The 71,222-nt window shown below is 48.9% G+C and overlaps 3 protein-coding genes and 1 long non-coding RNA gene across 4 annotated transcripts in view; 1 reads left to right on the top strand and 3 right to left on the bottom strand.

Moving 5' to 3' along the window:
- The window catches only part of ODR4 (odr-4 GPCR localization factor homolog), a gene marked incomplete at its 3' end in the record, with an annotated part of 46,684 nt that extends 45,122 nt beyond the window's left edge, over positions 1-1,562 (bottom strand). The window contains exon 1 of the mRNA XM_082266380.1: positions 1,426-1,562. Within this exon, the coding sequence (XP_082122506.1) occupies positions 1,426-1,524 (99 nt within the window). The 5' untranslated portion in view covers positions 1,525-1,562. The remainder of the gene's footprint in view (positions 1-1,425) is intronic.
- A 9,900-nt stretch (positions 1,563-11,462) lies between these two features.
- On the bottom strand, positions 11,463-23,082 carry MMACHC (metabolism of cobalamin associated C). Its single transcript, XM_082265269.1, has 4 exons — positions 22,975-23,082; positions 20,987-21,181; positions 20,600-20,752; positions 11,463-11,907 (listed from the first exon to the last, which is right to left on the bottom strand). Exons 1-4 carry the CDS (start codon positions 23,053-23,055, stop codon positions 11,596-11,598), a joined length of 741 nt encoding a protein of 246 aa, XP_082121395.1. The 5' UTR covers positions 23,056-23,082; the 3' UTR covers positions 11,463-11,595.
- Positions 23,083-27,514: 4,432 nt separating this feature from the next.
- Positions 27,515-48,365, top strand: CCDC159 (coiled-coil domain containing 159). The gene is made up of 11 exons (XM_082266637.1): positions 27,515-27,632; positions 28,716-28,749; positions 29,825-29,985; positions 32,087-32,168; positions 32,821-33,010; positions 33,288-33,355; positions 33,454-33,530; positions 37,444-37,544; positions 38,840-38,922; positions 45,305-45,445; positions 48,089-48,365. The coding sequence occupies exons 1-11, from the start codon at positions 27,567-27,569 to the stop codon at positions 48,211-48,213; spliced, it is 1,128 nt and encodes a 375-aa protein (XP_082122763.1). The 5' UTR covers positions 27,515-27,566; the 3' UTR covers positions 48,214-48,365.
- A 537-nt stretch (positions 48,366-48,902) lies between these two features.
- LOC309561387 lies at positions 48,903-49,691 on the bottom strand. Its single transcript, XR_014225562.1, has 3 exons — positions 49,622-49,691; positions 49,126-49,198; positions 48,903-48,992 (listed from the first exon to the last, which is right to left on the bottom strand). It is a non-coding gene; the product is annotated as an uncharacterized lncRNA (long non-coding RNA).
- Between the last annotated feature and the right edge of the window lie 21,531 nt (positions 49,692-71,222).

The following is a 71,222-nucleotide window of genomic DNA, read 5'->3' as shown; positions in this document are numbered from 1 at the left end:
GAATGTGACAGTAATAGGAGTGACAGGTACTCTTTATGGAGGGATCGGGAGGAATGTGACAGTAATAGGAGTGACAGTTACTCTTTATGGAGGGATCGGGAGGAATGTGACAGTAATAGGAGTGACAGGTACTCTTTATGGAGGGATCGGGGGGAATGTGACAGTAATAGCAGTGACAGGTACTCTTTATGGAGGGATCGGGGGGAATGTGACAGTAATAGGAGTGACAGGTACTCTTTATGGAGGGATCGGGGGGAATGTGACAGTAATAGCAGTGACAGGTACTCTTTATGGAGGGATCGGGGGGGAATGTGACAGTAATAGGAGTGACAGGTACTCTTTATGGAGGGATCGGGGGGAATGTGACAGTAATAGGAGTGACAGGTACTCTTTATGGAGGGATCGGGAGGGAATGTGACAGTAATAGGAGTGACAGGTACTCTTTATGGAGGGATCGGGAGGAATGTGACAGTAATAGGCAGTGACAGGTACTCTTTATGGAGGGATCGGGAGGGAATGTGACAGTAATAGGCAGTGACAGGTACTCTTTATGGAGGGATCGGGAGGAATGTGACAGTAATAGGAGTGACAGGTACTCTTTATGGAGGGATCGGGAGGAATGTGACAGTAATAGGAGTGACAGGTACTCTTTATGGAGGGATCGGGGGGGAATGTGACAGTAATAGGAGTGACAGGTACTCTTTATGGAGGGATCGGGAGGAATGTGACAGTAATAGGAGTGACAGGTACTCTTTATGGAGGGATCGGGGGGAATGTGACAGTAATAGCAGTGACAGGTACTCTTTATGGAGGGATCGGGGGGGAATGTGACAGTAATAGGAGTGACAGGTACTCTTTATGGAGAGATCGGGGCTCTAAAAGACCCCAAACCCCTCCACTGCACTTCAATGTACTCAAAATGCCTAAATCGGCATTTTGAATACTGACAGTTTTTTAAATTTGGCGCCTTTAGCCACCTGGTAACCCGGATGTGACGTCATGGACGCCGCTTCCGGGTTACTACATCGGAGACCTGATCAAAGCCGAATTCGGCTTTGATCGGGACTCCAACCAGCCGGTGGATGTGGCCGCTGGTTGCTCGGGTCTCATGGTGGGACGGGAGACATGGGCAGAGCCGCGAATTGCGGCGGGAGGAGGGGGGCGTCCCCTCCCGCTCGCTGGGGTAACGGCAGAGCGGCGTTCGAGCTGCATCGGTTATTACCGCCTGAAAGGCGACCGCCAGCTCTAAAGGACGGTATCGGGGTGATGCCTGCAGCTGCAGATCATCCCGCTACAACCACTTCTCTGAGCCGATGTCGATTCGTGGGAAGTGGTTAAATGCACTTCAAATACAAAATAAAATATATAAAAAGCATTGACGCAGTTTTTTTCTTTTTTTTTTCGATCGCTGTGCGTTGTACTTACTTGCCCTATAAGAAGTCCGGTAACAAAGTTGTTTTTTTGTTGAGTGATTCTTGTAAAATAATGTTGAACGGATTCATCGACATAATAACTCCTCCCCATTCTTCAGGAATTTGTATCCGGAAAGTATCAGAAAATCTGCAACACAAACAAATGTTATTCAACGCATTTACTGAGGGGATTTCCTCTTGAGCATAAAAAAAAAAAAAAAGACGTAAACCCCAATTGAATATTCGGTTTGCTAAAGCAGTGTGTGTCTTATCCCCTTCACCTCAGAAAGATTTACCCCCCCCCCCCCCCCACACACACACACCCCTTCATTACCAGGCCATTTTTTGCTATTCAGACTAAATTTTTTAAAAAAAATAAAATAAAATAAAATGTTTACTGCTGTAAAATATACCCATACACTACTAGATACTCCCCAACTCAGATCACACCCCCCCAGATACCTCCCCAATTTAGATCGCACCCCCAGACATCCCCCCACTTAGGTCACACCCCACAGATATCCCCACTCTGATCACACCCCACCACATAGCCCCCCCCCACTCAGATCACACCTCCCAGATACTCCTCCACTCAGATCACACCTCCACTCAGATCACACTCCCCAGAAACCCTCCCCCCCACCGATCACACTCCCCAGAAACCCTCCCCCCCACCGATCACACTCCCCAGAAACCCTCCCCCCCCCACCGATCACACTCCCCAGAAACCCTCCCCCCCCCCACCGATCACACTCCCCAGAAACCCTCCCCCCCACCAATCACACTCCCCAGAAACCCTCCCCCCCCCCACCGATCACACTCCCCAGACACCCTCCCCCCCACCGATCACACTCCCCAGACACCCCCCCCACCCCCATCACACTCCCCAGACACACCCCCCACCCCCATCACACTCCCCAGACACCCCCCCACCCCGATCACACTCCCCAGACACCCCCCCCACCCCGATCACACTCCCCAGACACCCCCCCCACCCCGATCACACTCCCCAGACACCCCCCCCACCCCGATCACACTCCCCAGACACCCCCCCACCCCCGATCACACTCCCCAGACACCCCCCCCCACCCCCATCACACTCCCCAGACACACCCCCCACCCCGATCACACTCCCCAGACACCCCCCCCCCCCCACCGATCACACTCCCCAGACACACCCCCCCACCCCGATCACACTCCCCAGACACCCCCCCCCCACCCCCATTACACTCCCCAGACATACCCCCAACCCCCCCAAACACCCCCCACCCCCGATCACACTCCCCAGACACCCCCCCCCACCCCCGATCACACTCCCCAGACACCCCCCCACCCCCGATCACACCCCCCAGACACACCCCCCCCCCACCCCGATCACACTCCCCAGACACCCCCCCCCCACCGATCACACTCCCCAGACACACCCCCCCCCCACCCCGATCACACTCCCCAGACACCCCCCCCCACCCCCATTACACTCCCCAGACACCCCCCCACCCCCCACCCCCGATCACACTCCCCAGACACCCCCCCCCACCCCCGATCACACTCCCCAGACACCCCCCCCCCACCCCCGATCACACTCCCCAGACACCCCCCCCCCACCCCCGATCACACTCCCCAGACACCCCCCCCCACCGATCACACTCCCCAGACACACCCCCCCCCACCCCGATCACACTCCCCAGACACCCCCCCCCCACCGATCACACTCCCCAGACACCCCCCCCCCACCGATCACACTCCCCAGACACCCCCCCCCCCACCGATCACACTCCCCAGACACCCCCCCACCCCCATCACACTCCCCAGACACACCCCCCCCACCCCGATCACACTCCCCAGACACCCCCGATCACACTCCCCAGACACCCCCCCACCCCGATCAACACTCCCCAGACACCTCCCCCACCCCAATCAACACTCCCCAGACACCCCCCCACCCCGATCACACTCCCCAGACACCCCACCCATATCACACAACCCAGACCCCCCCCCCCAAACTTAGATCATACATCCCAGATACCCTAACTCAGATCACACCTCCAGACATCCCCCCCCCCCCACTTAGGTCACCCCCCAGATATCCCCAATCTGATCACATCCCCCTCCCAGTTATCTCCCCTACTCTGATCACACCCCACTCAGATCACACCCCCCAGATACTCCCCCACCCTGATAATGCTCCCCAGATTCCCCACCAGATCTCTCCACTCTGATCACACCTCCAGATCCCTCCCTCCCCCACACAGCATGGTGCTCACTGCCTGCACACTCGGGATTGAGATCCGCTCCGCATGCTTGGATCCGTTCTCCCTGCTTTCTCAGTGACAGAAGGGGAACAAAAACCTCCACCGACTCCTCTCTCCTACCGGGCCCAGCGTGGAGGTTTTGTTTTTGCCTGCTGCCTGTGCTTCCTTATGGTGGAGGTGGCCCTGTCTGCGCCCCTCTAAATGTTGTGCCTGGGGTGACCACACTGGATGCCCCCCCACATTTCTGCTTATGTGTATGTTTAGCCAAATACTTTATCCTTGGTTTTGAATAAAGTGGGGGAGGGTTAGAACCCCTGTCAGGTTTTTCCTGCTATCCATATATGTTGGAGCAGCAACAGCTGTCAGAGCCGACACGAAGCCCCGGCCATGACCGGGTGCTTTTGTGTGATTGGGGGGGCGCCCCAGCCACCCCCCCACATTATTATTATTACAGCTCTACCTTTTATCCCCAGCACGGACTATGCTGCCTGTCACTGACTCTGGATCAATGACACGTCACAGGAGACCCTGCCAGCTTCTACAGAGAGTCAGCCGGGGGCCCCCATCGAAATCTCACTATAGGGCCCCATGATTCCTAACATACTGTGTTCATAGTATGACGTATTATGGAGCGCACTCTCCACCAATCACCTTGCAGCATAACTGATACAGTAGAATTACAGTAGAATTATACAATGTAACCATGAGTATGGCTCCGCCCCCATCTGATCATTTCATCAGTCAGTGGAACTGATAATATAATCCAAAAAAGTGCAGCGCTAAAATATCAGTGACATAAATAATAAACTTAAAAGTTCATATAAAAGAAACAACAAAGCGGGAGTGACTATAGAACCAATAAAAGAAGTCCCATATTGCAGGTGAATCCAGAAATATAATATTTTGGCGACCCCAGACGCAATTGTCCACTCGCCCCTTCTATGAGCCGGCTACCACTGTTTTTATGCTGATTGGATACATGCGGGACGCCGCTGTTTGGATCCCCAGCTACTATATTCTATGTGCCTGTTCTTCTCTACCTACATGTGAGTAGTTTTTTTAATAAACATATTATTTATACCTTACGGCAGGGGTGGGGAACCTTTTTTCTGCCAAGGGCCATTTGGGTATTTATAAAACCATTCGGGGGCCATACAAAATTATCACCTTAAAAATTAGCCTGTTATATTTGGTCAAATATTTAATTATCTCACCCCTAATGTGATGGCTGCAACTGCTTCTCTTTGGTGAGGTGTGGGATGTTAGCTGGTATTGATGATGTTGCTACTGGCAACTGGTTTTCCAGGTTTGTGTCGGTCAGTCTGGAGCGCAGTCGACTTTTTTGTGATGGTAAGTTTTGAAAAGAACTGCTGGCAGGTACTGCTGGTGGGTACAGCTGGCTCAGGCTGATACTGCTGGCTTGTACTGTGCTGTGAGTACTGCTGGATGGTACTCCTGGCTCAGGCTGATACTGCTGTGGGTATTGCTGGCTGGTACTGCTGACTCAGGCTGGTACTGTGCTGTAGGTACTGCTGACTCAGGCTGGTACTGTGCTGTAGGTACTGCTGACTCAGGCTGGTACTGTGCTGTAGGTACTGCTGGCTGGTACTGATGGCAGTGGTGTATTTAGGTTTGGTGCTGCCCTAGGACTGACTAAACTTGGGCACCCCTAATTTAAATATGACCCACCCCTTCCTGTAAAGGCCACACCCTTTCATGTTTATGACCCGCCCTGTCATCTGTATACCACAACCACAGTCTATCAGTGCCCAACAGTGCAGCCTCATCAGTTCCCATAAGTTTAGCTTCATCAATGCCCATCAGTGCAGCCTTTTCAGTGATCAGTGCAGCCTCATTGCTGCCCATCAGTGCATCCTCATCAGTGCAGCATATCAACGCGGCCTCATCAGTGGCCATCAGTACATCCCCATCAGTTGAAACAAGTGCAGCCTCTCAGTGCACATCTGTGCTGCCTTATCAGTGCAGCCCTATCAGTGCAGTTTATCAGTCCTGCCTCATCAGTGCAGTCTATTAGTGCCTATAAGTGCAACATATCAGTGCAGCTCCATCAGCTTTTTTGCTGCCCCCCTGCAAAGTGTTGCCCTAGGCCTGGGCCTTGTTGGCCTAGGCCAAGATACAGCACTGACTGATGGCTGGTACTGTGCGGTGGGTACTGCTGGCTGGTACTGCTGGCTCAGGCTGGTACTGCTGGCATGTACTGCTGGCTGGTACTGTTGTAGGTACTGCTGGCTCTGGCTAGTACTGCTGGTTCTGCTGTGAGTACTGCTGGTTCTGGCTGATACTGCTGTGTGTACTGCTGGCTCTGGCTGGTACTGCTGTGTGTACTGCTGGCTCTGGCTGGTGGACCTGTGTGTGCTGCTGGCGGGAAATGCTGGCTAGGAGAAGTGTAGCAGAGCCATGCTGGAGGAAGAGGCGATGTTTTCTGTATTGGTCACAGGTGGAGTGCATTTGATAGCTCTCCGCCTGTGATATCACTCAGACTGTCATAACAGAGCCGGAACTATACAGGAAGCATCGGCTCCATTCTGACAGATCAGCTGAGAGACACAGACTCAGCTGCATGGGGGGCCGGACCAGATGACTTCGGGGGCCGCATATGGCCCCCGAACAGTAGGTTCCCCACCCCTGCCTTACGGGATTACGCTACGGTCTAGTTTTGTACCATTCTTCTTTTTTACACCCTCATCTGACTTCCGTGGAGTTACCTTGAGGAATATATCATCTTCTGGTGTTATCCATGACCCCTTGGAGTCCCTGAGATTCATGTTGTACCTGGTAAGGCTGTCTCATTCATTTGAGTAGCCATGGCTGTTTGGTAAGCTGCTTCTTACACTTGTGCACTGAGGTGTCCCCTGTCCACAGAATTCCTGGGTGTCACAAGGAGGAAGAACTGCTTTATATTTACATTTCTGGATTCACCTGCAATATGGGACTTTTTTTATTGGTTCTATAGTCACTCCCGCTTTGTTGTTTCTTTTATATGAACTTTTAAGTTTATTATTTATGTCACTAATATTTTAGCGCTGCACTTTTTTGGATTATATTGTTTGCTGATCATTGTCTGTGGATCATGTGCCAGCTGCTTTATACACTGTATCACTAGAATCTTGTTATTTTTCACTTATTTGTTTAGCGCAGAAATTCCCACATTTTTATCAGTGGAACTGATAGAGCTCAGAATTGGGAGCGGATTTCCTCCCGCGGCCGGCGTTCCATATGGGACAGTGACTGCGCTAACAGCTGCATCACCAGTGAAAAGCTACAGCTTAAAGTGACCAGACCCATATCAATGTGATCACCCAACCGATCAATTAGGTGAAGTCGATTGGCCATGGCAGAATTTTTTCAGTCACATGATTGACTTTTTACCAGATTGTTTCTGATTGATCGTCTTGTCAGACAATACTGTCGATGTTTTACTCAACAATGAATCGCTTGTGTGTGATCGCTCATATCTCGATGTCTATGGCCACCTATAGAGCTTGTCTACACGTGGCAAGGACTGTCACTCCTCTGAAAAGCGATCTGTGCTCGGGTGCAGGTGGCCTGTCCTAACCCCCCAAATGCCACTATGGTTGCTGCGTGACACCATTCATGGGATACGTCCGGCGGGTGGCAGTGCCTGCGGAACGTGACAGGGGGTGTCATTTCTTATGCACCATGTGTACATCCCTGGCCTCGGAGATTAAGGGGTAGCAAATGGGGGGCGGTAAAACATGGCTTGACTGCACGTTTTTTATCTCCCCCCCTCAATCACAAGTGTAAATGAGGCAAAAATTAATTTAGGGGTTTCAATTTCCGGAATCATATGCAGATAATCTCTCTTACCTCTTCCAGGATGGTCTTCCTTTCTGTCTCGCTCCTCTCTCCCTCCTCTACGACTGTCTCGCTCCTCTCTCCCTCTGCTGTCTCTCTGCTCTCCTCTCTGTTACAATGTAAAGCTTTGCTCCAGCATGTTTCCTCCTCCAGGAATCCAGAACGAGGCTTGGAACTCAGCGCAGTGCATTGTGGGAGAAGCCTCCTTCTGGTGATCTGTAGGACTACGTGGTGTCTCGGTGCTTCCTGTGTGATGTCACAAGGCCCCTCCCTCTCCCCTCTCCAATCACAGGCATTGCCTGGAGGAAGTCATCCAATCAACAACTTGAAACAATGTCTCTGTGCGAATCCAGACAGCTTCTTAAAGGGGAACTCCACTTTCATGGGAACAAAATGAAAAATATTAAAATTGCAATACAAGTCATATTGTAATGATCTTTCCTTTTCTTTTTTTTGGGGGGGGGGGTAAAACTAATTTTATTTATTATATTTTAAATTTTTAATGGAATTTTAATTTAACAATTTAAACAATAACATTTACGGTTATTTGTTACTTCTGTCTCATTGCTTAGTACATTGTAGCAACAGTTAGGAAGGTGAAGAAAATTACAGGAGTACAAGGTAACAATTAACCACTTTACCACCGGAGGATTTTGCTGTCTTACGTCCAGCCCACTTTTTGCGATTCGGCACTGTGCGAATTTAACTGACAATTGCGCGGTCGTGCGACGCTGTACCCAAACAAAATTTACGTCCTTTTTTTTCCCACAAACAGAGCTTTCTTTTGGTGATATTTGATCACCTGTGCGATTTTTACTTTTTGCGCTATAAACAAAAAAAAGAGCGTTTATTTTGAAAAAATAACAATATTTTTAACCTTTTTTATATGAAATTCCCCCCAAAAAAAATGTAAAAATCAAAAATGTTTGGTAAAAAAAAAAATCACAATAAGCGTATTTTGATTGGTTTGCACAAAAGTTATTGCGTTTACTAACACTTGTGCAACTTCAATTTGCGCGATTTTACCCGCTACTTTTTGCCGGGAGTTTGACTGGGCTTATAATGTCTTTTCCTCAAAACGCATCAAAATCATGGCAAAAGTAGTGCAGGGACTATTTTGAAGTCGTGCGACTTCAAGTCGCACAGATATGAATGGGGCTCATTGGGAATAATGGAGAACGACTTGTCATGCGATTTTGCAGCCCCAAATTGCATGACAAGTCACACAAGTGTGAAAGGGGCCTTATGGACAGATCGGGGGGTCTAAGACCCCAAACCCCTCCTCTGCACTTCAATGTATTCAAAATGCCGAAATTGGCTTTTGTGAATACTGACAGCTTTTTTAAATCTGCGTCTTTAGCCACCGAGTAAACCGAAAGTGGCGTCGCTTCAGAGTTACTACATCGGAGACCCAATCAGGCTTTGTTCGGGACTCCAACCAGCTGTCACACGTTCCCTCCCGCTCGCTGGGATAACGGTGGTGCGACTGCTGAGCCGCATTGCCTGCTATCTTCTGAAAGCCAACCGCTGGCTCTAAAGAATGGTACCGGGGTGATGCCTGCAGCTGCAGATCATCCCCCTACAACCACTTCTCTGAGCCAACATACAGGTGCAGGGACAGTGACAGGTATAGGTACAGGGACACGTACAGATACAGGTATAGGTACAGATAAAGATACAGATATAGGTACAGGTAAAGAGACAGATATAGTGACAGGTACAGGTAAAGGTATATGTACAGATATAGGTAAAGGTATGTAAGTTAGCAGGAAGTGGTTGTAAACCCATCCATATACCCAGTGCGGTGACTGTCCTTAGGTGATACACAGAGATGAAACAAATCCCCCTACATACGTTGTACCAGTTTATCTGCAGTCCTCTCTTCTCTACACCTGTTCAAAGTGCAGAATTAATACGGCTTGTCTGAGAGTTCAGAAAAAAAAAAAAAAAAAGGGGGGCGCAGAGCTGAAATCCCACTCTACAGTGAGGAGAGCTCTGAGAGCTGATTGGAGCCCCCCCTCCCCTAATTCCTGTCCCTCTACACAGGAACAAAGCTGAGGCTTTCAATCACAGGTTGTGTGCTGGAGGTCCCCCCCCCCCCCCGCCCCTGTCACCTTTTATCTCTTGGTGTCAGGAAAAACTTGTCAGAAGTGACTCATGCTGATAGCAGAGGAATGAGGCAGCAGACAGAAATTACACTTAAGCCCCGTACACATGTACCGATTGTCGGCCGAACGATCGGCCGTCTTTTGTCCAGGGCTGTCGTGTCCACTGAAAAGTGCAAAAGACTGCACAAGAATTTTGTCGGCCGACAACAGCCGACTGCAGAAGTGATGTCATGTGATGGTTAACTTTCCTTGTCTTTTTTCTTCTCTGAGCATGCCCAGTCTTGCAAATCTGCTGATTGTCTGCCGAAATCTGTACTGACTGGCGAACAATCGGCTGTTCTGTTGTCGGCGTACAAAAATTTTAATGCCTGCAGGACAGATTCTGTTCGGCCGAAAATGCGCTGTCGGAAGCATCATACTAATAAGCCAACAATCGGCCGATCGCTCGGCGGCCGACAATCGGTACGTGTGTACGGGGCTTTAGTGCTCTGGACTGAGACAAGTACACACTGTAGAGAGAGATGCTTTGGTCATATTTCATGTCTGAGCTTTCCAACCACTTTAAATGTGAAGTATTTTTATATATTTTTTCCAACAGTGGAATAGTCATAGTATGGCCATACAACTGCTTTAAAAATCGGCCCCTAAATGTTATAACTCCAGGGGCCCCTCCATCAGTATCATACATCAAGGAAAAAAAAAAAATCTATGATTAAATTGTAACAATGTCACACAACACACACGGGTCTAGTTTTTTCTGATCTGAAGATGTTTAATGCGGTTTATTGATCTCACATAGCGGATAATCGGACAAATGTTCTTTTCAAGTTAGGTAATAGTCTTTCCGACTTCTTTACTGATTTAGTGTCATCTGAATTCAGCATCGTACAGATATCAAAGTCTTTCTTTATATTGTCTGTTATTTTTAAAAAGAGATTCCTTTTTTTTGTTTCTTTTTTTTACCTTTTTCATTTTTGCTTTTTATCTTTGTTTTTTGTTTTTTTCCCCCCACTTTCTTATTGTTTTTCCTTTTTTTTTCCTCCCCTTTTCATTTCTTCTTTTTGTTTTTCTTTGCCTTAAAAAAAAAGAAACTAAAACAAAGGAAAAGAAAAACAAAAAGAAGAAATGAAAAGGGGAGGAAAAAAAAAATGTAGAAAAAAAAAGACAAAGGAAAATAGGAAAAACAAAAAGAAGGGGAAAAAAAAACAAAGATAAAAAAGCAAAAAAGAAAAAGAAAAAAAAAAGAAACAAAAAAAAAAAGGAAAAAAGAAGAAAGGATTAAAAATTAAAGAAAAAGAAAAAAAAAAAGGCAAAAGTGGGAGAAAAAAAAATATATAAGTACCTCACAACCATAACTTCCTCCGTGTGCAAATATAAACTATAAATAGAATCAGATTTTGATACATGAAGACAAAGATACATTTTCTTCTTCATATTAATCACATGAACATAAATATCTAAAAATAAAAATTCTTCATCTGTAAGATTGTTCAGTTTTTATCTTCCTATTATTACAAAATAAAGATTTCCGTTTTTAAAAAGGTCTAAAATTCAGCCTGCCCCCCCCTGATGGAGGGGAACAGCGGGCCCAGCCCATATAGTAACAGCAGTTGGGGGGGGGGGGGGGGATTGCATAGTGGATAAAGTGTCTGGGAATCTACATGGGGTGAGATGAGAGATTGGAAGACAGGTTAAATGTCCTGATGCCGCCTCCCTCCGTCTATGTATGGGTACCTTGGTCCATGAGATTTCAGTGGCAGTAGTCATGACTCCTCCCCTCCGGTGACACCATGTTGAAGGTGTCACTCCACAATAATTTGTCTATACTTTCAGGAAGGGGGGGGGGACACCATTTGGCATTGTAACAGTTGCAGATATTGGGTGGAAGGAAAGATTTCTGGTGGGAAGAGGTATAATGTGCTACAGCAAATGTGATATGAGTTATGGGTGGAGCCGCCCTTTAACCTGAGGCTGACTCTTGGAGGTTCAGCAGGGAGGGCTGGGGGGCAGGTGACCCCACACTTCCAGCAACTTCATGCGCTCCGCGGGTGGCGTAGAGAAGTAAAGCGTCTGCTCCTCGGAGTACTTCTCCTCCGCCGGCAGCACATCGCGGTACTTCCCGTCCCGCCAGTTAAAGTTGAAGTTCTCCAGCAGGCGGATCCGGTCCTCCCGGGTCGGGACACAGTCTATAGGCTCAGGCTTCTCCAAGCTGGGGGCCCGGACATCGGTGAACACCAGCACAGCGCGGATGGCGAACCAACCGCCATAGGATGGGTGGATGCAAACCCCGAACATCTTCTGCAACAACAAAAATACAAAGGAGAAATGAGAAACTGGACAACAGCTGAAATCCAACAGAGAGGGACACCTGGTGGACAGTCTGCTGATCTTCTTGACCATTGGGTTATATTACCCCCTACAGGGGTAGGACACTAGGCAGAAAAATAACTTGTCTACGCCAATGGGCAGTCCCAGGATGCATACTCCCCCTCTCTGCTATAGGTACTCAGTTTTGTTACAAGCAGTGTGACGGTATACACCATCACTGGAATTTAAAGACAGATAAGTAATGGTTTGGATTGCTTCATATTTGCCAGCAATATCTCCATATAGAAATATTAAGATTTATTCCCATTTGCCATGAAATCTGTAATTCCTAAATGCTGTGTATATTACATATCTTTCAATGTCAGCAAGGTTTTCCTTTTGTTTGTGTATTGGGAGGGAATATGGATTGCCCTGTCTCATTGTAAGTGCTAATGACCTCCCATTGTTCTGTGTCTGGCTATTGTGTACATCGATTGCCCCCTGGGGGCTTCTGTCTCATTGCACATAACAGTCCTTCTGGTCAAGCTATCGGACCAATCCCTGCTGACTCATTTTCAAGTCCTCATTTGCATGGCTAAGGAGGACCTGAAGGAGACCACAGGTACTTTACAATTGACCAATAGGAAAGCGGTTGTTGGGTGCGGGATGTTCCAAATTCTGTATATAAGTCTTGTTCAATAAAGTTGTTTTGAGTTCCTTTACCTCAATCTAGAGTTCTGTCTCTTATTGGGGGAATCTGAAGCAAGCGATTGCTATGTCCTCCATACTCCCTTGGATAATCCCTAAGCTCTTGTAAGAGCTTCTAATAGAGCTTGTTCTGCTGCACTCTCTGGGGAAAGAGGGTCACCCACAGGAACCTGGAGCCTTGTCGTAGGTCCAGGGTCGGTAGAAGATTGCAAGACCCTAACCAAGCTGCGGCGGTTTGTGGGGTCTGAAGTGGTTATGGTGTCTGGTAGAGTGCTTGGAGCCCTTGGGAAGCACTAGGAGCATCTGTCAATGGAGGTACCCAGTCCGGGGTGCCCTGATCCGTTACAAGCAGTGTCAGAAGTAATACAACTCCACAGAGGGGTGGGTGCTGTGTCCATCGATGAACATCAGAGAAATGGATTTTACGGTAAGTCAAAAATCCCATTTTCTCTTTCGTTCATTGACTGACACAGCTCCTGATCTTCATAACCATTGGGATGTCCCAAAGCCGTGTCAAACATGAGGGGTGGGAACAGCAAGATAAAAAATTCCCAAGGCTAAACCAGGTATCAGGAGCTCAACCAAAACAACTGGAGCCCACCTGAAAAACAATACACCCTCAAAGAGGGAACAAGCGCCCTTAACCACTTTAGGACCGGAGGATTTTCCTGCTTTACGTCCAGGCCACTTTTTGCGATTCGGCACTGTGCGACTAACTGACAATTGCGCGGTCATGCAACGCCGCACCCAAACGAAATTTATGTCCTTTTTTTCCCCACTAACAGAGCTTTCTTTTGGTGGTATTTGATCCCCTCTGCGCTTTTCATTTTTTGCGATATTAATAAAAAAATGTGACGATTTCTAAAAAATAATATTTTTCTACTTTGACAGTTAAAAAATATCCAATATATTCAATTTTTGTCATATATTTAGGCCAAAATGTATTTAGCTACATGTCTTTGACAAAAAAATTCTCAATGAGCGTATTTTTAACCGCTTTAAGACCGGAAGATTTTACCCCATTCCTGACCAGGCCATATTTTGCGATTCGGCACTGCGTTACTTTAAACGGACAATTGCGCAGTTGTGCGACGCTGTACCCAAAATAAATTTATGTCCTTTTTTTCCCACAAATAGAGCTTTCTTTTGGTGGTATTTGATCACCTGTGCAATTTTTACTTTTTTGCGCTATAAACAAAAAAAGAGCGACAATTTTTAAAAAATAACAATATTTTTCACATTTTTTTATATGAAATTTCCCAAAAATAAAAATGTAAAAATCAAAATGTTTTAACATTTTAGGCCAATTTGTTTTCTGCTACATATGTTTGGAAAAAAAAAAAAAAAAAAAAAAAAAAAAAAAAATCGCAATAAGCGTATTTTGATTGGTTTGCGCAAAAGTTATCGCAGCTACTAACTACGGGAAATTTATGTCATTTTTATTGTTTTTTTTTTTAACTAGTAATGGCGGCGATCTGCGATTTCTTTTTTGCGGGACTGCGACATTGCGGCGGACAGATCGGACCCCTGACATTTTTGGGGGTACCAGTGACATTACTACAGTAATCAGTGCTATAAATATGCACGGTTACTGTAAAAATGACACTGGCAGGGAAGGGGTTAACTTTTATTGGTGATCAAGGGGTTAATGTATGCCTGGTGCTTACTGACGTGTGTGGGGGGGGGGGGAGGGGACTGAGTGACACAGGGACAGATCGCAGGTTGAGCTATGCTGAATCCTGTAATCTGTCCCTGCCTGTCACTTAGGAGATCCGCCCGCTTTGTTTACACAAGCGGGCGGATCTCCTCACTCGATCCCCAGACGATCGGGAAAGAGCGGCGGTGATCACCGCCTCTCCTCCCCTGGCCCGACTCCCGCTGTGTCTGAATACAGCGGGAGCGAGCCTCCGGCGGCGCGTACGCGCCGCCCACAAGGGGAGGAGTCCAGCGACGTAGACCTGCGTCGCTGGACGATAACGAACCACTTTGCCGCAGTACGCTCCATGTGAGCGGTCGAAAAGTGGTTAAACAGCAGCCTGCAAAACCTTGCGGCCAAAAGAGGCATCTGCAGATGCCAACACATCCACTTTATAGAACTTTGTGAAAATGTGCCCCGACCAAGTAGCTGCCATGCACATCTGTGCCACTGACGCCTAATAATGAAATGCCCAAGAAGCACTGAGCACCAGCATAGCGTGTGCCCTCAGAGGGAAAAGGAGAAACCTGACCCTTAATCGAATAGGCCTGAGTCACCGTCTGTCTGATCTATATAGAAATGGTCGCAGAAAAAGCGGATAGTCCTTTTCGAGGTCCATTCATAAGCACAACTAGCGAGTCTGACTTCCTAAAAGACGCCGTAGCTGCCAGGTACACCCAAATAGCCCGAACCACATCGGAGAATGCAAAACAATTTCCTTAGGATGTTCTGGCCTGGGACACAGGGAAGGCAACACAATGTCCTCATTCATATGGAAATCAGAGACCACCTTTGGAAGGAATGAAAGACTGGGGGCGAAGAACCACCTTATCTTTGTGGACCACCAAATAAGAGGAACGACAAGACAACGCCGCCAATTCCAACACCCAGCGCGCAGAGACGATAGCCACCAAAAAGGGATAGTGTAAGCAGGGAAATCCCTCGAATATTTTTGAAGGGAGGCTTCTGCAGAGCTGAAAGCACCAAGTTGAGATCCCAAGGCAGGAGTGGGGAGTCAAATGTTGAACCCCCTAAATAAAAGTACGCACCAGGGAGTGCGTGGCCAAGGGTCGTTGAAAGTAGACCATCAAGGCCGACACCTGACCCTTAATGGTACTCAAGGCCAGTTTCTGCTCAACCCCTCATTGAAGGAAGGTCAAGACCTGAACCACCGAAAAATAAAGAGGGTGAACAGAAAGCGACTCACACCACGAAATGTAAGCTTTCCACATATGATAGTAGATATTCCTAGAAGTAGACTTCCTAGCCTTCAGTAGTGTGGGAATCACAGACCCAGACAAACCTCTATCCTTCAGCACCTGGCTTTCAACAGCCAAGCCGTCAAAGCCAGCGTCTGTAAAGCAGGATGGAAAATTGGCCCTTGGGACAGAAGATCCTCCCTGAGAGGTAGTGTCCAAGGGGCATCGGTGACCAGCCACACCAGATCGGCGTACCAAGACTGGCAAGGCCAATCCGGGGTCGGGTCAATAGAATGACCAGAATTCCTTCTGCCCCGATCCTGCGCAAGAGTCTCGGCAGAAGCTTGAGAGGAGGGAAAGCATAAATCAGACGATACTGGCACCCTGGACACCAGCGTGTCTGTGGCGTCAGCTAGCGGATCCCGTGACCGTGCCACAAACCTGTGCACCTTCCTGTTGAGCCGAGACGCCAACAGATCCATCTCGGGGGTGTCCCACCGGAGACACAACTGATGAAACACCCCTGGATGAAGGCACCACTCCCCTTGATCCAACGCATGCCGACTGAGATAATCCGCCTGACAATTTTCCACCCCTGGAAAGTTCACGGCGGAGAGGGCCTGAAAAAAAACTTTCTGCCCAGGACATTGATTGGGAGGCTGCACTCTTCCAGTGTCCAAACTCCCTGAGCGGAGTGCCGACCCAGGACACCTCCCCACCTGGACAGACTGGCATCCGTGGTGAGCACTGTCCAATACAGGGTAAGAAAAGATTTGCCCTGGAGAGCGAAGCCATCAGATCAGAGACCGTTTTGTTTTTTCGGCTCAGCCGGATCTGATTGTCCAGAGACTTCAGACACTTGTCCCATTTGGACAAGATCTCCCTTTGCAGGGACCTCGTATGGAACTGTGCAAACGGGACCTCCTCGAAGGTAGACACCATCAGGCCCAGAACCCTCATTCAAGTCCAGAGGGACGACCACCTGCTGGATAGCAAGAGATGAATACCAGCATACAACTTCTGGAGTTTGTCCAGAGTAAGGAAAACTCTGGCTAGAGCCGAGTCCAGAGTCAGACCCAGATAGTCCAGTTTCGTAGAAGGAACCAGAGCTGACTTCTGAAAATTCAGAAGCCAGCCGAACTCCCTCAGAGTCCATATAGCGATGTCCACGTTGTCCATCAAGAAGGAGACTCTGCTCCCAAGAGAGTCCAGGTAGCCCAGCACTGCGATTCCTCTCTGACGTAACAACGCCAACACCTTTGTGAAGACCCGAGGAGCAGAGGCGAGACCAAAGAGTAATGCCACATACTGATAATGCTCCTTTCCCACGGCAAAGCGGAGGAAGCGGTGGTGACAAACACATATTGGAATGTGTAAGAAAGCGCCCTTGATGTCGATAGAGGCAAGGAAATCCCCCTGATGCAAGGATGCCACCACTGTGCGAACAGACTCTATTCTGAACTTCTGTACCCACACAAAGCAGTTCAGAGCCTTGAGATCCAGAATTGGACGCACCTTGTCTTCTTTCTTCGGAAACGATAACAGGTTTAAATAAAACCCCTGAAAAAGTTCCAGAGTTGGAACTGGAACAATTATCCCTTGAAGTAACAGGTGTTGCAATCGGTCCATGAACAGACGCACGATGGAAGGAAAGAACCTCCCTTTAGGGTAAGAAGGAAACTAGATCTTGTAGCTGGACCATATCACTTTGTGGACCCACTTGTCTTGCATCAAGGAGGCCCATGGGTTTGGAAACCAGCGAAGATGTCCCCCCACCCCTGGCATGAGTGAGGGCACAACTTCATGCAGAAGGAGCCTTGTCTGCAGGTTTGCACTTACCAGACCAAGTTCTCTTGGATCCTCCCAAGGAGGCCTTGAAAGGCTTTGAACCCTTGTCAGCCGACCCTGAGGGACGAAAAAGCTTCCTGTAAGCCGAGAAGGACGGGCCACGTCTAAGGTTCCTTACCCTTTCTAGTCTGTGGAAGAAAGGTGCTCTTCCCCCCTGTGGGACTCTTAAGGATGTCATCCAGGGTAGCTCCAAACAGGCAATCTCCTTCAAAGGGAAGATCAGTCAAGGCTTTTTTGTCCGCAGACCAACATTTGAGCCACAAAACACGCCCAAGGACCACTGCCGAAACAGACAGTCAAGAAATCAGGGGAGCTGCATCTAAAGAGGCATCATAGATAAACTGCAGCCCCTGGACCAGCTGACCGCAAAGGCAGGGGGGGTTGCCCACCCTCCAGGTCACAGCGCAAAAGCTTAGCCCACTCGGTCAGAGTTTGTGACATCAGGGCATGGGTAAAGACCGGTCTGAGTGCCGAGCCGGTCACAGTGAACCTACTGCGGGCCACAGCCCCTGCCTTTCTGTAAGCCGGATCCTTAAAAGCCGGCGATTCTTCTACCGGAATCATGGGGGCCTTATTCAACCTGGAAACCGGGGGATCCACCACCGGTGGAACAGTCCACTTCTTAGGCTACGTTTACATGTCAGCGTAGCGATCAAGGGCAGAATCACCGTGATTCTGCCCGCGATCCGGAAATCATTGCAAATTGCGGGACGCCTGTGCGTTGCCCGTAATTTGCAATGGCACCCCAAACGCTGTGCGATGTTGCCATGATTTCCGTCTGCCGAATCGCGGTAACATGGCGCAAAAAAAAATAAAAAATTGCGGGACACATGACGCCCAAAAAAGGTACAAGAGCTTCTTTGGGGCGGCATGCGTCCCGCAATTTTTTTTGCGCAATGTTACCGCGATTCGGCAGGCGGAAATCGCTGCAACATCGCACAGGGTTATGGGTGCTATTGCAAATCACGGTCAACGCACAGGCGTCCCGCGATTTGCAAGGATTTCCGGATCGCGGGCAGAATCGCAGTGATTCTGCCCGCGATCGCTACGCTGACATGTGAACGTAGCCTTAAGGAGAGACTCTTCAAATGGGTACCTCATTGCGAATCGCTTAGGGACCACAAAGGTACATTTTGGATGGCCCCACTCTTTTGCGACAAATCTGTCAAAATAGGAAGGAAACGGAAACACCTTCGCCGCTCTAGATGGCTAGTGCCAAAACGGAACCGGTATCTCCGCCACAGCTTCAGCTACGTCCTCCATTTTTAAAGTCTCACGCACAGACACAATCAGTGCGTCCACCAGTGCCTTTTAGTGCGCGGCTACAGGGGTGGAGGAATCATCCTCACCATCTGACAATTCAAGGCGCGAGGCCGCAGACCCCCTCAGGGCAGGCCAAATTCAGAATCTGAGGAGACAGATGAAGCAGGGGAAGGCGGGGGGCGCTTTCTACTACCCCGCCACCCAAAAGCCCCCTCCACCTGGGACACAAAGGACCCCAGGACCGCCATCAGTGCATCAATGGATGGATGGGACCTGGAGGGCCCTGCAGGCTCTGAGAGGGGGGTCAATACCCCCCCTCCCCACAGCCGGTCGCTTGGTCACCGGCGGCGTACCCCCCCCCCCCTGCCCCCATCGTCAGTAAAGCACCCTGTCCCAGGAGGTAGCCAGACCACCATACAACTCCAGTAAAGGTGGAGGGGGGAGAGAGGAGGGGGGGAATAGATTACCCACGGGACCATCAGACTCGGGGGGGCTAACGGGAAGGAGGGGAACCCGGGGGTTCGACTGTCCCAGGGAGGGGCCCGCGTCCACCCCAAAACCCTCCAGGGGGAGAGGGGGGGATAGCTACTCACCATAACAGGAACCAGGTGGGCACTGCTCCAGACAGAACCCCTCGCCATCGAAATAGAGGGTGACCACAGGATCTAGATTATTCAGCCCATCGCCCAATCCAGGAGTTGAATGTAGATCTCCCAGGAAAAATCCAGGAGAAAATTTTTTTTTCAAATTCTAAAAGGAAAAAAAATGGCCAGGACCAGAGATTCCAGCAAGGAAGTAGGTCCTATCTTCTGACTAAGCAGAAAAAACTGAGTGGTTGTAGCAGGGAGAGGAAGTATACCCCCCCCCCCCCCCGGGAGAGGAAGTATACCCCCCCCCCCCCGGGACTGCCCACAGGTGTAGCCAGAACTTTTTTCTGCCTAGTGTCTTACTCCTGTAGGGGGCAGTATAACCCAATGGTTAAAAAGATCGAGAGCTGTGTCCATCAATGAACGAAAGAGAAAAAAAAAATGCAAATAACACAACAAGGGCACCAGAGCGAACTTTGTACCCAAACTTTGTATAAACAAACAAATGGAACAAAAATACACAATACTAACAATGAGTGCCGATAGGAGGAAGGGAGGAAGGAGGAAAGAATCAAAAGAAAGAAAAGAAAAAAGGAAGTAGGAGGAAGGAAAGGAGAAAGACAGACAATGATTCCTCCCCCCTCCCTCAGGACTCCTCACCCCTTTCTCCTAGGTCTCTTCACTCCCTACCCCAATGTGATCCCCCCCCCCTCCCCCCCAGAGGCTCCTCTCACTCTCTATTGCTCCAGGGCTCCTCACTATCTACCCTCCAGGGCTCCTCACTATCTACCCTCAAGGGCTCCTCACTATCTACCCTCAAGGGCTCCTCACTATCTACCCTCAAGGGCTCCTCATCCCCTCCTTACTAGGTCTCTTCACTCTCTACTATCCAGGGCACCTCGCTATCTACCCCCATTGGCTCCTGATTCTCCTCCTAGTGCCCCTCACTCTCTCCCTCCTTGGTGTCCTAACTCTCTAGCACCACAGGCTTTTCATCCTTCCTCCTAGGGCCCCTCCCTTCTAGGGCTCCTTACCCTCCTTTCTAATGCCCCCCCCCCCCCCACATTCGGCTCCTCACCCTCTATCCCTCCTAAGGCTCCTCATCCCCTATTCCTCCTAGGGCTCCTCACCCTCTACCCCCCCCTAGGGCTCCTCACCCTCTATCCCCCCCCTAGGGCTCCTCACGTTCCCTCGCCCCCCCCTCCAAGGCTCCTCACCCTCTCCACTCCCAGAGCTCCTCACCCTCTATCCCTCCCCCCTAGGGCTCCTCACCCTCTATCCCTCCCCAGGACTCCTCGCCCTCTATCCCTCCTAGCTCTCCTCACGTTCCCTCGCCCCCCCCTCCAGGGCTCCTCACCCTCTCCACTCCCAGAGCTCCTCACCCTCTTCCCCCAGGGATCTTCCGGAACGTCTTTCCTCTGGTAATAGTATGCAGCTCCGGATACGTGCGCCGCTGTCTGCATGAGAACTTTGGGTCGCCGGTTGGGGTGGAGCTCGTAGTCGTAGATGACGTCCACTTGGTGAGACTGGAAGAGCTGAAGACAGACAGATAACCAATCAGATACAAGATCCAAGAAGAGGCCATCACATGAGAGAATATTATTATGTTTCCTAGTGACAGGTTCACTCAAAGTCTGTTACTTTGTAGCAGTTCGGCAATCCCCTCCCCCTATGTCCTCCTAAGACCCTATAGGAAGCGGACATCCATTCACTCAGCCAATAGGATGTGACCGCCATGACAGTACAGTGAATGCGGCGTTCCGTGTTACCTCCTTGGCCAGCGCCATGTGATGGGCGACGCACTGGTCGATCGGGTCCCGGAGACTCTGTAGCTTCTTCTCCGTCAGGAAGGGTCTGAATGCGTTCTCAAACATGGAGGGGGCGCTGAGCACAACAAACGCCAGCGTGTCATCGGGGTAGGAGAGATGGAAAGCGGGATCCAGGACGGAGTTGTACCAACCCACCTGAAATGAGAAGAATTCCAGGAATAAATCCTATGGGGGTCTTACCCACCGAGCCAGTTCTATCATCGTATGAGATAGGCGGTCTACCCTACTGAGCCACATTGCCGCCATGACACCCCAAACACAGAGGGGGCAATACACACATGGAAGGGGTAGATATGGAACCCATAGGGCTGTAGTGCCCCCAGTGGTAGGATGGGGTAATACACACCTGGAAGGGGTAGATCTGGAACCCATAGGGCTGTAGCTCCCCCCCCGCCCAGTGGTAGGATGGGGTAATACACACCTGGAAGGGGTAGATCTGGAACCCATAAGGCTGTAGTGCTCCCAGTGGTAGGATGGGGTAATACACACCTGGAAGGAGGTAGATCTGGAACCCATAGGACTGTAGCCCCCCTCAGTGGTAGGATGGGGTAATACACACCTGGAAGGGGTAGATCTGGAACCCATAGGGCTGTATCTTCCCCCAGTGGTAAAATGGAGTAATACACACCTGAAAGGGGTAGATCTAAAACCCATAGGGATGTAGCTCCCCCCTGTGGTAAGATGGGGTAATACACACCTGGAAGGGGTAGATCTGGAACCCATAGGGCTGTAGCACCCCCAGTAGTAGGATGGGGTAATACACACCTGGAAGGGGTAGATCTGGAACCCATAGGGCTGTAGCTCCCCCCAGTGATAAGATGGGGTAATACACACCTGGAAGGGGTAGATCTGGAACCCATAGGGCTGTAGTGCCCCCAGTGGTAGGATGGGGTAATACACACCTGGAAGGGGTAGATCTGGAACCCATAGGGTTCTAGCACCCCCAGTAGTAGGATGGGGTAATACACACCTGGAAGGGGTAGATCTAAAACCCATAGGGCTGTAGCTCCCCCCTGTGGTAAGATGGGGTAATACACACCTGGAAGGGGTAGTTATGGAACCCATAGGGCTGTAGCACCCCCAGTGGTAGGATGGGGTAATACACACCTGGAAGGGGTGGGTCTGGAACCCATAGGGCTGTAGTGTCCCCTGTGGTAGGATGGGGTAATACATACCTGGAAGGGGTAGATCTGGAAGCCATAGGGCTGTAGCGCCCCCCAGTGGTAGGGTGGGGTAATACACACCTGGAAGGGGTAGATCTGGAAGCCATAGGGCTGTAGCACCCCCAGTAGTAGGATGGGGTAATACACACCTGGAAGGGGTAGATCTGGAACCCATAGGGCTGTAGCTCCCCCCAGTGATAAGATGGGGTAATACACACCTGGAAGGGGTAGATCTGGAACCCATAGGGCTGTAGCACCCCCAGTAGTAGGATGGGGTAATACACACCTGGAAGGGGTAGATCTGGAACCCATAGGGCTGTAGCTCCCCCCAGTGATAAGATGGGGTAATACACACCTGGAAGGGGTAGATCTGGAACCCATAGGGCTGTAGTGCCCCCAGTGGTAGGATGGGGTAATACACACCTGGAAGGGGTAGATCTGGAACCCATAGGGTTCTAGCACCCCCAGTAGTAGGATGGGGTAATACACACCTGGAAGGGGTAGATCTAAAACCCATAGGGCTGTAGCTCCCCCCTGTGGTAAGATGGGGTAATACACACCTGGAAGGGGTAGTTATGGAACCCATAGGGCTGTAGCACCCCCAGTGGTAGGATGGGGTAATACACACCTGGAAGGGGTGGGTCTGGAACCCATAGGGCTGTAGTGTCCCCTGTGGTAGGATGGGGTAATACATACCTGGAAGGGGTAGATCTGGAAGCCATAGGGCTGTAGCGCCCCCCAGTGGTAGGGTGGGGTAATACACACCTGGAAGGGGTAGATCTGGAAGCCATAGGGCTGTAGCGCCCCCTGAAGTCTCTCTCCGATCTCCACGTGTTCTTCCCCCATCTCCTCTCTCCATACAGGTCAGAAGGGGGCGTGTCGAAAGTGTGTTAGGGGAGGGGCGGGGATTCCCTCTATAGGTGCCGCCCAGAGTCATATCCCGGCATCGCTCGCGCCCGCCGTTACAGCTCCGTCACCCAGGAAACGCAGGAAGAGAGCGGCCAATCAGGAGACAGCTCAGAGGTCGCTCGGCTCTACAGGGCCAATCAGGATGGAGGACATGATGTAGGTAAACTTTGTGTAGCCAATCAGAAAAGAGGACGCTGAGGGAGGCCCGCTGGTTGAGAGGCCAATCAGGGAAGAGAGCTCGGAGACACGCAGACTGCGACAACCAATCAGAGAGCGAACCCAACGTCAGAGCAGCCAATCAGGAGGCAGCTGTGAGAGCAACAGAGAAGGACAGGTAAGAGCACCGGTGCTCCATCCTCATCCCTGACTTCATCCTCCTCCTCATCCCCAACTTCATCCTCCTCATCCCCGACTTCATCCTTCTCATCCCCGACTTCATCCTCCTCCTCCTCATCCCCAACTTCATCCTCATCCCCCTCCTTTACTTCATCCCCGACCACATCCTCCTCCTCATCCCCGACCACATCCTCCTCCTCATCCCCGACTTCATCCTCCTCATACCCGACTTCATCCCCCTCCTTTACTTCATCCTCCTCCTCATCCCCGACTTCATCCCCCTCCTTTACTTCATCCTCCTCCTCATCCCCGACCACATCCTCCTCCTCATCCCCGACTTCATCCTCCTCCTCCTCATCCCCGACTTCATCCTCCTCCTCATCCCCGACTTCATCCCCCTCCTTTACTTCATCCTCCTCCTCATCCCCGACCACATCCTCCTCCTCATCCCCGACTTCATCCTCCTCCTCATCCCCGACTTCATCCCCCTCCTTTACTTCATCCTCCTCCTCATCCCCGACCACATCCTCCTCCTCATCCCCGACTTCATCCTCCTCCTCATCCCCGACTTCATCCTCATCTTTTACTTCATCCTCCTCCTCCTCATCCCCGACTTCATCCTCCTCCTCCTCATCCCCGACTTCATCCTCCTCCTCATCCCCGACCACATCCTCCTCCTCATCCCCGACTTCATCCTCCTCATCCCCGACTTCATCCTCCTCCTCATCCCCGACTTCATCCTCATCTTTTACTTCATCCTCCTCCTCCTCATCCCCGACTTCATCCTCCTCATCCCCGACTTCATCCTCCTCCTCATCCCCGACTTCATCCTCCTCCTCATCCCCAACTTCATCCTTCTCATCCCCGACTTCATCCTCCTCCTCCTCATCCCCAACTTCATCCTTCTCATCCCTAACTTCATCCTCATCCCCCTCCTTTACTTCATCCTCCTCCTCATCCCCGACCACATCCTCCTCCTCATCCCCGACTTCATCCTCCTCCTCCTCCTCATCCCTGACTTCATCCTCCTCCTCCTCGACTTCATCCTCCTCTTCATCCTCCTCCTCCTCCTCGACTTCATCCTCCTCTTCATCCTCATCCCCGACTTCATCCTTCTCATCCCTAACTTCATCCTCATCCCCCTCCTTTACTTCATCCTCCTCCTCATCCCCGACCACATCCTCCTCCTCATCCCCGACCACATCCTCCTCCTCATCCCCGACTTCATCCTCCTCCTCATCCCTGACTTCATCCTCCTCCTCATCCCCAACTTCATCCTCCTCATCCCCGACTTCATCCTTCTCATCCCCGACTTCATCCTCCTCCTCCTCATCCCCAACTTCATCCTTCTCATCCCTAACTTCATCCTCATCCCCCTCCTTTACTTCATCCCCGACCACATCCTCCTCCTCATCCCCGACCACATCCTCCTCCTCATCCCCGACTTCATCCTCCTCATACCCGACTTCATCCCCCTCCTTTACTTCATCCTCCTCCTCATCCCCGACTTCATCCCCCTCCTTTACTTCATCCTCCTCCTCATCCCCGACTTCATCCTCCTCCTCCTCATCCCCGACTTCATCCTCCTCCTCATCCCCGACTTCATCCCCCTCCTTTACTTCATCCTCCTCCTCATCCCCGACCACATCCTCCTCCTCATCCCCGACTTCATCCTCCTCCTCCTCATCCCCGACTTCATCCTCATCTTTTACTTCATCCTCCTCCTCCTCATCCCCGACTTCATCCTCCTCCTCCTCATCCCCGACTTCATCCTCCTCCTCCTCATCCCCGACTTCATCCTCCTCCTCATCCCCGACCACATCCTCCTCCTCATCCCCGACTTCATCCTCCTCATCCCCGACTTCATCCTCCTCCTCATCCCCGACTTCATCCTCCTCCTCATCCCCAACTTCATCCTTCTCATCCCCGACTTCATCCTCCTCCTCCTCATCCCCAACTTCATCCTTCTCATCCCTAACTTCATCCTCATCCCCCTCCTTTACTTCATCCTCCTCCTCATCCCCGACCACATCCTCCTCCTCATCCCCGACTTCATCCTCCTCCTCCTCCTCATCCCTGACTTCATCCTCCTCCTCCTCGACTTCATCCTCCTCTTCATCCTCCTCCTCCTCCTCGACTTCATCCTCCTCTTCATCCTCATCCCCGACTTCATCCTTCTCATCCCTAACTTCATCCTCATCCCCCTCCTTTACTTCATCCTCCTCCTCATCCCCGACCACATCCTCCTCCTCATCCCCGACCACATCCTCCTCCTCATCCCCGACTTCATCCTCCTCCTCATCCCCGACTTCATCCTCCTCCTCATCCCCGACTTCATCCCCCTCCTTTACTTCATCCTCCTCCTCATCCCCGACTTCATCCTCCTCCTCCTCATCCCCGACTTCATCCTCCTCCTCATCCCCGACTTCATCCCCCTCCTTTACTTCATCCTCCTCATCCCCGACCACATCCTCCTCCTCATCCCCGACTTCATCCTCCTCCTCATCCCCGACCACATCCTCCTCCTCATCCCCGACTTCATCCTCCTCCTCATCCCCGACTTCATCCTCCTCCTCATCCCCGACTTCATCCTCATCTTTTACTTCATCCTCCTCCTCCTCATCCCCGACTTCATCCTCCTCCTCCTCATCCCCGACTTCATCCTCCTCCTCATCCCCGACTTCATCCTCCTCCTCATCCCCGACTTCATCCTCCTCCTCATCCCCGACTTCATCCCCGACTTCATCCTCCTCCTCATCCCCGACCACATCCTCCTCCTCATCCCCGACTTCATCCTCCTCCTCATCCCCGACTTCATCCTCCTCCTCATCCCTGACTTCATCCTCCTCCTCCTCGACTTCATCCTCCTCTTCATCCTCCTCCTCCTCCTCGACTTCATCCTCCTCTTCATCCTCATCCCCGACTTCATCCTTCTCATCCCTAACTTCATCCTCATCCCCCTCCTTTACTTCATCCTCCTCCTCATCCCCGACCACATCCTCCTCCTCATCCCCGACTTCATCCTCCTCCTCATCCCCGACTTCATCCTCCTCCTCATCCCCGACTTCATCCTCCTCCTCATCCCCGACTTCATCCTCCTCCTCATCCCCGACTTCATCCTCATCCCCATCCCTGACTTCATCCTCCTCCTCATCCCCGACCACATCCTCCTCCTCATCCCCGACCACATCCTCCTCCTCATCCCCGACTTCATCCTCCTCATCCCCGACTTCATCCTCCTCATCCCCGACTTCATCCTCCTCCTCCTTTACTTCATCCTCCTCCTCATCCCCGACTTCATCCTCCTCATCCCTGACTTCATCCTCCTCCTCATCCCTGACTTCATCCTCCTCCTCATCCCCGACTTCATCCTCATCCTTTACTTCATCCTCCTCATCCCCGACTTCATCCTCCTCATCCCCGACTTCATCCTCCTCCTCCTCATCCCCGACTTCATCCTCCTCCTCATCCCCGACTTCATCCTTCTCATCCCTAACTTCATCCTCATCCCCCTCCTTTACTTCATCCTCCTCCTCATCCCCGACCACATCCTCCTCCTCATCCCCGACTTCATCCTCCTCCTCATCCACGACTTCATCCTCCTCCTCATCCCCGACTTCATCCTCATCCTTTACTTCATCCTCCTCCTCATCCCGACTTCATCCTCCTCCTCCTCATCCCCGACTTCATCCTCATCCCTAACTTTATCCTCATCCCCCTCCTTTACTTCATCCTCCTCCTCATCCCCCTCCTCATCCCCGACTTCATCCTCCTCCTCATCCCCGACTTCATCCTCATCCCCGACTTCATCCTCATCCCCGACTTCATCCTCATCCCCGACTTCATCCTCCTCCTCATCCCCGACTTCATCCTCCTCCTCATCCCCGACTTCATCCTCCTCCTCATCCCCGACTTCATCCTCCTCCTCATCCCCGACTTCATCCTCCTCTGTAGTGTATGAGTGTCCCCCCCCTTCTCTCTGAGTGGATTGTCTTCTCTCCCGCATGGGGTCCCCTGTACAGGAATATTGGGGACACCCCCTCCCCCCTCTCTGTCCCCTTCCCCCTTCTAAGATCTGTTTTCCTCCTCTGTCAGGTGAGTGAAGGAGCGCCATGAGCTGGGACCGGCAGGTGGGCTCCGTCCTGACCGCCATGGACGACAACGTGGCGAAGATCAAGGTAAGAAGAACGATCCGCTCTATTCTGGGGGTCCGGCGCCCTCCCCCCTCCATCCTTGGGGTCCGGCGCCCTCCCCCCTCCATCCTTGGGTTCCGGCGCCCTCCCCCCTCCATCCTTGGGTTCCGGCGCCCTCCCCCCTCCATCCTTGGGTTCCGGCGCCCTCCCCCCTCCATCCTTGGGGTCCGGCGCCCTCCCCCCTCCATCCTGGGGGTTCGGCGCCCTCCATCCTGGGGGTCCGGTGCCCTCCCCCCTCCATCCTGGGAGTCCGGCATCCTCCCCCCTCCGTCTTGGGGGTCCGGCATCCTCCCCCCTCCGTCCTGGGAGTCCGGCATCCTCCCCCCTCCGTCCTGGGGGTCCGGTGCCCTCCCCCCTCCATCCTGGGAGTCCGGCATCCTCCCCCCTCCGTCCTGGGGGTCCGGCATCCTCCCCCCTCCGTCCTGGGGGTCCGGCATCCTCCCCCCTCCGTCCTGGGGGTCCGGCATCCTCCCCCCTCCGTCCTGGGGGTCCGGCATCCTCCCCCCTCCGTCCTGGGGGTCCGGCATCCTCCCCCCTCCATCCTGGGAGTCCGGCATCCTCCCCCCTCCATCCTGGGAGTCCGGCATCCTCCCCCCTCCGTCCTGGGGGTCCGGCGCCCTCCCCCCTCCATCCTGGGGGTCAGCCCCAGTCCCCCTTTCTTCATTGAAGTCCATCCCCTCCTGTCTCCAACCTGGGGGTCCGCCCCCCCTCCATCCTTGGGTTCCACTGCCCTCCCTCTCCATCTTAGGGGTCCACTGCCCTCCCCCTTCCATCCTCAGGGTCAGCCCCCCTCTCTCTCTCCTCTCGGGTGTTCGCCCCCCTCCAGCACCCTCCATTATAGGCATGCACACATGTAACACCTCCTCCCCTATGGGGGTTTATGGATGTAACACCCCTTCCTCTTCATCATGGGAGTCCATGGCTGCACATCTCCATCCCCCCCCCCCCCCCCCACACCGCCACCACCTTTTGCTCCATCCGGGGGGTCCCCGGTTGATTTTTTTAAAAAAATTTTTGTTTCGTTTTTGGGGTCTTTATGATTAATTTGGCTCTTCTTCCTCATTGCAGGACAGACTGTACAGCCGGGCGGAGCTCAGCAAAGGTAAGTCACCCTGTAGATGGGGCTCATACTGTGAGTGGCGGCGGTGTCCTTCTGTGTGAGTGGCTGTAGAAGAGACACAAGATGTGCCGTTATTTTCCCAGTATGAAGTCCTTCCGTGTGCCTCTCTGATACTGCTTCCACCTCCTTACTGGGGTCCAACCCACCATCCCCCTCATTCAATGAGGGCGGCCATACTGACCACTGAGTCGCTCTTATTGGAGGAGGGCAGTTAGTGGGTTAGTTGTGGAAGGTCTCTGGTATTAAAGTGAAACTAGACCCAGAGTAGAGCACAGAAGAGGCACCTTGTGTGTTCGCTCTTCAGCGTGATCTTCACTTTGAAGGGAATCAGAGGTCCCTGTAAGGACCCAGTGGGGGGTTCGGATTGAATGAGGAGACCTCTTTCTATAGGTTTTATGTCGGTTATTGTTGGAGGTCGGAGGTTTTATGGCGGTTATTGTTGGGGATTGGAGGCTTTATGTCAGTTATTGATCCAAGGCTTTATGTCGGTTATTGTTGGGGATCCAAGGCTTTATGTCGGTTATTGTTGGGGATCTGAGGCTTTATGTCAGTTATTGATCCAAGGCTTTATGTTGGTTATTGTTGGGGATCGGAGGCTTTATGTCGGTTATTGTTGGGGATCAGAGGCTTTATGTCAGTTATTGATCCAAGGCTTTATGTTGGTTATTGTTGGGGATCGGAGGCTTTATGTCAGTTATTGTTGGAGGTTTTATGACGGTGATTGTTGGAGATCGGAGGTTTTATGGCAGTTATTGTTTGAGATCAGAGGTTTAATGTTGATTATTGTTGGAGGTGGGAGGCTTTATGCCGGTTATTGTTGGAGGTTTTATGATGGTGATTGTTGGAGGTCGGAGGTTTTATGGCTGTTATTGTTGGAGGTCGGAGGTTTTATGGCAGTTATTGTTGGAGATCTGAGGTTTTATGTTGATTATTGTTGGAGGTGGGAGGCTTTATGGCGGTTATTGTTGGAGGTCAGAGGTTTTATGGCGGTTATTGTTGGAGAATTACTTCTATTGTTCTCAGTTTTCAGATCATTTTTCTTCTTTTCTGTTTATAGGAAATTATCGATTTGATTCGCCACAGTTACTGCGACCTTTGTACGAGGACACATCCCCTAAACCCGCCTCTCTCTGTGTACCGCCCACATACAGCTCAGAACCAGTGGTCTCCTCAGAAGACATGGTGACCTTGAGCAGCCAGCTGCTGTCCCAAGCCAAGGTACATATGACCAACCCTTCTGTTATAAACGACATGCATTGGACATGGGGGGTTAGGTGGTATGAGGAGGTCAGGAAGGGTTAGGAGGTATGAGGAGGTCAGGAAGGGTTAGGTGGTATGAGGAGGTCAGGAAGGGTTAGGAGGTATGAGGAGGTCAGGAAGGGTTAGGTGGTATGAGGAGGTCAGGAAGGGTTAGGAGGTATGAGGAGGTCAGGAAGGGTTAGGTGGTATGAGGAGGTCAGGAAGGGTTAGGTGGTATCAGAGGAGGTCAGGAAGGGTTAGGTGGTATGAGGAGGTCAGGAAGGGTGAGGTGGTATGAGGAGGTCAGGAAGGGTTAGGTGGTATGAGGAGGTCAGGAAGGGTTAGGTGGTATGAGGAGGTCAGGAAGGGTTAGGTGGTATGAGGAGGTCAGGAAGGGTTAGGTGGTATGAGGTGGTCAGGAAGGGTTAGGTGGTATGAGGAGGTCAGGAAGGGTTAGGTGGTATGAGGTGGTCAGGAAGGGTTAGGTGGTATGAGGAGGTCAGGAAGGGTTAGGTGGTATGAGGTGGTCAGGAAGGGTTAGGTGGTATGGGGAGGTCAGAGAGGGTTAGGTGGTATGAGGTGGTCAGAAAGGTTGGGTGCTACGAGGAGGTCAGAGAGGGTTAGGGGTTTGGAGGTCAAGAAGGTGGTACGAAGAGGTCAGGAAGGGTTAGGTGGTATGAGGAGGTCAGGAAGGGTTAGGTGGTATGAGGAGGTCAGGAAGGGTTAGGTGGTATGAGGAGGTCAGGAAGGGTTAGGTGGTATGGGGAGGTCAGGAAGGGTTAGGTGGTATGGGGAGGTCAGGAAGGGTTAGGTGGTATGAGGTGGTCAGGAAGGGTTAGGTGGTATGAGGTGGTCAGGAAGGGTTAGGTGGTATGATGTGGTCAGGAAGGGTTAGGTGGTATGGGGAGGTCAGGAAGGGTTAGGTGGTATGATGTGGTCAGGAAGGGTTAGGTGGTATGAGGTGGTCAGGAAGGGTTAGGTGGTATGGGGAGGTTAGGAAGGGTTAGGTGGTATGATGTGGTCAGGAAGGGTTAGGTGGTATGTGGAGGTCAGGAAGGGTTAGGTGGTATGGGGAGGTCAGGAAGGGTTAGGTGGGGTGGGGAGGTCAAGAAGGGTTAGGTGGTATGAGGAGGTCAGGAAGGGTTAGGTGGTATGAGGAGGTCAGAGAGGGTTAGGTGGTATGAGGTGGTCAGAGAGGGTTAGGTGGTATGAGGTGGTCAGGAAGGTTGGGTGCTATGAGGAGGTCAGAGAGGGTTAGGGGTGTGGAGGTCAAGAAGGTGGTATGGGGAGGTGAGGAAGGGTTAGGTGGTATGAGGAGGTCAGGAAGGGTTAGGTGGTGTGAGGAGGTCAGGAAGGGTTAGGTGGTGTGAGGAGGTCAGGAAGGGTTAGGTGGTGTGAGGAGGTGAGGAAGGTTGGGTGCTATGAGGAGGTGAGGAAGGGTTAGGTGTGGGAAAGTCAGAAAGGGTTAGGGGAGGTTGGGAGGTTTAGGTGAGAGGAGGTCAGGGAGGTTGAAACAAACATAGAGAAGTGACGGCAGAAAAAGACCGAGTAGTCCATCGAGTCTCTCAATTTTTTTTTATTACTTTTAGTTAGGGGTTTGGCGCTTAGGTGTTGGGAGGTTAGGTGTTGGGGTAATGGTTTGGTGTGGTTAGGAGTTGGGAGGTTAGGTGTGGGGGGGTTAGGTTTGGTGTGGTTAGGTGTGGGAAGGTCTCTTATTTTACTTCCACCCTGGAGGTGGATCCAGTGATCTGGGTGGTGCAGAGTGAAGTGTAATAAGAGGACATGGACTCCTGGGTCCGGTGCCCTGGGAGGGACAAAACTCATAACAGTCTGTGAATGTGTGCTTGTAGACATTCATGCCATCCTCCTGCCCCCCCCCCCTCCCTTCTGATGTTTTAATACTTTGGGTCACTAAGCTGGAAAAAGCGCGGTCCTGGTTAGCAGCTTAGAATGTTGTCCCGTTGGCTCTGTATGACTGCCAGGCAAGTAGCATTTTTATAAGGTGCCCAGCAGTGGCTGAGATCTCCTATAGTAGGTTGTTTCTCAGTGTTGGTCTTCATTGTAGTCCTTCTCCCCCCAGATGATCACCTCTCTGCACCAGGCGATCGGACGTCTAGAACGAGACCGCGACCACCATCTGCAGAGGATACAGAGCCTGGAAGGTGAGAGGTTGGGATCTGTGCTGTGATTGGTGTAATTCAGAGACGGTCATGCTGTGTAAGGAGTCATGTGATAGCAACCAATCAGGGTTTAGCCTTCAATGTGGTCATCTGCAGATCCTCATTGGACATCCTGATACGTGAGATGTGCGTCACCTAATCTCAGTTTATTATGTTGACTCCAATATTTAGTATGCTCCTAATAATTCCTAGCTCTCTTATCGCCTTCTTCCATGCTCACCTCTAGGACTTCCCCAGAGCCTCTCCCATCCACTGGAACTCCCTACCCCAATCTGTCCAACTCTCTCCTTCTCTGTCCACCTTTTAGTTGATCCCTAAAAATAAAATTCATCTCTTCATGGAAGCCGACCCCTCCTCCACCTAACAACTGAACTTTTACTTCATCAATCTACTCACCCTCTCTCAGTTATTACCTTTTTGTTCCACTTGCCCCTCCCTATTAGACTGTTAGTCCTCCGAACCCTATTGTATTGCCACTGCGATGTCTCCCTTTATAGTGTAAAGCACTGTGGACACTACATAGGCTCTGTATAATAGTTTAGTAATAGTGGAAAGAGATCCAGTGGAAGTCGGGGATCCCTCCAGTCCATCAATCACTTGTTCCCACTAACTCCCCATTCCATGCATATTGCAGAGGAGGTGCGCCGGCTGGCCGCTGTGCGGGGAGACGTGACAGAGTCACTGCTGGACAGGAGGGTAGAAGGGCTGAGACAGGAGATGTCATGTGAACTGCGCCACCTACAGGAGATAGTGAGAGAGTCGCCGCGGGTCTCCAGCCCACCTCTGCGATCCACAACCAGCATCCTACAGGAGGTCACTGAGAAGTAAGTCTGGAGCACTCATCAATAGGATGTCAGAGCGTTCCTTATCTCTCTCTCTCTCTCTCTCTCTCTCTCTCTCTCTCTCTCTCTGTCTCTGTCTCTGTCTCTGTCTCTGTCTCTCTCTGTCTCTGTCTCTGTCTCTCTCTCTGTCTCTCTCTCTCTGTCTCTGTCTCTGTCTCTGTCTCTCTCTGTCTCTCTCTCTGTCTCTCATTTCCCCGGTGGTGTCTGCCATGAAATGCGTCCTTCCCGTGCTTTATAACGGCATTGTTGTGTTTTGCAGTAAACGGCTCCTTTGGAAGGAATATGAAAGTCTGCGCAGAGACACCGACTATCTGCACCAGAGATTACGTAAGTGTCGTCTGATGGGTCTCTTGTGCAGGATGTAGCTTGTTGGTGACATGTGCTCTTTATCAGCTGGCTCATCTATTGGTTATTTCTCCCACCAGGGCGGCAAGAGGACGACATACTGCGGCAGATTTCAGAAGGACAAGAGCTGAAAAGAGCGCAAGAAAGGAACGCCTGTGTGAGTGGGGTGCTGCATTCTGGGCCCCTCCCACACCTCTGCTTTCTACCCTTGTGCAGGGGACTGGTCTTGTCTCCGCCCCCGGATGTAGTTTTCTGCTGGCAGTCTGTAGGGGGTGGAGCCTGCTGGGCCCCTCCCACAGCTCTGCTCTACCCTTGTGCAGGGGGACTGGTCTTGTCTCCGCCCCTCCTGTAGTTTTCTGCTGGCAGTCTGTAGGTGGTGGAGCCTGTTAGGCCCCTCCCACAGCTCTGCTCTCTGCACAGGCTATGATGATGTCACTGCTTTTTTTTTTTTTTTTTAGAAAGTAACATCTGGATTTGCAAAGGCATTTGGTGCAGATAAAGTGAATTTATATCCTTTGTAGCTATCAGGGAATGTACCTAAATGAACCATTTGTGTGCCTGGAGTTCAGCTTTAACCTGTTGTCACCTGCGTAACGCATGCACGGCGGCAAAACAATGTGCTTTAATGCTCACACGTCACACATGTGCGCTGCTGATAAATCTGTGCCGAAAACTCACTCACTGCATGCCCCCAGCACAGAGACCAAGCTGTGATCATGTGACCGCTGTGACAGCCAATCACATATGTGATCACATGACTGGTGATTCCCCCCTCCGGGGGTGTTCAGAAGGGACACCGAGGCAGGCAAAAAGGAGTTAATTATGCCTTGTTTCCACTGAGTGGTACGGTTCGGTTCGGAACGGTACACCTTGCGTTTCCACTGCCAATAGTACCCTTTCATGATAGGCATGGTGTAACCGGAAAGAAGTGATCGACGATTCTCTGTCAACCAATCAAAGTTCTGCAGAGTGTAGCTCCACCCTGTTGGTACAGTGCTAATGTGCTTGGTACCCCAACGAAAGGGTCCCATAAAAGTGGTACGGTTCGCAATTAGGGTACCATTCACAATGGAAACGGCAAAAATTGCGTAACGCACCGTACTGTACCGCTCAGTGGAAACGAGCCATTAGTGTATTTCGTCAGCAGACAAACAACTGTGGGATGCCTGCTACTGTTATATTGGAAAGTTTAAAGAGGAGCTCCAGTCAATTGCGAGTTTATTAAAAATCAGCAGCTACAAATCTGTAACTGCTAACTTTTAATAAGTAGCCATTATAAAAAAAAAAAAAAAGCAGCGCTAAGAAATCAATATAGATATTATGAAAAGGTGGATAAACGTAAACGGTGAAATTATTTAATCATCTGTGTGACTTAACACGAACAAATGTGCAGTACATTAAATAAAATTGGCCGGTCTTGACAACATCGCGCGTGCTTTGGCCGGAACTCACGGCTTCCGTTTTACGTATGAGAAACAGTTTGCTGGAATTTGATACAACCTTGCGGTTTTCTTATTTTTTAATTAAGAAAAGAGTGTATTTTTTTTCCAAAAAAATTTGGTTTGTAAGACCGTTGCGCAAATACGGTGTGATATAAAGTATTGCAAGGATCTCCATTTTATTTTCCAGGGTCTCTGCAAAAAAAAATTAAATTAAAATATATGTATAATGTTTGGGGGTTCTAAGTAATTTTCTAGCAAAAAATACACTGATTAAGATTTGTAATAAACAAGTGTCCCCTTTATCCCTGATACATTTGGAGCTGCCGCTGAGCAGCCATCGCCCATTACAGATGCCGGGTTCGCCCATGGCCTTTATGACTATTCTATTTTATGATTTTATGGTCCACGCTATCTGGTAAGAGGTGAATGCTGATTGTTGATGTTTGGTGGCGGAGTTCGTCAATCAACTTTTTTGTTTACACCCTTTTTACTCTTTTTTTGGACATTTTGTATTCATCTTGAAATTACTTTTTATCTTATTTATTATGAGGATTTTTTTGCAAAGTGATTTGTTTGTTTTTTCACTCATTATATAATTGATTGTTTATTATTTTTATGCCATTCAGGCAACAAACTGTCCTGTCTATTTTATTTACTGTACTGCATTTATTTGTGTAATGCTGACCATACACTAGCGGAAAAATTGTTCGAAAATCTGTCATTTGGTTCGTTCTTTTTTTTGTCCAGTTTATGGGCACAAATAGAAAACCGGTTTTAACTTTTCAGAGCCAAAAATTCTGTTGAACGAACAATAAATTAAAAGGTTAATGTTTTTCATCGCCCGAACTCGGTGTATGTGACAAACTGAACGAAAAACTGATTCATTTATGTCCATAGAATGATTTATCGTTCAAAATTTGGTCATTACATGATGGCACGATCGTCTGCTCTCAAGGCCGATTTTACGGTAGTGTATGGCCAGCTTTAGTCACACAGATGAATAAAAAATTGCACATTTTCTGTTTATCCACCTTTTCATAATATCTATATTGACTTCTTAGCGCTGTTTTTTTTTTTTTTTTTTTTTTTTTTTTTTTTATATTGTTTACAGCTGGTATCATAGTCTGTTGAGTAGCTGCTTGTTTTATAATTATTTTTGACCTAGTGCAGATTTATTTTTAATAATTAATAAATAGCCACTCACCGTCCCAGGATCCAGCAATGTGCTCACCCGAGCCGTCCCTTTGCTTGGTCTACTCTCCCCGGCGCCGACCCGTCCCTTTGCTTGGTCTACTCTCCCCGGTGCCAACCCATCCCTTTGCTTGGTCTACTCTCCCTGGCGCCGACCCGTCCCTTTGCTTGTCTACTCTCCCCTGCGCTGACCCGTCCCTTTGCTTGGTCTACTCTCCCCGGTGCCAACCCATCCCTTTGCTTGGTCTACTCTCCCCGGCGCCGACCCGTCCCTTTGCTTGGTCTACTCTCCCCGGTGCCAACCCATCCCTTTGCTTGGTCTACTCTCCCCTTCGCTGACCCGTCCCTTTGCTTGGTCTACTCTCCCAGGTGCCAACCCATCCCTTTGCTTGGTCTACTCTCCCCGGCGCCGACCCGTCCCTTTGCTTGGTCTACTCTCCCCGGTGCCGACCCGTCCCTTTGCTTGGTCTACTCTCCCCGGTGCCGACCCGTCCCTTTTCTTGGTCTGCTCTCCCCGGCGCCGACCCGTCCCTTTGCTTGGTCTACTCTCCCCGGTGCCGACCCCTCCCTTTTGCTTGGTCTACTCTCCCCGGCGCCGACCGTGATACTGTGGGCCTGTGACCTGTCTTAGATGACTGGGGGGAGGGGGAGAAGGTGCATTCTATGCATTAAGATTAAAAAAAACCTTCTGCGTGCAGCAGCCCCCCTAATACCTGAGGTCCATCTAGATCCAGCGATGTTGCACGAGAGAATCGGCTGTCCGGGACTCGCCTCCTCATTGGCTGAGAAAGCAGCGTGGCACCATTGGCTCCCACTGCGGTCAATCAAAGTGAGTGGGCCAATGAGGAGAGAAAGGGGGACGGGCCACGGCTCTGTGTCTGAATGGATACACGGAGCTGTGGCTCGGCTCGGGTGCCCCATAGCAAGCTGCTTGCTGTGGGGGCACTCGAATGGAGGGAGGGGCCAGGAGAGCCAACAGAAGAGGCAAGTGTAACATGTTTGTTATTTTTAACAAAGAAACAAAAAAACGACACTTTAGTATCACTTTAAATTGCACACTTTATTTTTAGTTTCCTTTTGCCATAAATTTACCAGCAGACAAGTGTGCAAAAAAGCAAATGAGGCCACACGCCTCTGACTCATTTGACTCACAATATGGCAGTCCTATGGGTGTAAGACCATACTGTGGGTGAAAAATGATACGTCTGAGTTGGCTCACCTCGCTCTTTTGTTTGCTTTTCTGGTGTTAATAAAGTTTGTTGTAAAAGGAAAAAAAAAACTGATGGGAGGAGACAGATCCCGGAAAGCCAAGCCCCCAAGGCCAGCCGCTGCCTGGAGCGGTGCCATTCATGAGTATTTTGTTGGTTATGTTGTAATATTATGGGTACATTCTGTGCTTGAAAATCTTCAATAATAATTGGTCTGTGTGTTGCGCAGGCTCTGGAGGGGTTACTGAGCACCAATCAGATGCAGACGCAGGAGCTGATCAGAACACGGTCCGACACGCAGAGCGTACAGAGAGATCTACTGCAGATCAGGTAACTGTGTAAAATCACGCTTCACTCTGCATTTCACTTCAAAAATGAAAAATGGGAAATATATTCGATACATTGTGTGCGCGGGAATAGTTAATTGGACCGGCACTTGTGGTGTGGGCAGGGGGATTTTTTTCGTGCCTCTCTTTCACATCAGCTGTCCCAATCAGGTGTCCCCCTTTCATATCAGCTGTTCCTCTTTGCACCAGCTGTCCCCGTCACAGTCCCCCTTTACATCAGGTGTCCCCGTCAGAGTCCCCCTTTACATGAGGTGTCCCCCCTTTGCATCAGCTATCCCCGTCAGGTGTCCCTCCTTTACATCAGGCGTCCCCATCCAGTGTCCCCCCCTTTACATCAGGCGTCCCCGTCAGAGTCCTCCTTTACATCAGGGGTCCCCCCTTTTACATCAGGTGTCCCCCCCCCCTTACATCAGGTGTCCCCCCTTTGCATCAGGCGTCCCCGTCAGAGTCCTCCTTTACATCAGGTGTCCCCCTTTAAATCAGGCGTCCCCGTCAAAGTCCCCTTTTACATCAGGAGTCCCCCCCTTTACATCAGGTGTCCCCATCAGGTACCCCTTTACATCAGGTGTCCCCCCTTTACATCAGCTGCCCCCATCAGGTGTCCTCCCTTACATCAGATGTCCCCATCAGGTGTCCCCATTTACATCAGGTGTCCTCCTTTACATCAGATGTCCCCATCAGGTGTCCCCATTTACATCAGATGTCCCCATCAGGTGTCCCCATTTACATCAGATGTCCCCCATCAGGTGTCCCCATTTACTTCAGGTGTCCCCATCAGAGTCCCTACTTCAGGTGTCCCCATCAGAGTCCCTCCTTACATCAGATGTCCCCCCGTTACATCAGGTGTCCCCCTCTGAGTCCCTCCTTGCATCCGATGTCCCCATCAGGTGTTCCCACCAGAGTCCGCCTTTACATCAGTTGTCACCCCTTCCCCCCTGTACTCATAGCTCTCCTGGAATGAAGACTTCTTCTTTTTCCTCTCCCCAGTCATGGAGAAAGCCTGATCCTCCCTCCAGCATGTGTCTGCAGGGGCTCCCTGTGACTGGAGTGAAATCCTGATCATTCCTGTCAGTGAGAAGGGGCACCAAGAGTGCGCCCTCTTCAACACAGCGCCCAGGGCAGGTGCCCGCTTGGCCCTGCCCCTGTACCGGCCTTGGGTGGAAGTTTCATTAGGAAATGAGATGCGTTTGTAGCTTCTGTCTTCTGCATTGGAAATTAAAAAAAAAAAAAAAAGATGACAAAAGACGGGGATTTGATGATTTCCTGGTTTGTCTGCAGGTCAGCGATTGGAGATCTGAAGGAAGAGGTGAGAATCCTGGAAGGAAAAGTCTCTGTGAGACCCGGCAAGGCAGACAAAGCGGGTGAGTGCAATACGGAAATCACCCCGTTCCCAAATCTGAGGGGGACCCCACACAATGGAAATTACTGTAATAGGTTGGGGGTCAGATAGAAATATACATGAAAAAATATGCTGATGGCCTTTTAAAGGGTGAAATCTGGAGGGCGGAGTCACGTCGACGCTGTACCCAAGTAAAATTGATGTCCTTTCTTTCCCACCAACAGAGCTTTCTTTTGGTATTTGATCACCTGTGCGATTTTTTTTTTTTTTTTTTTTTTTCATAAACAACTTGTGTAAATTAAAAAAAAAAATTGAAATTAATTAATAATAAAAACACAATGTGACAAAAAAGTGCTGATAAGTCCCATATATTGTGCTATCTTCTTTTAAGTAATTCACTCAAAGGAACACCCGTGACTTGTGAGAATATCCACTCCTCCACCGCCATCCGCATGCCCAAACCACTCACCAGATATCTATGACCCCCATTACAGGTAGTCACCACCAGCTTTAAAAAACAATTTTCAGGGCCGTCAGATGAGGTATGTATTCTCAGGATAAGGATGAGGTATGTATTCTCAGGATGAGGATGAGGTATGTATTCTCAGGATGAGGTATGTATTCTCAGGATGAGGATGAGGTATGTATTCTCAGGATGAGGATGAGGTATGTATTCTCAGGATGAGGATGAGGTATGTATTCTCAGGATGAGGATGAGGTATGTATTCTCAGGATGAGGATGAGGTATGTATTCTCAGGATGAGGATGTATGGAAAAGAGGCATCTCATTACGCAGTATTCAGAAACATATTTATTAAAAATAAAATTAAACTTACAATGTAAAAACCTACAGCAAGAACGGGGAAACCTGCGCTTAGGAATGCGTGTTATCTTAAATAAATGGTGAAGATATTTATTAGGCTGCTACTGATAAAAAGGAAAATTCCCTTAAAGTGACCGTATGCAAATGTATGTAATGTATTGGACAACCGACGTGCCAGTGAATGAATACATGCTCAATTCTTATTCCGTTTTTGCACTCATAGTTGTACTGCCAGAGGTAAGTTATCTATCTGTCTCAAAAAAGTGATCTACTGGTGCCCACATAAATCATGTTCAGCCCCAATACATGACCCCTGATGACGTCAGACGTTTGCTGACAAAACGCGTCGGGATACTGACACGCAACATATCACTTCCACTGTGTGGAATGCGGAACGGCGTCCCCTGCTCACAACAAGTTTGAAAGCAGGTTTTTACATTGTATGCAAATGTATCAGCGCTGCTCTAAACTGTGACAAATAGGTGCACTAATGTGATGTAGGGCATAAATCCACTTTCCCTTCCCCACCTTTTTGTTTGTGTGTGTTTTTTTTCTTTGTAGTTTGTCACTTTTCTATCACCTTTTTTCACCTGCACGACTTGTAGGGTGTGGGTCCTAGGGCCCTACCTTGAGTCTTGGGAGGGGGTGGATATGGCCTTTTGGCTTGGTCTGCCCTCTCTCATGGGGTCTCCCTTCGGGGGAGCCCCACTTAGTACTCGGTGGGGGCTGTTTCGGCAGTCCCCCTGAAGAACGGGGTCAGTCTGGTTCCGGCCAGACAGACCGAGTACCTTAAATCCCTGTCAGGAGTCTTGCGCCCCGGGGGATCGAGGTTCGGGTCCTACCTCTTCAGAGGGAAGACCATTTGTTCGCACACCCTGTGCACTTTTTGTGTTCCTCACGTTTGTGTGTGTGCACTTTTTTATGCACCGGGTGAAGTCTTTTGAGTGTGTTTCACACGCTACGGGCTTTTTAAAAAAAAAAAAAAATAAATCCACTACACTGCCCTACACCACATTAGTGCGCTTATTTATCGCAGTTTAGAGCAGCGCTGATACATTTGCATACAATGTAAAAACCTGCTTTCAAACTTGTTGCGAGCAGGGGACGCCGTTCCGCATTCCGACTGCGTTCCACACAGCAGAAGTGACGTGTTGCGTGTCAGTATACCAACGTGTTTCGTCAGCAAACATCTGACGTCATCAGGGGTCATGTATTGGGGCTGAACGTGATTTATGTGGGCACTAGTTGATCACTTTTTTGGGACTGATAGATAACTTACCTCCTGGCAGTACAACTATGAGTGCAAAAACTGAAAACAGAATAAGAGTTGAGCATGTAATCATTCACTGGCACTTCGGTTGTCCAATGCTGGTGAATGTGACACTGGATGAGAAGGTTGCTGACCCGGGTGTTGGCAGTTGAGCTCTAAACTGAACTGATTTTTCATACATCTCCGTTTTGTCCTCTAAGTTCTGGTTCAACCGGACTGAAATACTTCCTATATCGTGAAGCCACTAAACTGTATGTGGTGATTTATTGGTTAACAGAGATTAGACCGCCATGGTAATGTACTATCTATATATATATTATCCTATACTGAGAATGTTACTGTTTCCATATCTACTATGTACTTTGTATACCTTTATCTCAAGCACTTTGTACATTTTACCTTTGAACCTTCAATACTTAAAGCTGAAGTTTAGTGATGTGTTTTTTTTTTTTTTTTATTATTTATGTTTTTTTTAAATATGGAATGCTTCATGAATATGCGTGTCACCCCTGTGCAGGGGCCATGCTAATCCTCTCTATATCGTTCCAATTCTAGTATAGGTTTTCTTTTTTTAATCCGCTCCAGGGAAAGTACTTACAATGAATGAAGTGTCCTATGTGCTGGTGGGTGGCGTGTCCAGTCTAAAACTTCAGTCCTATCCTCCCCGTACTCTACAGAAGCCGTGTTATTTTATACAACAATAAAAAGCACCCTAAAAATAGAGGCGGTGAACCAATTGGCTACATAGACATCGTCAGGGGAAAAAGAGCCTCTTTCCCCTGATGATGTCTGTGTGGAAATGTATGACGTTGGGCTAGGTTTGCTTCGTGACGTCATCACGCCTGCTGATGGACTCACGGCAAAGCTGTTTTTTTTAAATTTGGTGGTCTTTCATCTGCCAAATGCGAGTGATATTTTAACCACTTCTGGACCGGAAGATTTTCCCCCTTAATGACCAGGCCATATTTTGCGATTCGGCACTGCATTACTTTAATGGACAATTGCGCGGTCGTGCGACACTGTACCTAAATAAAATGGATGTCCTTTTTTTCCCACAAATAGAGCTTTCTTTTGGTGGTATTTGATCACCTCTGCAATTTTTATTTTTTGCGCTATAAACAAAAAAAATGCAACAATTCTGAAAAAAAAAAAAAACAATATTTTTCTCTTTCTGCTATATAACATTCTCAATAAAAAAAATGTAAAAATCTAATTTTTTTTTTTTTTTTTTAACATTTTAGGTCAATTTGTTTTCTGCTACATATTTTTGGTTAAAAAATTGCAAGAAGCGTATTTTGACTGCTTTGTGCAAAAGCTATCGCTTCTACTAACTACGGGAAAGATTTGTAATTTTTATTGTGTTTTTTTTTATACTAGTAATGGCGGCGATCTGCAATTTTTAGCAGGACTGCGACATTGCAGCGGACAGATCAGACCCCTAACTGACATTTTTTACACTTTTGGGGGGGGGGGGGGGGCAGGGACATTACTACAGTAATCAGTGCTAGAAATATGCATTGTCACTTTACTAATGACACTGGCAGGGAAGGGGTTAACACTGTGGGTGATCAAGGGGTTAAATGTGAGCCTAGGGGAGTGATTCTAACTGTGGGGGGGGGGGGGGTGGGGCTTGTGAAATGATCATAATGACCTGTGATCCTATATAGAAGGATCACAGGTGCTCTGTGATCATTCCAGAGAGAAGAACGGTCAGCTGTGTTTACAACAGCTGACCGTCCTTCTCTGTTAGCAGGGAGCGATCGCAGGTGTCGGGTGGCAATTGGAGCTGTCTGCATAGTGCATCGGAGTCCCCACTGCCAAGTGGGGGCGGGAGTGCGTCGCTGGCATCGTGCGCTCGCCCCCCGGCTCTGCAGGCACGCGACCGATGTAGCCCTACGTCGGTTTGCGCAGGAGGGCCAGCCTGCCGCAGTATATATGCGGTGGGCGGTCCGGAGCCGGTTAAATCCGCTCCAGGGAGAGTACTTTCAATGAATGAATAGTGTCCAGTGTAAAACTTCAGTCCTATCCTCCCCGTACTCCACAGAGCCGTGTTATTTTGTCCCACAATAAAAAGCACCCTAAAAATAGAGGAGGCGAACCAATCGTCTACATAGACATGGTCAGGGGAAAAGAGCCTCTTTCCCCTGACGATGTCTGTGTGGAGATGTAACACGTTTGGCTAGGTTTGCTACGTGACGTCATCACGCCTGCTGATGGACTGGTTTTTTTTTTTTTCCTAATTTTCCTTGCATGTGATTGGGTATTCACCTATTTTACTAAGCTCTAGAGCAAATGGCCTTGCAGAGTGCACAGTCTATTTGCCTTTAGTAAATCCCCACCCCCCCCCCATTGATTTCACTCATGGATATAATATATTTGTCATAATTTACTCCCATATTTCGAACATTTCATGCATTTTGGGCAGTTGTTAAGATTTTGTTTTATTTAACCACTTGCCGACCGCTAGCAGTACATATACTGTGGCAGATCGGCTCTGTCCCGCGAAATGATATAACTGTACGTCGCTTCGAGGGACCGCTGGTGGAGGCGTGCGCAGATTGACCACAGGGGAAGCCAATCAGCGAGTCCGGCGGCCACGATTGCCACCGGGCACCCACGATCGCTCCCCGTGGAGACAGAACGGTGGTCTGCTGTTGTAGACACAGCAGACCGATGTTCTGTTTGTAATGAACACAGGGATCCTCCTATTTAGGAACATAGGTCTCTGTGTTCATGTAGAAAGCCCAACCCCCACCCAGTTAGAAAGCACCCCCTAGGGATACATTTAACCCTTTGATAACCCACTAGGTTAACCCCTTCCCTGCCAGTGTCATTAGTACAGTAACAGTGCATATTTATAGTACTGATTACTGTAGTAATGTCACTGGTCCCCCCAGAAGTGTCAAAAATGTCAGTTAGGGGTCCAATCTGTCCGCCGCAATGTCGCAGTCCCCCTAAAAATCGCTGATCGCCGCCATTACTAGTAAAAAATAAATAAATGAGAATGGCATAAATCTTTCCCCTAGTTTCTTAGACGTGATAACTTTTGCGCAAACCAATCATAACACGCTTATTGCAATTTTTTTATTACCAAAAATATGTAGTAGAATACAAAAAGTGTCAGTTAGGGGTCCGATTTGTCTGCCGCAATGTCGCAGTCCCGCTAAAATTCACCGCTATTACTAGTAAAAAAGAAAATCAATAAATAAAAATGACATAAATCTTTCCTGTAGTTTGTAGACGCAATAACTTTTGCGCAAACCAATCAAGACACGCCTATTGCTATTTTTTTATTACCAAAAATATATAGTAGAATACAAATCATCTCCCCCCCCAAAAGTGTCAAAAATGTCAGTTCGAGGTCCGATCTGTCCACCGCAATGTCGCAGTTCCACAAAAAAAAAAAATCGCTTATTGCCGCTATTACTGGTAAAAAAAAAAAAAAAAATGCCATAAATCTTTGTAGACGCGATAACTTTTGCGCAAACCAATCAAACTACGCTTATTGACATTTTATTTTTATTTTTTACCAAAAATATGTAGCAGAATAAAAATTGGCCTAAAACGATGAAAAAATTAGATTTTTACATTTTTTTTTTTTTTTTTTTTTTTATTATTGGGAATATTATATAGCAGAAAGTGAAAAAATATATATATATTTTTTCAGAATTGTTGCTCTTTCTTTTTTTTTTTGTTTATAGCGCAAAAAATAAAAACCGCACAGGTGATCAAATATCGCCAAAAGAAAGCTGTGTTTGTGGGGAAAAAAAAGGGACATCAATTTTATTCGCACGACCGCGCAATTGTTAAATTAACGCAGTGGTGAATCGCAAAAGTATGGCCTGGTCATTAAGAGGGGGGGGGGGGGGTGGTCCAGAAGTGGTTAAAGAGAGAGCGCACCTACTTTTTTCTTTATGTATTTGTGGTCCGGTATTCGGATGTGCTGCTGTTTTATCTCTTTTATGATTGAAGCGCAGGGATCTTTTTTAGGCATTTATATCCCTTTTCATCGTAAGGACCGTTCCTGGTGCTGATTTAAAAATAAATAAATAAATAAAATTAATTAAATTATAAAAAAAAAAAAAATTAAATAAAAAAAAAAAAAAAAAGTGTCACTAAACCTGATCTACATATACAATAGAAAGATATTTTGCAATATTTTTGGATTTGGGATGTGGTAAAAGTCGACAGAGAAATTCTTATAGTGTAGAACCCGGCCATTGTGTACAGAACATCGAACAATAAAGTTAAAAAAAAAAAAAAAAAAGTGTTGTCTTATACAGTGACATCATCTCTCCGTTTTATCTACAGGACGGCCCAGATCTGCCAGGAAGCCGGTCAGCAAATCACCATCGCTGTCCTCGCTGGAAGACGCCCAATCACAGCTCAGCCTGGGTGACATTAGCTCTGAGGACACGTCCTACAGTCTCAGTGTCCCCACAGTCTCTAGAGGTATCTGCTCAGCCCTATACCTGTATGAATGAGACCCAGAGTTGCCCCCCCCCCCCCTGAATCGCCCAGTTCTGCTTTGTCTCGTTTCACTCCCTTGTAAAGAAAGGCAGAGTTTAGGTTCACACCGGCCCATAGACTGAATGGTGATCTGCAGTGGATCGTCTTTCAGAGTGCAGCTAAGTGTTTGTGGCTTGGCCCTATTGACTTGAAAGGCCAGGATTGACTGGCGGTGCCATCTATTGGCAACAGTGTATTCTAGGCATTATTAGTGGCTTGCGCCCTAGCAACGTAGGACTGTAGGCAATATTAATGGTTTGCGCCCTAGCAGCAAAGAATTCTAGGGAGCATTAGTGGCTTGCGCCCTAGCAACGGAGGACTGTAGGCAATATTAGTGGTTTGCGCCCTAGCAACAGAGGATTCTAGGCATTATTAGTGGCCTGCACCCTAGCAACGGAGAATTCTAGGCATTATTAGTGGGCTGCGCCCTAGCAATGGATAATTCTAGGCATTATTAGTGGCTTGCGCCCTAGCAACAGAGGATTCTATGCAGCATTAGTGGCCTGCGCCCTAGCAGCGGAGGATTCTAGGCAGCATTAGTGGCCTGTGCCCTAGCACCAGAGAATTCTAGGAAGTATTAATGGCTTGCGCCCTAGCAACGGAGGACTGTAGGCAATATTAGTGGTTTGCGCCCTAGCAACGGAGGATTCTAGGCATTATTAGTGGTTTGCGCCCTAGCAATGGAGGACTGTAGGCAATATTAATGGTTTGCGCCCTAGCAGCAAAGAATTCTAGGGAGCATTAGTGGCTTGCGCCCTAGCAACGGAGGACTGTAGGCAATATTAGTGGTTTGCGCCCTATCAACAGAGGATTCTAGGCATTATTAGTGGCCTGCGCCCTAGCAACCGAGAATTCTAGGCATTATTAGTGGGCTGCGCCCTAGCAATGGACAATTCTAGGCATTATTAGTGGCTTGCGCCCTAGCAACAGAGGATTCTAGGCAGCATTAGTGGCCTGCGCCCTAGCAGCGGAGGATTCTAGGCAGCATTAGTAGCCTGTGCCCTAGCACCAGAGAATTCTAGGCAGTATTAGTGGCTTGCGCACTAGCAGTGGAGGAGTCTAGGCAGTATTAGTGGCTTGCGCCCTAGCAATGAAGGTTTCTAGGCATTATAAGGTGGCTTGCGCCCTAGCAATGGAGGATTCTAGGCAGTATTAGTGGCTTGCGCCCTAGCAATGAAGGTTTCTAGGCTTTATAAGGTGGCTTCCACCCTAGCAACTGAGGATTCTAGGCAGTATTAGTGGCTTGCGCCCTAGCAACGGAGGATTCTAGGCAGTATTAGTGGCTTGCACCCTAGCAATGGAGGATTCTAGGCATTATTGGCTTGCGCCCTAGCAATGGAGGATTCTAGGCATTATTGGCTTGCGCCCTAGCAACGGAGGATTCTAGGCATTATTAGTGGCTTGCACCCTAGTAGAAGAGGATTCAAGGGAGCATTAGTGGCTTGCACCCTAGCAACGGAAGATTCTAGGCATTATTGGCTTGCGCCCTAGCAACGGAGGATTCTAGGCATTATTAGTGACTTGCACCCTAGCAGAAGAGGATTTAAGGGAGCATTAGTGGCCTGCGCCCTAGCAACGGAGGATTATAAGCAGTAATAGTGTCCTGCACCCTAGCAACAGAGGGATGATTGGTAGATTTCCCTCTGTGTCCCAGCAATGGACGCTAGGTGGCTTTCTGCCTGCATCCTGGCAACGGAGGGAGACTTGGGAGCTTTCTGCCTGCATCCCAGAAAAGAAGGATGCTAGGCAGCTTCCTTAAGAAGCCTTCTGTGTCCTAGCAGCAGGGCCATTGATGCTATACCGCTATATGCATGTAAACATTGCTCGCACATTATATGTGTACAACATTCCAGGAAGGTCCTAGTAATGGAGGATGTTGCGCAGCAATAGCGTCTGCATTCTGGCAATCAAAGGCGTCTAGGTGACTTCATGCCTGCATCCTAGGTTGCTAAGCATTTTTTATAAAGTCGTTTACGTCCTAGCAACAGGGTCATTCATGCTTTAAAACCTGTATGTATTTAAAATGTAAATGTTTCTTGTATGTTACATGTGTGCAGCAGGCAGAGCTTTTTTATTCAGGCTTCTAGACAGTAATAGCGGCTGTGTGCCAGCAATGAAAGGATGCTGGGTGGTTTTAAAGAAGCCGCTTGCATCCTAGCAACAGGGCTATTCTGGTGGTAACCCATGTATTTGCTTGCACACTACACACATATAGAGCACTTTTTTTTTTTTTTTGCACACTGTATTGCCGTATTTTCATACAGCCGTGTGAATGAACCATTTATAGCTTTTTTGCTAATCTTCTTTATATGAACCTAAATATCTCAGAACTTCCAGTTGAAATGTTTTTCCAGGACTGGCTGAATTCTGGGTCGGTTTATTTGTGTGCCCCAGGCATAGTAACATTGTGTAGCTCAGAAAATAATAAAGACCTCATTGGTTGTTATGGGAAGCACCGTGGATACCCGGGGAGCTGATTAAACTCACTGAAAAAAGAAGCTAATCAGTTACCATGGAGACAGCTTGGTGGACGGTACACTGTGTCACTTTGTAACTGCTGATTATCCTGTTTTGTTTGCCTTGCAGGGGTCCGGGATAAATCCAGCAGCGGCCGGAAAACGCACAGCGACCTCAGCAATAGTAATCCCAGCGATGACGACCTGGATGACCTTTCCGACAGCCCGCCGGAGCTTAATTTCAGTGACTTGTGACGCCCTGCCTACGCAGAGGAAGCAATCCTCCAATAAACAATGCAAGGACTGCTAGTTCGAAGAAGGACATTCAATGGTTTTTACAAGAGTTTGTTAGGGGAGGAGGACTGTGGGGGGGAGAAAGCAAACCTGTCACTGCAGAAGACGAGCAACGCTAAGTATATTTTCAGTCCTTTTCTTTTTTTTGGAGTCATCGCCTTAAAAAAAGAAAGAAAAAATAATCCTCAGGCCCGGCCATGTAAGGAAGAAAAAAAAAAGAATTCACTGCAATATTATTCGTCAATCTGGAGCTTCTACCTGCAGTACTTCCTTTCTGCCACTAGATGTCTCTGAATGATGTAACTGCATTCCTGTGATCTAGTAGAGTCATGATGGCTCCTTTAAGTGGTGGCACTTTGTTTTCTGTAGTGACAGGTTTGCTTGAAGACCTCCATGGGATCCCTCCTCAGGGGAAGTCCTGACAATGAATGAACTCTCGGCCCAGGCACTTGATGGTAACACATGGGGTCTATGAAGTGCTAAAGTGGAGCTCTAGCCAAAACGGTTTTTGAATAGGGTAGAGAAGGGTGACACCCTTGGCCATGTTACTATTGCAGTGTCTCCTGTCGGGAGATTTCCTCCTTTTTTTGTTGAAGTCATCACTGTCCTGAGAACAGGAAGTAAGAGGAAATCTCCCCAGGTGAGAGAGGACATCCCATAAAACCGCACCTGTGATCTCTGTCCTGGGAACAGGAAGTGAAAAGAAATCTCCCCAGCAGAGAGATGACATCACATTAAATCTCTGTCCCAGGGACAGACACTGAGAGAATCAACCCACCCGAGAGATGACATCCAACAAAATCTTCCCTGTGATCTCTGTCCTGGGAACAGGAAGTAAGAAGAAATTTCCCCAGGAGCGAGATGACATCCAACCTCTGTGATCGCTGTCCTGGGAACAGGACGTAAGAGGAAATCTCCCCAGCAGAGAGATGACATCCAATAAAATCTTCCCTGTGATCTCTGTCCTGAGAACAGGAAGGGATGGGAAATCTTACCCAGGAGAGAGCTGACATCCCATAAAACCTCTGTGATCTCTGTCCTGAGAACAGGAAGTGAAAGGAAATCTTCCCAGCAGAGATGACATCACATTAAATCTCTGTCTCGGGGCCAGGAACTGAGAGAATCTCCCCACCAGCGAGATGACCTTCAACAAAATCTTCCCTGTGATCTCTGTCCTGGGAACAGGAAGTGAGAGGAAATCTCCCCAGGAGAGAGATGACATCCCATAAAACCTCTGATCTCTCTCCCGGGGACAGGAAGTGAAAGGAAATCTCCCCCGCAGAGATGACATCAAAAAAACCTTGGAGATCTCTGTCCTGGGAACAAGAAGTGAAAATTTCCCCAGCAGAGAAATTACATCACATAAAACCTCGGAGATCTCTGTCCTGGGAACAGGAAGTGATGGGAAATCTCCCCACCAGAGAGATGACCTCCCATAAACCCTCTGTGATCTCTGTCCCGGGAACAGGAAGTGGAGGGAAATCTTTGCAGCAGTGAGAGGACATCGCATAAAACCTCTGTGTTCTCTGGCCTGGGAACAAGAAGTGGAAATCTCCCCAGCAGAGAGATGACCTCCTATAAAATCTCTGCTGTGGAGATTTCCCAACACTTTCTGTTCCCAGGACAGACATCACAGAGGTTTTATGGGAGGTAATCTCGCTGTTGCGGAGATTTCCCATCACTTCCGAGATGACATCCCATAAAACTTCTGAGCTCTGTCCTGGGGACAGGAAGTGATGGGAAATCTCCCCAGCAGAGAGAGGACAACCCATGAAACCTCCATTATCTCTGTCCCGGGGACAGGATGTGATGGGAAATCTCCCCAGCAGAGAGAGGACAACCCATAAAACCTCCATTATCTCTGTCCCGGGGACAGGAAGTGATGGGAAATCTCCCCAGCAGAGAGAGGACAACCCATAAAACCTCCATTATCTCTGTCCCGGGGACAGGAAGTGATGGGAAATCTCCCCAGCAGAGAGATGAAATCCAGAAAAACTTTCCCTGCTCCATTCAGAACTAAACCATTTTTTTTTTTACCTAAAGTCCTCCTTTAATCTCACACAACTTTGTTAGAGGGGACAAACTGACTTTGTAAAGCTGCGTGTGGAAGTGACCAAAGCCGCGATTGGAAGGGACTTCAGGCTGTTGGGGGAAGATTGCCCCCCTTCCACCATTAGTTGTGGGGTTTTAGCATCTTCCCCATCAGCCTTTGCACATAGACTCCACCCTCTCGCTGGTTATGCTGCTATATGTTGTAGAAATGTGTCTGAGCTGTATACCGGCCGCTTTGTATATCGCAATGTTTTATAATGGAATCATGTTTTTATATTACTCGGGTGACGGGAACTTTGGATTAAAGGGATGACAAACCCTTTCCCTCACGTCTTCCATGTGGTGTGTGAGAGGGTAGATAATGGGGGGGGGGGGGGGGGTGAGAGGGTAGATAATGGGGGAGGGGGGTGAGAGGGTAGATAATGGGGGGGGGGGGGGGGGGTGAGAGGGTAGATAATGGGAGGGTGAGAGGGTAGATAATGGGGGGGGGGGGTGAGAGGGTGGATAATGTGGGGGTGAGAGGGTAGATAATGGGGGGGTGTGAGGGTGGATAATATGGGGGTGAGAGGGTAGATAATGGGGGGGGGGGCGAGAGGGTGGATAATGTGGGGGTGAGAGGGTAGATAATGGGGGGGGTGAGAGGGTGGATAATGTGGGGGTGAGAGGGTAGATAATGGGGGGGGGGTGAGAGGGTAGATAATGGGGGGGGTGAGAGGGTGGATAATGTGGGGGTGAGAGGGTAGATAACGGGGGGGGGTGAGAGGGTAGATTGGGGGGGGAGGGGCATAGTTCATATTAAAGGACAGCTCCACCCAGAAATTATATATTCGTATTTGGTGGATACTAGAGAAGTAAATCACGTCGCAGAGTCTTGCGCCTCTCAGAGGTTCTGAGTGTTCGATATCTTCCATCGAGTTCCCACCATTACACACCCGTCCAGGCTGTTCTCCTGGAATCTCAGGGGGGTCAAACTGGTGGTCCTCCAGCTGTTGCAGAACTACAAGTCCCATCATGCCTCTGCCCGTGGGAGTCATTCTTGTAACTGTCAGCCTTGCAATGAGTCATGGGACTTGTAGTTCCGCAACAGCTGGAGGGCTTCCTAATATTTTATATTAGAAATGCAGCAAAAGGGGCGGGGACACCTTAGTGGGCGGGACAGATCTCAAGCTTGGCGACCCCCAAGAAGCCAGCTTACCAGAATTAATCTATGATTGAAATAAATGAACAAAGTCTGCGCTTTGCTGGGGGTTAGGGTAGACTAAAATAACATTTTCAACATCAAAGTCCATTAGACATCTCCAACTGAAGGCGACTTCACCACTTACTGCTGATGGGTTTTACCCAATAGGAGCTTAGGAATGCCTCTCCTATATCCAAGCCCACATTGGGTGAAACATGAGGGGAGAATCCCGGAGAGCGGTGTGATTGACATGATCATTTTTAGGTGGCCTGAACCTTTAAGAAGCATTCTTCCCACTGACCACCAATGTAAGGAGCATTCTTCCCACTGACCTCCAATGTAAGGGACATTCTTCCCACTGACCTCCAATGTAAGGGACATTCTTCCCACTGACCACCAATGTAAGGGACATTCTTCCCACTGACCACCAATGTAAGGAGCATTCTTCCCACTGACCCCCAATGTAAGGAGCATTCTTCCCACTGACCACCAATGTAAGGAGCATTCTTCCCACTGACCCCCAATGTAAGGGACATTCTTCCCACTGACCACCAATGTAAGGGACATTCTTCCCACTGACCACCAATGTAAGGAGCATTCTTCCCACTGACCACCAATGTAAGGGGCATTCTTCCCACTGACCACCAATGTAAGGAGCATTCTTCCCACTGACCACCAATGTAAGGAGCATTCTTCCCACTGACCACCAATGTAAGGGACATTCTTTCCACTGACCACCAATGTAAGGGACATTCTTCACACTGATCACCAATGTAAGGAACATTCTTCCCACTGACCACCAATGTAAGGAGCATTCTTCCCACTGACCACCAATGTAAGGGACATTCTTCCCACTGACCACCAATGTAAGGAGCATTCTTCCCACTGACCACCAATGTAAGGGACATTCTTCCCACTGACCACCAATGTAAGAGACATTCTTCCCACTGACCACCAATGTAAGGGACATTCTTCCCACTGACCACCAATGTAAGGGACATTCTTCCCACTGACCTCCAATGTAAGGGACATTCTTCCCACTGACCATCAATGTAAGGAACATTCTTCCCACTGACCACCAATGTAAGGAACATTCTTCCCACTGACCACCAATGTAAGGGACATTCTTCCCACTGATCACCAATGTAAGGAACATTCTTCCCACTGACCACCAATGTAAGGGACATTCTTGTGTCTGCGATGTCCATATTTTGTATTTTCTGCTGATGATTTATATTCCGGCGGAGGTGTTACCTATATTCCGGCGGGGGGTGTTGCCTATATTCCGGCGGGGGGTGTTACCTATATTCAGGCGGGGGTGTTTCCTATATTCAGGCGGGGGTGTTACCTATATTCAGGCGGGGGTGTTTCCTATATTCAGGCGGGGGTGTTACCTATAAAGCAGCAAACACAGAACTGGGGAAAATAAAAACTTTATTTCAACAAGTAATAAAACTAGAGAGAAAACAATTTCAGCACAACACGTCCCGGACCTCCAACAAGAACATCAGCAACATAGCAGCACCTGGAGAGCCATTGGCTGGGTACCTTGAGTGCTAATATTGGGTGGAGCGATCTGAAGGGGCAGTACTGGATCCTAGTGGGCGGGTCAGACCCTGAGGATGGGAGTGGCAGGAAATCATAACTGCAGGTCCTCCGTTCACCTGGATGTAGCTTTTATATAAAAACAGCTGTCGGCAAGTACAAAAATCCTATTTTCCAGCATCCGTTGCTCCCATACTTCTTTAGTGCTGGGTTTTCTTTGCAAGCCTTCAGGATAGTCTGCAGGGACTGCATAGCCTAGGATTCAGCCTCCCCCCCACCACCACTGCTATAGAGGTCGTGGCCCCCCCCCCCCCCGAGCGCTGACCACTAGGGGTGGTGGCTACCCCCCCGGAGCTCTGAACTTAGGGGGCGTGGCTCCCCCCAGAGCTCTGACCAGTAGGGGGGCATGTCTCCCCCGGGAGCTCTGACTAGTAGGGACGTAACTCCCCTGCAGAGCTCTGACCAGTAGGGGGGCGTGGCTCCCCCCAGAGCTCTGACCAGTAGGGGACGTGGCTCCCTGCCCCAGAGCTCTGATCAGTAGGAGGCGTGGCTCCCCTGGAGCTCTGACCAGTAGGGGGGCGTGGCTCACCCCGGGAGCTCTGACCAGTAGGGGGGCATGGCTCACCCCGGGAGCTCTGACCAGAAGGGGGGCATGGCTCACCGCCCCAGAGGTTTGACCAGCTGGTGGCGTGGCTCCCCCCACAGCTCTGACCAGTAGGGGGCGTGGCTCCCCCCCCAGAGCTCTGACCAGTAGGGGGTGTGGCTCAGCTGGTGCAGCACTCCAGGCTCGGGCCCCGCCCCCACTACCTCTCTTTCCAATGTCCATTCTCCACCCCATCTACTTAAACTGAGAAGACACGTCACGTATCAGACGGTGGCACTTAAAAAATGATTGTCAAAAAGCAAAAATACAAAACCCGTGTGCGAAGCCTCTGATGGAAGCTGCCCTTCTTTAGCTCCCAGTCCCTTATACTGGTTCTGGTGCAGTGCTGTAAAGTTCGATGGGCTTCGCTGGCTATAGGAACAGTAGTGTAGCTAGGAAGTCAGCTTCCGTCAGAGCTGTCTCACACAGCTACGGTACCAAATAGAAGAGGTCAACTCAAAGGAAACCCATCAACCGAGAAATGTGGAGGCTGCTAAGTCTGAGCTCTTCTTCCGAAAATGCCGGTTACCTGGCTTTCGTACCAATCCCTCAGCTTGTGTCAAATCTGAAGCTGTGACTTCACTGGCTGCATGCTTGTCCAGAGATGTACAGTTTTAAAGCTGGGGGGTTGGCAACACTGCCAGGCAATTTACATTTTCAAGAGGAAGTGAGCAGTGGCAGCCTCTAACTTCCTTACAGGCCTGAATCACTACAAGTCCCAGCATTGTGTGGGGAGTGCATGCTGGGAGTTGTAGTCCGCACAGTCACATTTTGGGCAAGCTTTACAGATCAGATTCTGGCGTTGCTTATCTCTCTCCCATCAGATCTTTTGATTGGCTGGCACTCTTATCGAAGAGCGAGATCTCCGCCCACCGTGTGCGTTACCTGCAGGCGGGTTTTATTGCTGTAAGAGTCAGTGCAGTGCAGCTCCCCTCCCCCTCCTGGGATCCATATGTGTATGACGGCACAGAAATTCCTGATACATGCAGTGGGGGGCGCTGTTCCAGGCACACGGAGGGGGACTGTGGGTCCTAATGCAGGTGCAGAATCCGCTCAGGCACGACTTCATTTTAACACGCTCGCCCACCTGACGTGTGCCTGTAAACTTTATCCTAGCAATGCTCTGCACCTGGCTGCTAGATAAGAATCCATGGCAGAATCCTCTGAAATCAGGAAGTCTAAGACGATGCTCACTGTGGCCCCGCCCACACACTGCAGCATGAGAGGGAGGTTGCACAGTACAGAATCACATGATCCAAAAGCTGCAGTCCCGGCTACTGTAAAAAAACAAAACAAAAAAAACTGCGGAATCCTCCACAAATGGATCCCAAGAAAAGGTGAAGACGTCCGGATTGCACATCGGTCTCCAGTACAGCACAGCGGCCTCTCACCGCCTCCTTCCCTCCGGAGTCTCACTATTGCTGTCTGAGAAGTTATTTGGCATCTTAAGGAAAGGGTTGGTGGTCTCGGGGTGAGGATGGGGGCTGCCGTGGTCAGTAGTAGAATCTGTGCTGTGCTTTGGCACCCTTTGGATGAATCCGGTTCGGAGGAGGGGAGAAGGGGGGAGGGGGTGCCCTGAAGTTGGCGTTAGGTCCCGGCCTACTATGCGACGGCACGGGGAGGGGCCGAGGGAGCCAATCCCGGTGCTCACAACAAACAGAAGTCAAAGTCTTTGTGCAAAATAAGGCTGAGCGTGTTCTCCGCTAATAACTGTACAGAGCCAGCGGCGTGTCCTCCATCATATCGTCCTGCGGGGGAGGGGAGAGACACACAATGAGACATCACACTGCAACTGCCCCCCCAGTACAACCACCCCCCCCAGTATAAACATCCCCCCAGTACAACCGCCCCCCCAGTATAACCCCTCTCCCCCCCCAATTACCAGTATATCAGTCTACATCATATTACCAAAAGTATTGGGACGCCTGCCTTTACACACACATGAACTTTAATGGCATCCCAGTCTTCGTCCGTAGGGATCAATATTGAGTTGGCTCCGCCCTTTGCAGCTATAACAGCTTCAACTCTTCTGGGAAGGCAGGGGGGAATTTGAAAGTAATAGGCAGTGACAGGTACTCTTTATGGAGGGATCGGGGGGAATGTGACAGTAATAGCAGTGACAGGTACTCTTTATGGAGGGATCGGGGAGAATGTGACAGTAATAGGCAGTGACAGGTACTCTTTATGGAGGGATCGGGGGGAATGTGACAGTAATAGGCAGTGACAGGTACTCTTTATGGAGGGATCGGGGGGAATGTGACAGTAATAGGAGAGACAGGTACTCTTTATGGAGGGATCGGGGGGAATGTGACAGTAATAGGCAGTGACAGGTACTCTTTATGGAGGGATCGGGGGGAATGTGACAGTAATAGGAGTGACAGGTACTCTTTATGGAGGGATCAGGGGGAATGTGACAGTAATAGGAGTGACAGGTACTCTTTATGGAGGGATCGGGGGGAATGTGACAGTAATAGGAGTGACAGGTACTCTTTATGGAGGGATCGGGGGGAATGTGACAGTAATAGGAGTGACAGGTACTCTTTATGGAGGGATCGGGGGGGAATGTGACAGTAATAAGAGTGACAGGTACTCTTTATGGAGGGATCGGGGGGGAATGTGACAGTAATAGGAGTGACAGGTACTCTTTATGGAGGGATCGGGGGGAATGTGACAGTAATAGGCAGTGACAGGTACTCTTTATGGAGGGATCGGGGGGGGATGTGACAGTAATAGGAGTGACAGGTACTCTTTATGGAGGGATCGGGGGGGAATGTGACAGTAATAAGAGTGACAGGTACTCTTTATGGAGGGATCGGGGGAATGTGACAGTAATAGCAGTGACAGGTACTCTTTATGGAGGGATCGGGGGGAATGTGACAGTAGTAGGAGTGACAGGTACTCTTTATGGAGGGATCGGGGGGGAATGTGACAGTAATAGGCAGTGACAGGTACTCTTTATGAAGGGATCGGGGGGGAATGTGACAGTAATAGGCAGTGACAGGTACTCTTTATGGAGGGATCGGGGGGAATGTGACAGTAATAGGAGTGACAGGTACTCTTTATGGAGGGATCGGGGGGAATGTGACAGTAATAGGCAGTGACAGGTACTCTTTATGGAGGGATCGGGGGGGAATGTGACAGTAATAGGAGTGACAGGTACTCTTTATGGAGGGATCGGGGGGGAATGTGACAGTAATAGGCAGTGACAGGTACTCTTTATGAAGGGATCGGGGGGGAATGTGACAGTAATAGGCAGTGACAGGTACTCTTTATGGAGGGATCGGGAGGAATGTGACAGTAATAGGCAGTGACAGGTACTCTTTATGGAGGGATCGGGGGGGAATGTGACAGTAATAGGAGTGACAGGTACTCTTTATGGAGGGATCGGGGGGAATGTGACAGTAATAGGCAGTGACAGGTACTCTTTATGGAGGGATCGGGGGGGAATGTGACAGTAATAGGAGTGACAGGTACTCTTTATGGAGGGATCGGGGGGGAATGTGACAGTAATAGGCAGTGACAGGTACTCTTTATGGAGGGATCGGGGGAATGTGACAGTAATAGGAGTGACAGGTACTCTTTATGGAGGGATCGGGGGGAATGTGACAGTAATAGGAGTGACAGGTACTCTTTATGGAGGGATCGGGGGGGGGGGGGAATGTGACAGTAATAGGCAGTGACAGGTACTCTTTATGAAGGGATCGGGGGGAATGTGACAGTAATAGGCAGTGACAGGTACTCTATATGGAGGGATCGGGGGGGAATGTGACAGTAATAGGAGTGACAGGTACTCTTTATGAAGGGATCGGGGGGGAATGTGACAGTAATAGGCAGAGACAGGTACTCTTTATGGAGGGATCGGGGGGAATGTGACAGTAATAGGAGTGACAGGTACTCTTTATGGAGGGATCGGGGGGAATGTGACAGTAATAGGCAGTGACAGGTACTCTTTATGGAGGGATCGGGGGGGGGGGGAATGTGACAGTAATAGGCAGTGACAGGTACTCTTTATGGAGGGATCGGGAGGAATGTGACAGTAATAGGAGTGACAGGTACTCTTTATGGAGGGATCGGGAGGAATGTGACAGTAATAGCAGTGACAGGTACTCTTTATGGAGGGATCGGGGGGAATGTGACAGTAATAGCAGTGACAGGTACTCTTTATGGAGGGATCGGGGGAATGTGACAGTAATAGGAGTGACAGGTACTCTTTATGGAGGGATCGGGAGGAATGTGACAGTAATAGCAGTGACAGGTACTCTTTATGGAGGGATCGGGGGGGAATGTGACAGTAATAGCAGTGACAGGTACTCTTTATGGAGGGATCGGGGGAATGTGACAGTAATAGGAGTGACAGGTACTCTTTATGGAGGGATCGGGAGGAATGTGACAGTAATAGCAGTGACAGGTACTCTTTATGGAGGGATCGGGAGGAATGTGACAGTAATAGGAGTGACAGGTCCTCTTTATGGAGGGATCGGGGGGAATGTGACAGTAATAGCAGTGACAGGTACTCTTTATGGAGGGATCGGGGGAATGTGACAGTAATAGCAGTGACAGGTACTCTTTATGGAGGGATCGGGGGGAATGTGACAGTAATAGGAGTGACAGGTACTCTTTATGGAGGGATCGGGAGGAATGTGACAGTAATAGCAGTGACAGGTACTCTTTATGGAGGGATCGGGGGGGATGTGACAGTAATAGGAGTGACAGGTACTCTTTATGGAGGGATCGGGGGGGGGGGGGGAATGTGACAGTAATAGCAGTGACAGGTACTCTTTATGGAGGGATCGGGGGGGATGCGACAGTAATAGGAGTGACAGGTACTCTTTATGGAGGGATCGGGGGGGGGGGGAATGTGACAGTAATAGCAGTGACAGGTACTCTTTATGGAGGGATCGGGGGGAATGTGACAGTAATAGGAGTGACAGGTACTCTTTATGGAGGGATCGGGGCTCTAAAAGACCCCAAACCCCTCCTCTTCACTTCAATGCAGGGGCGTAACTACAGGGGTTGCAGGGGTAGCAATTGCAACCGGGCCCCATGCTCCAGGGGGCCTGTGTGGCTTCCCTGTACACCTGGATAGGAGGGGCGGCGGGGGGCAGCATGTAGAGAAATCACTGTTCTCCTTTTTCCTTCTGTAGCTGCAGGAGGAAAATGGAGGAGATTGGTTTGTCTGTATTATTGCCCCCGCCACTCCTCCTATCCAGTTCACTTGTGTTCTGCTGTCCCTGGGCCCCTGGGTGCTCCCCTGGTCCCCACCCCCCCCTACTGTGCTGCCCAATGCCCAACCCCCCCCCCCCACTGTGCTCCCTTCCCTCTCCTGCCGTCTCCTGCAGGGGATGTGTCACAATAGAGAACCAGGAAGGGGTCAGTAAATATGTAATTTACCAGCTCCTTCTTTTTCTGAATAGACTGAATAAAATGATAAAAAATACAATTAAAATACCAAAAAATAAAAAATACTGACACCAGTGGTTGAACTTCCAGGATCGCAAAGGTCACACTTGTGACCGGGCCCTGGCATTCCACCACCGTGGGGAGGCCCCAAGATGGCAGGAAGGGGGCCCACTGCAGAACTTGTGAAAGGGTCCCGCTGCAGGACCGTAATAAAGGGCCCCCGCAACGAGAGTAAAGGGCCCCAGGATCAGTGGGAAGAGCCACAGGCTTGAAGGGAAGGGCCCCGGCCAGGGGTTCAGGGGGCCCTTCATGGTTTCCTGCACCGGGGGCCCTGAAGGTTCTAGTTACGCCTCTGCTTCAATGTATTCAAAATGTTAAAATCTACATTTTTGAATACTGATATATTTTTTTAAATCGGCGCCATTAGCAGCCGAGTAACCCGGAAGTGATGTTGTGACGTGGCTTCCGGGTTACATGATGGGAGACCCAATCAAAGCTAAATCCAGCTTTGTTCGGGACTCCAACCAGCCAGCTGACATGTCGGCTGGTTGCTCGGGTCTCCCGGTGGGACGGGAGACCCAGAAAGAGCTGCATAAGGCGGTGGGAGGGGTCGTTCCCTCCCGCTCGCTGGGATAACGGCCGAGCGGCTGCTGAGCCCCATTGACTGTTATCTCCTGAAAGCCGATGACCGTCTCTAAATAACGGTACCAGGGTGATGCCTGCAGCTGCAGATCATCCCTCTACAACCACTTCTCCGAGCCGACGTACAGGTAAGTCCGTTTGCTGGCAGTGGTCAGTACTGCAGAAATGTTTCTGTACCCTTCCCCCGATCTGTGCCTCCATACAATCCTGTCTTGGAGGTCTACAGACAATTCCTTGGACTTCATGGCTTGGTTTGTGCTCTGACATGCACTGTTACCTGTGGGACCTTATATAGACAGGTGTGTGCCTTTCCAAATCATGTCCAATCATCTGAATTTACCACAGGTGGACTCCAATCAAGTTGTAGAAACATCTCAAGGATGATCAGTGGAAACAGGAGGCACCTCAGCTCAATTTTGAGTGTCATGGCAAAGGGTGTGAATACTTATGTACATGGGATTTTCTCCCTTTTTTATTTTTAATAAATTTTGAAAGATTTCAAACAAACTTCTCTCACGTTGTCATTATGGGGGATTGTTTGTAGAATTTTGAGGAAAATAATGAGATTAATCAATTTTGGAATAAGGCTGTAACATAACAAAATGTGGAAAAAGTGCAGCGCTGTGAATATTTTCCGGATGCGCTGTACGCATAAAAGGGGCCAAGGGGTGCAAGGATTCTCATTACGTTTCTATGGGGTCTATTCATAAAACATTAGTTGGACGAATGTCACATGCATTCCTGCAAGCTGCACAATTGCTGCTCGTAATTTTTCCTAATAGATGAATCCCTATGATCGTCAGCTCCATCTAGTGGCCAAAATGTGATACAGTTTTATAAAAAAAAACTCAAAAGAGAATATATACTGCATTTTGGCCACTAGGTGGCGATGGTTTGGTTATAATGAAAGCAGACCCTTCCTACTTATTGTGAATACTGGAAGTACACAGCAATGACCAATCTCAGCATCTACAGAACAGGTGCAGGTGAGTGTGGGGTGTGATAAAGTCATTCCGGGGTTTCTCACCATCGGGAGGTCCTGTAGGCGTCGGAAGTCGGTGCGTCTGTTTCTTTTCTTATACCGATGGAAGCCGATGCCCACTACCACCATTACCACCACGATGGTGAAGACGGAGACGATCATGACGAAGAGAGGATTGGAGCTGTTCCCAGTGAGGTAATGCTGCACCTCTGAGGAGAGGAAAAAAATAAAATCAAACCAATTACACATTCAATATGGGGTCTGGCATTCCAAACTCCTCCCACACAGGTACTAAGCCCCGCCCCTGGTATGACATCTGACAGTTGAACGATGGGGACAAGCCCCGCCCCTGGTATAACATCTGACAGTTGAACGATGGGGACAAGCTCTGCCCCTGGTATAACATCTGACAGTTGAACGATGGGGACAAGCCCCGCCCCTGGTATGAGATGTGACAGTTGAACGATGGGGACAAGCCCCGCCCCTGGTATGAAATGTGACAGTTGAACGATGGGGACAAGCCCCGCCCCTGGTATGAGATGTGACAGTTGAACGATGGGGACAAGCCCCGCCCCTGGTATGAAATGTGACAGTTGAACGATGGGGACAAGCCCCGCGCCTGGTATGAGATGTGACAGTTGAACGATGGGGACAAGCCCCGCCCCTGGTATGAGATGTGACAGTTGAACGATGGGGACAAGCCCCGCCCCTGGTATGAGATGTGACAGTTGAACGATGGGGACAAGCCCCGCCCCTGGTATGAGATGTGACAGTTGAACGATGGGGACAAGCCCCGCCCCTGGTATGAGATGTGACAGTTGAACGATGGGGACAAGCCCCGCCCCTGGTATGAGATGTGACAGTTGAACGATGGGGACAAGCCCCGCCCCTGGTATGAGATGTGACAGTTGAACGATGGGGACAAGCCCCGCTCCTGGTATGACATGTGACAGTGGGGATTGATTTGAAAATGAAAGCAACCAGCAGAGGGCGCAGCACTGTTTCCTTAAAAGCAGCTATATCCCCCTGCAGCCAGATTCCACAGAGATCCTTACATGTGCAGTGGGAGGGTCTGCTGCCTAAATCTGTGCTGTGCGGCTTCTTTGTTTTTATGTATCAATAAAAAGATTGAAAATTGTAATACTTTGTTACATCAGGCCATCTGCATGGCAAAGAGACAGCAAGGAGCCTGCAGGGGGCGTGTCTGGGAATCCCTCTCCTGCATTACAAATAGGGGGGGTTCCCAGATCACAAACAAAGGGGATCAGAAAGTAAACCCTGAGGGGAAATGGAGCAGAATGTGTGTAATATACGGATCTGTGTGTTTATTATTTGTATATTGAGCAGCATTCACACCTACGCGTTTTGTAACCACTTCAAGACCACGCCCATTTCTGACACTTGTTGTTTACAAGTTAAAATCAGTATTTTTTTGATAGAAAATTAATTAGAACCCTGAAACACACATATAATATATATATATATACACACACACACACACACACACATATATATATATATATATATATCTATATCTTGCAACATGGGGTTACCATTAGCTCAGTGGCAGATGCGTTTTTCCAGTGATTCACTGCAGGCAGGTATTATATTTTAAGGGCCTGGTAGCCCATTTTTATTAAAAGGCAAAAATAAACAGTTTTCAACATATATATATATATATATATATATATATATATATATATATATATACATACACACACACATCTATAATCGCTATATCTCTATCTATCGATCTATCTATATCTATATCTATATCTATATCTATATCTATATCTATATATATATATATATATATATATATATATATATATATATATATATATATATATATATTTTTTTTTTTTTTTTAGCAGAGACCCTACAGAATAAAATGGCGGTTGTTGCAATATTTTATGTCACATTGTATTTGCACAGCAGTCTTTTAAACGCAATTAAAAAAAAAAAAAAAATTAATAAAATTCAATAAATTAAAAGAAAAAACAAAAAAACAGTAAAGTTAGCCCAACTTTTTTCTATAATGTGAAAGATGTGACGCTGAGTAAATAGATACCTAACATGTTACGCTTCAAAATTGCGCACAGTCGTGGAATGGCGACAAACTACAGTACCTGAAAAATCTCCATTGGTGACCATTTTAAAAATGTTTAAAAGCGTTGCCTGTTTAGAGTTACAGAGGAGGTCTGGGGATCGAATTATTTCTCTCGCTCTAACGATCGCGGCGATACCTCACATATGTGGTTTGAACACCGTTTACATTTGCGGGTGCGACTTGCGTAAGATTTTTCTTCGGCACACCAGAACGGAGGAATACGGCACTTTAAAAAAAAAAAAAAATAATAATTTTTTACACCAAGATCGGCATTTTTGAATACTTTGGATTTTTTTAAACTGGCGCCGTTAGCAGCCGAGTAAACCTGAAGTGAGGTCATGACGTTGCTCCTGGGTTACCACATCGGAGACCCAATCAAAACCGAATCCAGCTTTGTTCCGGCCTCCGGGTGGGATGGGAGAGCCCAGCCAAGTGGTGGAAGGCAGCAGCAGGAGGGGGGAGGGGGAGGGGAAACAGACGACGTCCTCTCCCTCTGCTTGTGATAACAGCCGACCATCGACTCCAAAAAGAGGACCCGGGGTGACGCCTGCAGCTGCGTATCATGCCGCTACAACTACTTGAGGTCACATGACGTGCCGGCACGTGATTTGTCAGCAAATGGTAAACGTTTTTTTTTCCACGTGTTTTGGAATCGCAATCACGGCTCACGCTTGTGGTTCCATTATTTGGTGACGGAACCCCAAGCGCAGGCAGCAGACGCCTGTTTTGCCACGCCTTCTTTGCACGCCAAAACAGGCACTTAAAAAATGCCTGATGCACAATGGTGTTTTTCTATTCTATTCAGGTAAATTATATTCTTTTATATTCATTTTATTCTATTCAGTTTTATTCTATTATTTTCTAATTGGTTGTATTCTATTCTGTTTTATTCTATTCTATTCAGCTTTATTCTATTCTATTGTCTTATTCTATTTTACTCTAATCATTTGTATTCTGCTTTATTGCATTCTATTATATTCTGCTTTATTATATTCTATTTTATTCTCTTCTTTTATATTGTATTCAGTTATGTTCTTTTCTTTTCGAATCTATTCTGTTTTATTCTATTCTGTTTCATTCAATTCTATTTATAACAGAATAGAATAAAACTGAATAAAACAAAATAGAATTTAAAAAAAATAGAAATATTCTTATTCTGTTTTATTATATCTTATATTTTTTTATTCTGTTTAATTCTTTTCCATTTGATTATATTCTGTTGTGTTCGTTTCCATTCTATTCGGCTTTATTCTATTCTGTTTAATATATTCAGCTTTATTCTATTCTGTTTTATTCTATTCTATTATATTCTTTTCTATTATATTCTATTGTTTTTTTCCATTCAGTTTTATTTTCTTCTATTCAGCTTTATTATATTCTTTTCTATTCCATTTTCTATTCTATTCTTATCTATTCAGCTTTTTTCTATTCTGTTATTTTCTATTTTTTTTACTCAATTCTATTTTACTTTATTCTATTCTGCTTTATTATATTCTATTCTAATTTTCCATTCTATTCAATTCCATCCTGTTTTTTTCTATTCTTTTTTATTCTATTCAGTTTTATTCTATTCTTTTCTAAATTTGAATTTTGGAAAACAGCTTCATTCTAACACGAACACACAAAGTCTTTGAAGGAAAAATCAGCAATATGTTTAAATTTCAAAATTTGTTTTAGACTTCGATTCGAATCGAATTCCGGACAAAATTTAGATTCAGTATTTCGAATTCATTTAAATTTGTTACCATTGTAATTCGGAAGTTCGGACACCAAATAACGATTCATTTGTGCAAATTTCGATTCTGATTGAAATGAACCGCACATGGAGCGGCACGATTCTGGGTGATATGAGAATTACAATTTTTTCGCTTAAAATAAAGATCCCGATTCTCGACATAAAATCATCTTTCATATATAAATAAATTGGGATTTCGTTTTTTTTTTTCCTTTTTATTCATTAAAGTGTATTTTTTCTAAAAACAAAAGTGCGGCGGACATCTTCCTACACCCACGCAATTCCTGAATTTTACATTTATTTTATCAGTAAACTCACCTCATATACTGAAATAGACTATTTCACTGTGACCGAGTGTAGAAGTCAGTTTGTCGCTAAGCAGTGCGGGGTGTACCAAGATGGCCGCCACCACCTTCTACCTGCAGATTTCTCACTATACTTACTGTGGGGTGTACCAAGATGGCCGCCACCACCTTCTACCTGCAGATTTCTCACTATACTTACTGTGGGGTGTACCAAGACGGCCGCCACCACCTTCTACCTGCAGATTTCTCACTATACTTACTGTGGGGTGTACCAAGATGGCCGCCACCACCTTCTACCTGCAGATTTCTCACTATACTTACTGTGGGGTGTACCAAGATGGCCGCCACCACCTTCTACCTGCAGATTTCTCACTATACTTACTGTGGGGTGTACACCACCTTCTACCTGCAGATTTCTCACTATACTTACTGTGGGGTGTACCAAGATGGCCGCCACCACCTTCTACCTGCAGATTTCTCACTATACTTACTGTGGGGTGTACCAAGATGGCCGCCACCACCTTCTACCTGCAGATTTCTCACTATACTTACTGTGGGGTGTACCAAGACGGCCGCCACCACCTTCTACCTGCAGATTTCTCACTATACTTACTGTGGGGTGTACCAAGATGGCCGCCACCACCTTCTACCTGCAGATTTCTCACTATACTTACTGTGGGGTGTACACCACCTTCTACCTGCAGATTTTTCACTATACTTACTGTGGGGTGTACCAAGATGGCCGCCACCACCTTCTACCTGCAGATTTCTCACTATACTTACTGTGGGGTGTACCAAGATGGCCGCCACCACCTTCTACCTGCAGATTTCTCACTATACTTACTGTGCGGTGTACCAAGATGGCCGCCACCACCTTCTACCTGCAGATTTCTCACTATACTTACTGTGGGGTGTACCAAGATGGCCGCCACCACCTTCTACCTGCAGATTTCTCACTATACTTACTGTGGGGTGCACCAAGATGGCCGCCACCACCTTCTACCTGCAGATTTCTCACTATACTTACTGTGGGGTGTACACCACCTTCTACCTGCAGATTTCTCACTATACTTACTAAAATACAATAATAATAGAAATGTAATACTGCCATTCAATATATGAGAGGAGTTTACTGGTAAAATAAATGTAAAATTCAGGACTTGCGTGGGTGTAGGAAGATGTCCGCCGCTGCTTCGTTTTCTCTCACATTAGGAACCCTATTGGAACGCATAGCGGCCATGTTGGAACGCAACGCGCATGCGCAGTAAGTTGTTCTCGTCAGCGGACATCTTCTTACACCCACGCAAGTCTTGAATTTTACATTTATTTTACCAGTAAACTCCTCTCATATATTGAATGGCAGTATTACATTTCTATTATTATTGTAATATGGTAATATAGTGAGAAGCCTGCAGGTAGAAGGTGGCGGCGGCCATCTTGGTACACCCGGCACTGCTCAGTGACATACTGATTATATAGTGAAATAGACTTCTACACTCGGTCGCGGTGAAATAGTCAATTTCAGTATATAAGGGGAGTTTACTGGTAAAATAAATGTAAAATTCAGGACCTGCGTGGGTGTAGGAAGATGTCCGCAGACGAGAACAACTTACTGCGCATGCGCTATGCGTTCCAACATGGCCGCTGTGCGTTCCAATAGGGTTCCTAATGTGACAAAACACGAAGCAGCGGCGGACATCTTCCTACACCCACGCAAGTGCAGAATTTTACATTTATTTTACCAGTAAACTCCTCTCATATATTGAATGGCAGTATTACATTTCTATTATTATTGTATTTTAGTAAGTATAGTGAGAAATCTGCAGGTAGAAGGTGGTGGCGGCCATCTTGGTACACCCGCAGTAAATATAGTGAGAAATCTGCAGGCAGAAGGTGGTGGCGGCCATCTTGGTACACCCCACAGTAGGTAATGTGAGAAATCTGCAAGCAGAAGGTGGCGGCGGCCATCTTGGTACAACCCACAGTAAGTATAGTGGGAAATCTGCAGGTAGAAGGTGGTGGCGGCGGCCATCTTGGTACACCCCACAGTAAGTATAGTGGGAAATATGCAGGTAGAAGGTGGTGGTGGCCATCTTGGTACACCCACAGTAAATATAGTGAGAAATCTGCAGGCAGAAGGTGGCGGCGGCCATCTTGGTACACCCCACAGTAGGTAATGTGAGAAATCTGTAAGCAGAAGGTGGCGGCGGCCATCTTGGTACACCCCACAGTAAGTATAGTGGGAAATCTGCAGGTAGAAGGAGGTGTCGGCCATCTTGGTACACCCGCAGTAAATATAGTGAGAAATCTGCAGTCAGAAGGTGGCGGCGGCCATCTTGGTACACCCTGCAGTAAGTAATGTGAGAAATCTGCAGGCAGAAGGTGGCACCGGCCATCTTGGTACACCCCACAGTAAGTATAGTGGGAAATCTGCAGGTAGAAGGTTGAGCGGCGGCCATCTTGGTACACCCGGCACTGCTCAGTGACCAACTGATTATATAGTAAAATTGACTTCTTCACTCGGTCGCGGTGAAATAGTTCTATATTCTATATTTCAGTATATAAGGTGAGTTTACTGATAAAATAAATGTAAAATTCAGTATTTGCGTGGGTGTAGGAAGATGTCCGCTGCTGCTTCGTGTTTTGTCACATTCGGAAACCTATTGGAACGCATAGTGGCCATGTTGGAACGCATGGTGCATACACAGTAAGTTGTTCTCATCCGAACGTCACTTCCAGTAGCAGAATCTGATAGGTTTGTTTTTTCCTTTGTTAGCTGTTAGCGGGGAACTGCTCCGTGGTTGCGGATTATTTTTTTTGGGGGGGGGGGGGTGAATTGAGATTTGCGATTGTTTAGCGATTATTCGGTCAGCTCTGTGTGATAAGAATGGCCGCTTCCATTTCAGAGACGGCAGAGGGAGGGATTATTGATCGTCATTTCACAATCTATACAGAGATCTGATCTCACCTTTGATATCTCCCATCCTCGTCAGTGACGGGTCGCTCTCCTCCTTGGGTCGGGGGGTGTGGGGGGTCACGGCGGTCTGCGTGGCCGGGCTGGTAGGCGGCGCCGTGCTCGGTGAGGTTGTAGGCAGGTTGGTGGTGGTGGCAGCAGACGTCAGGTCGGCGAGGTGGGCGGTACTCGTAGTGGCGTGGTGGGCGGAGCCTGGCGGAGTCTCGGTATTATTCGCTGTGCTGGGAAGAGAAGGGCTCTCTGTGAGGATGCCGGGCGTCCCTGCAAACACAGAATGGGGAAATCTCTAAAATCCAAATTATACCAAAAACATGAATAGATTCCGTCTGTAGGGGGAAGGGAACGGGGAGATCCGAAATTAAAGAAAACCGCCAGAAACTTCACATCTCTGTATGAATATCCCCAACATGTCCCAATGTACAGCAATGGAATCAGGTCAGAGAAGCTCCGCCCCTTTGTCATGAAAGATCCCTCCATCTCCAGTCAGTGACTCCACCCAGGCTGAGATGATGTCATCAGTCTGCTGCAGGCAGGAGGAAGCATTTCCTCAGTCTCCCCTCCCCCAGTGATCAGACTGTACATTGTAACTTTGTAGAAGGAGGAGGAAGCATTTCCTCAGTCTCCCCTCCCCCAGTGATCAGACTGTACATTGTAACTTTGTAGAAGGAGGAGGAGACATTTCCTCAGTCTCTCCTCCCCCAGTGATCAGACTGTACATTGTAACTTTGTAGAAGGAGGAGGAGGCATTTCCTCAGTCTCCCCTCCCCCAATGATCAGACTGTACATTGTAACTTTGTAGAAGGAGGAGGAGGCATTTCCTCAGTCTCCCCTCCCCCAGTGATCAGACTGTACATTGTACCTTTGTAGAAGGAGGAGGAGGCATTTCCTCAGTCTCTCCTCCCCCAGTGATCAGACTGTACATTGTAACTTTGTAGAAGGAGGAGGAGGCATTTCCTCAGTCTCCCCTCCCCCAGTGATCAGACTGTACATTGTAACTTTGTAGAAGGAGGAGGAGACATTTCCTCAGTCTCCCCTCCCCCAGTGATCAGACTGTACATTGTAACTTTGTAGAAGGAGGAGGAGGCATTTCCTCAGTCTCCCCTCCCCCAGTGATCAGACTGTACATTGTAACTTTGTAGAAGGAGGAGGAGACATTTCCTCAGTCTCTCCTCCCCCAGTGATCAGACTGTACATTGTAACTTTGTAGAAGGAGGAGGAGGCATTTCCTCAGTCTCCCCTCCCCCAGTGATCAGACTGTACATTGTACCTTTGTAGAAGGAGGAGGAGGCATTTCCTCAGTCTCTCCTCCCCCAGTGATCAGACTGTACATTGTAACTTTGTAGAAGGAGGAGGAGGCATTTCCTCAGTCTCCCCTCCCCCAGGGATCAGACTGTACATTGTAACCTTGTAGCAAGTCACAAGGTGAAAGGCCACAGCAGGGGGCTGATCTGTGTCAGACATTTGTGAACACAGCCAGGGTCTGCACAGGCACCAGCACTGACATGATCTCTGAGCCGCAATCTCAGTCTAGGAAGTAGATGGTGATCCCAGATGATGCCTGAGCAGAGATGGCGTCGTCCTTCTGGAGGGAAAGCAGTGTTTGAACCTGTTTTCATATTAGCTTCATGTAATTCACTGTAAAACAGAATGGTGGGGGTGGGGCAGTGCAGTAAGCCAATCAGGATGTACTGCACTGCGCAGTGCTGACCAGTGACCTCCTCCTGTAGGGTGGAGAAGAAACTTTCCAGCATGCGGGGCAATTTTTGTTGGTAAAACCCTAAAAAGAGGAAAAGGAGGGCGGTCCGGTAAGAGGAGGCCCCACCTGTGAGCGGGGGATGGGGGTCAGTGCGGTCATATCTCAGATGGGGTCACTCACCTGTTGTCACCTCCTCTGTCACTGGTGTGGTCAGTTTATTAGCGGTTGGGAGTGGCTGGGTGAGGCTCGGCACGGTCACCCCTCCGGTCTCCGGATCCTTGTACCCCTGGCTGGGGGCGGTCCCTACGGTGCTGTGATTGGTCTCCTGTGGCTCCTCAGTAATGGCGGACGTCCCGGCGAGGGATTCCGGTAGAGTGACGGTAGGTGGGCGCTCCGAGGGAGGGGGGTCAGTTACTGCCGTCATCTCATTCGCCGTCATCTCCTCCGCCGTCCCACCATGGGGGACGTCCGACAAATCCGACAGCACCGAACCCGATTCCTGCCGGACTGTGGAGGTCCCAATGGAGGAAACCGTGGTGACTGCCGGGGCTTCAGAGCCGAGATCCGCAATCTGATTGGTGGAGACTTCCTGCGCAAATCCTAAAACCAGACAGAGAAAGAATCATTGTAACTCATAGATTTCATGTATACATTATATAGTGCTGTACAGAGATCACTGAGCCAATCACATCAGTCTCTGTACCAGAGGAGCTTACACTCTAATGTCCCCTCCCCCACAGTCACATCAGTCTCTGTACCAGAGGAGCTTACACTCTAATGTCCCCTCTCCCACAGTCACATCAGTCTCTGTACCAGAGGAGCTTACACTCTACTGTCTCCTCCCCCACAGTCACATCAGTCTCTGTACCAGAGGAGCTTACACTCTAATGTCCCCACCCCCACAGTCACATCAGTCTCTGTACCAGAGGAGCTTACACTCTACTGTCTCCTCCCCCACAGTCACATCAGTCTCTGTACCAGAGGAGCTTACACTCTAATGTCCCCCTCCCCCCACAGTCACATCAGTCTCTGTACCAGAGGAGCTTACACTCTAATGTCCCCCCCCCCCAGTCACATCAGTCTCTGTACCAGAGGAGCTTACACTCTAATGTCCCCTCCCCCACAGTCACATCAGTCTCTGTACCAGAGGAGCTTACACTCTAATGTCCCCCCACAGTCACATCAGTCTCTGTACCAGAGGAGCTTACACTCTAATGTCCCCTCCCCCACAGTCACATCAGTCTCTGTACCAGAGGAGCTTACACTCTAATGTCCCCTCCCCCACAGTCACATCAGTCTCTGTACCAGAGGAGCTTACACTCTAATGTCCCCTCCCCCCACAGTCACATTAGTCTCTGTACCAGAGGAGCTTACACTCTAATGTCCCCTCCCCCACAGTCACATCAGTCTCTGTACCAGAGGAGCTTACACTCTAATGTCCCCCCACAGTCACACACTATTATTATTATACATTTATATAGCTCTGACATATACCGCAGCGCTGTACAGAGATCACTGAGCCAATCACATCAGTCTCTGTACCAGAGGAGCTTACACTCTAATGTCCCCTCTCCCACAGTCACATCAGTCTCTGTACCAGAGGAGCTTACACTCTAATGTCCCCACCCCCACAGTCACATCAGTCTCTGTACCAGAGGAGCTTACACTCTACTGTCTCCTCCCCCACAGTCACATCAGTCTCTGTA

This window comes from Pelophylax lessonae (genome assembly GCF_965119305.1).
Source record: "Pelophylax lessonae genome assembly, chromosome: 8".
Classification (NCBI taxonomy): domain Eukaryota; kingdom Metazoa; phylum Chordata; class Amphibia; order Anura; family Ranidae; genus Pelophylax; species Pelophylax lessonae.
Note: the sequence above shows the minus strand (reverse complement) of the source record. Positions and strands in the feature narration are given on the sequence as shown.

Coding starts and splice junctions, on each gene's coding strand:
- CCDC159 (XM_082266637.1), top strand. CDS start 27,567: ATGAGCTGGGACCGGCAGGTGGGCTCCGTCCTGACCGCCATGGACGAC. Junction 29,986..32,086: donor AGCTGCTGTCCCAAGCCAAG/GTACATATGACC, acceptor TTCTCCCCCCAG/ATGATCACCTCTCTGCACCA. Junction 38,923..45,304: donor CGGCAAGGCAGACAAAGCGG/GTGAGTGCAATA, acceptor TTTTATCTACAG/GACGGCCCAGATCTGCCAGG.
- MMACHC (XM_082265269.1), bottom strand. CDS start 23,055: ATGGGGGAAGAACACGTGGAGATCGGAGAGAGACTTCAGGGGGCGCTA. Junction 20,753..20,986: donor ACATGGCGCTGGCCAAGGAG/GTAACACGGAAC, acceptor GTCTGTCTTCAG/CTCTTCCAGTCTCACCAAGT. Junction 11,908..20,599: donor AAGATCCCTGGGGGAAGAGG/GTGAGGAGCTCT, acceptor TTGTTGTTGCAG/AAGATGTTCGGGGTTTGCAT.